Genomic DNA, 72,089 nt, shown 5'->3' with positions numbered 1-72,089 from the left:
GGAGGCATATCCTTTAAAGGATTGCACAGCAATGACTACGGCAAAAGTAATGTTGAAGGAGTATTTTTCCAGATTTGGCTTGCCCCGGGTCCTATGGTCTGATAATGGACCGCATTTTGTGGGTGCAGTGGTATTACAGATATGTGCTGGTCTCCAGATTGATAAGAGATTCCATAGTTCAAGGCATCCGAGTTTTGCCGGTCTTGTGGAGAGGCACAACCGGATCCTTAAATCAAAGATTAGCAAGATTTGTGCGTGAAGCAAGTTGAGTTGGGTGGATGCATTACCAATAGCACTATTATGCATGCGTACGTCTATACAGGCTAAAACTGGCTGTCCCCATACGAGATCGTAATGGGGAGGCCGGCAAATGTTTGGTGCGCACCTCAGCCAAAACGACTCAGTGAGATAGAACATCCAGTGCTTAGTACTTATTGTGGCCTTTTAATGCAGAAATTGCGTTTGATTCATCAGCAGGTGCAGGAGGCATTACCAGCACGGTATACCGCTCCGGGGCACGCGCTGGAGCCAGGAGACTGGGTGCTGCTAAAAAACTTTGAAAGAAAGTCATCATTAGCACCCAGGTGGCGCAGGCCCCATCAAGTACTTTTGGCGACGCAGACGGCAATACGGGTGGATGGAAGGAAGTCGTGGATCCATGCCACCCATGCCAAAAAGATTCCAACTCCACTGAAAGTCTTGCCTGACTCTGCTGACCGGAAAGGGACAGCGGTCCCAGAAACGAAAGAAACTGTTGCCAGTGAGCAGCCACCTAATCTGCCAAAACGTGAAGTGAAACTCGAAACAAAGCCTGAGACGATTGCCAAAAAGGGGGAAGGGCAAAGAGTGCCCCAAAGTTGCCCAGCAGAATCGACATCACTGCTGACCGACGTGAAATCTGCCTTGCAGATACCAGCAAAACCAAATCGTGTACCCCTTTGGCGCCCACCAGCACTTGCCAGCACACCAAAAAATGGATCTGCATCATTGGCGCACCGCACACCAGCACCTGCAGTAGCGCCACAGGCTGACTTCAAGACTGAATCTGAAAGAGCACTGTCACTGTTCACGGATCATACGATACCAGGAGCAAGGCGATACAACCTGCGGCCTCGGAAGGCAAAGTGATCCGCATTCTTTTTTTTGGTGTTTATGTCAACCTCTGGTTCAGCTCATGGACGGAGAAGGAACCAGGGGTGTAGAGGAGAGAAGCGTGAGAATTGTGCAAATCGGACAATTCAAGACTCGCGGCTCCTCGGTGCGATAATAAAAAGTACATGTGTCTTGAACCAGAACGGACAAACTGGGTGCACATGGTACTATGGCAAGTGAGATAATTGATTAACAGTACATGTGTCCGGAACCAGAGCGGACAAGCTGGGCGCACATGATACTGAGGCGATAACTGATCAAAGGTCCTCTGAGCAGTATAAGAAGGGACAAGTGATCTCGCCTAAAAACGAATAATCGAATCCAGGCTAAAAAGGACAGGCAAAACTGAATTCTGAGAATTCCCTTGAACTTATAGACATCAGAGCAAGCGTGACGAAGAGAGATATCCACAACGAACTGTGATAAGGAAGAAGAAGGACGACGAGAAACATGCCAGGACCGGTTCCAGCCTCCTCCTGCACCACCACCGCTGAGAATGAGTCAGTTATAAAGACTATAAGTTTAAGAAAAACGCACGGTAAAACAAATTGTATGCTGGCACTAACGATAATAATGTGCTTTATGAGCGTGGTAGCACCAATATCGACAGCCCTAATATTATGGTGGGTAGAAACAATACACCCATTAGAAATGTTTTTACCAATAATTAATATATCCACTACTGAAAGCCCAGTTCAGGTGATCACTTGTACCCTACCCCCAATGGAAGAAAAACACAGGGAAGGTTTTGGAAATAACACCTTACTTCTGATAATGAACAGGACACATGCAATCCTAAAGAAAACAAACTGCTGGGTATGTGCCCATTTACCACAGCATGCCGGAAAAGGAATAGGGTGGTATGTGCAGCCATTACCATTAAGTTCTGCATGTAGTGCATCTTTAGGTGCAATGTTCTATGGGAAGTGGAATGAGAATAATACGGGTCAATTAGACAGAACCAACATGAATGAGTTTGAGGAGATAATAATGAAGCCTGTGGGTTGTTCCATTTTCCATAAAGCACAAGTAATAACCCCAGAGCCCACGAGGAAAAGTACATGGAATATAACACCACAAAATAGACGAGATAGATTGTCCCCGCCAGAAAAAACATCTGTAATGACGTTTCGTGTAAGAACAGAAGGGGACAAAGATGCAATTCCCTCATTTTACACAGTGAATTATAGCCCAAGAACTGTCCCTTTTTGTCTAAAAAAGAAAGGCTCTTTTTCAGTCGGAACATATACTCGTTGTATGAATACAGTGGTACTAAAATGGGAAATAGAACCAGTATACGTAGGTGATCCAGTTTATTTTATATGTGGAGAGAAAGCATACCCTTGGTTGCCCAGAAACTGGGGAGGTACATGTTACCTAGGGCTACTGTTCCCAGGAGTATTACTCTTGGGAACAGCAGCCATGTCCAGATTATCCAGAACTAGAGTCAAGAGGACTGACAAAGGTGTTTTAATAGCACCTGATGTAGCGAAATCATTCATTCCATTCTTAGGACAGATAGTGAACTCCTATAATATAAGGCAACTGTCCAGAATCCTAAAGAATACAATAAACACAACAACAGATATATTATTTAACATGACGTTGGAAGAAAGAGGAATCAGGTTAATGATGCTGCAAAATAGAATTGCTCTCGATGTAATCATGGTTGATCGTGGGGGAATTTGCAAAATAGTGGGATCAGCATGTTGCGTTTATGTCGATGACTATTCCCCCACGATCTTTGAAGCAATAAAGAAAATGCACGTTCTAAGCTCTGAACTCCCCACGGGAGAAGGGAGCTGGGGAATAGGATCTTGGTTTTGGGGAATACTACGATCTTGGGGATGGAAGTTGATCTCAATATTAATAGTGGTGTTCGGAATATTCCTAACGTGCTGTTGTTGTATACATTGTTTACCCATAGTTTGCACAGAGGTAACTGAGGGATGTACGGAAGGATGCATGCATACGATAACAAAGAAAAAACAACCTCATGATCGAACTAGCCCAGACCCAAATGAGATGAGAGCAGTGAAAGCGTTGATGGCAATAGATATTGATGAAAACAATGATGTCCACGATAGCATGCAAGACTCAGATATAAGTACTTCAGACTCATCATCACTAAAGGAGGTTTCAATAAATAGATGAGACGTTTGGCATACGGCCAAAGGAGGGTTTGTCAGTCTAGAAATGCGGATACCTCTACTTTGAGACCGCAAACGCATTTTGGTGGCCGTGGACCAACCGTCTCATGCACGATACGACAGAATATAGGTTTTCGAGTTTGCCAATGAACGGCCATTTTGATGTAACAAGAATCGCCATTTTGTTTTCTAACCATTGCTCATTGCTTTCTGTTCCTATTGCTTCGCAGTATATTTTCCGCTTAAACTGCTCGGCTGTGGAACATTGTTGTCTGTATGTGAAAAGGACATGGCCACAGGGCCGAGAGGATAACAAGAGTTTGCTGAAACACAAACGTAGGCAGCGCCAGGAAGAATGCCCGGCTCCCTCCTTAATGTAGCCTTGAAGCAGAACTGCAGGGCATTTAATCATTTCACAGCTGCCAGCCAGTCTCGTTATATGGTAGAATATGTTAGAATAATACAGCTGAAGGCTTGAATTATGCTTTTCTAACGGCCCCCCTTTGCTGAGCCCGCTAAGAGCATGTCGGCTCCTAGGACGCGAATAGCGCCTGATAGATAGCAAGGTCCGGAATGCAACTCCCCCCCGTATGTAGTTCGCTTCCAAGAACAGAAGCGCCATGTTCTATTCAAGAACCGAAAGATGCCTACGCACTCACGAATTGCAAATTGTTACTAGAATAGATGTTTGAAGGTGTAATAGTGGTTGGAGATTTCCATCATCACACCAATTTCAAAGAAACCCAATAAAGGGGGGGTGTTAAACATGTCATAGCTGATTGTTTGATATGCATTTTGTATATATGTGTCTGATGTACGTAATTCACTCTCTTGCGTCCCTCGAGGTCTAGAGATACACGTCGCGGGGACCGAGTTGGCCAACTGAGACTTTTGCTTTGCAATAAAACCCTAGCTTTGGGAATACAACCTCGTGTCTGGCACTCTATCGTGTGTGGTGACCCGCATTGTTTCCATAGACATCAGGGTCCCCTAGGCCCCTTTCAGTTGAGGCAATAACATGTCCACACAACGTTGCTTTCAAGGCATCCCAATTGGTAATAACCGAAGTATTATGGTCTAGATTCACAGCAAAAAACTGTTGATACAAAGAATGAAATGATTGGATGAACTGTTGATCCTGGATTAAGCTACTGTTAAATATCCAATGAGAAGTTGGCCTACTGATATCAGCAATATTAAATGTTATAGAGACAGGACCATGGTCAGAGATGATGATGTTAGATATAGACAAATCAATGATGTAGCCAGTGAGAGATTTCGATGAAAAGATATAATCGAGACGTGAAAAAGTATCATGAGGCGTTGAGTAAAAGGTGTAATCTGAGTGAGTGGGGTAAGATAGCCTCAAATTATCAACAAGACCAGTATCTGCCAGACAGTGCTTGAACACCTTTTGAGACTTGGAGCTTTTGAAAATGCACTTGGACTTCCTGTCTAAAAAGGGACCCAGTACCTGATTGACATTATCACATAAAATGAAATTATTGAGGCCAGAGCTAAGGATAAGTTGTTTGATCGAATCCAAGAAACCAGGGTCAGGGAGAGTGGGGCCATACACATTCAAAATGGAGAGAGAAACAGAGTCAATTGAAAGTTTAATCCAAGCCCAGTGCCCATTGACATCAGCCTCCTGCGTTAGTATTTTGTAGGAAATTTGTTTGCTAATAAGTATAGCCACACCATTTCTTTTGCCAATGTCAGGGCTGGCAATAACATCTTTTATCCAAAAAGACTTAAGCTTCATGGTTTCAGGAAGAGACAGGTGAGTTTCTTGTTTACAATCAACTGATGGCTTGAACTTATTAAGGTGGGCAATACATGTATGTCTCTTAATAGGGTTGTTACATCCAGGGGCGTAGGAGACCCTTAAAATCTGGGGGGGACAGGGGACACCTTGGGGGACTGTTTTTTTTATTTGTTGTGTTTTAGTCAAAGAACTCGATTTTTGACAAAATGAAAATCGCAGTATGTATGCAATTACATATATCATCACTGTATGAAACAAGAGAAAAGAAAACCTAAAGAAATTAAGAAAAAGAAAAGCAGTTCAGAGTATAAAATCCTCCCAGTGATGGACCTTTAGAGATATTTATAATACTCTCACCTGCGCTTTAAGTGCAGATGCTTTATGGAGTTTCGCCAACCCATCCTATTCCACTTGAACCCTCAATGATGGAACATGAGTGTGCCCCTTTACAGCAGTGTATGGGCTGCAATCATACCTCTGCACAAGGGTATTCTCTGAATTTACATGGATAGCGGAACAAGTGCTGTTTTGAATCTCGAGGCTCTGATTTATTTTTTTCATGAACACCCAGATGGCTTATGGTGGCCTATATTAAAACTTGTCTACAGCTCATTATTCAGCTGGTGGTGGGTACCAAAAATGCAGCTGCATCCCTATTTTAAAACAAGCATTGGCAAGGCCAACCGTTTGGGCTTTAATTGAGGCATGGAAAAGGCACTTGTATGCACCGCCATAGTGGTATTAGGTACCCACTGATGGTAGCAGCTACACAATGGTGCAAGTACCTGAACATTTAACAACAGTACCTGGCAAATGCCCATTACATATAGACAAGCAAACACTTGCCATTGCTGGTTTTTAGCATGACTTCAATGAAGGAAATGCATAGTGCTCATAGAGTGATTGATTGATTTTTGATTGATTGTTTATTTGTATAGCGCCTATACACAATGTGTATCAAAGCGCTTCAAGAGGGGTGGGAGCATGGTAGAAATACAATTAGAGTCTTGTCGGAATTGAAACAATATTATGCCTCCTATCGCAACAATTGAGTGTGTATTGGCCTACGCCAAGTTGTCTAAACATCGTATGCGAACAAACTCCACTGCAAGGTCTTGACCTTAGAGAAAGTAATGTAAGTCGCCATCTTGGATTTAGCCGCCATTTTAGGTTCTCTTGTTCTATGGAAGTCACCCTGAACACCAAAATAGAGGTCAAATGACATTCTGAGTAAGATTCTGGCCGTTGTGACCTCCGTACACATGAATAATTAATATGCCTGCAGGCCACTTGTCGGGGTCGCGAACTGAGACCTTGTCCTAACGTTGACCTATGTGTAAATGTACAACTATATCAGTGAAACTAATCAAAATGCATATATTATAGGATTGACCTGGCAAGGAACCCATAGGCCCGGCTCATAGAATGGTTAACCCGCGATAGGGTTGGCCAAGGGCTGGACAAACAGTATAAAAGACCCAAGTATTCCAATGTGCGGTCTCTCTCACTAACGCATTGAACCTTCGTTGAAGTTTGTTATGTTACTCTGAGAGCCGAATAGCTATCCGTTTGTCAATTGACTTTGGTAACTGTTGTAGATTTTGAATAAAGCACTTGTATGTTCTTTGTAACCTGTGTTGGTGTGTTTCCTTCTGGGCTTCCCAGGCCTCATATTATTTTTCTGTTTCCACAGTTGGCGCCCGAACAGGGACCCTCAAGATTTATGCCGGATCATTGAAGGTTGACGCAGACTATCGAACCGGGATCAGACGGTGTGATACTGCGGGCCCAACCGAACGAGACGCGATACCTCGGCAGCGCTGCATGATCCGATCCTTGGACGATAGTCGTGTGGTCTGACACGGCATCTTGACGAGGGTCCATTTTTGAGGCGGGCAGATTTGTCGAAACCACCAAACACAAGGTAAAATTCGTTAGGTAAGTTCTTTGGTAAACCGTACGGTCCTCCTTAGGTTTGGTCAGGTGCAGTCGTGACCCGGCTCTTAATTTAACCCTGACAATTTGAATTTGGCGCATTCTATCTGCAGACACAATTATTGACCAGGTAACACCAATTTTTTGTGAAATGCCTGGGAAATTGTCTAGCTGCTTTAGGGCTCTGTTCCGCAGCGATCGACAATCTTTGGAATTTAGCCACAGGAGGGGTCGCCGGCATGTACTATGTACTGTAGGTATGGCATTGGAAGTATAGTATTTAATGATATTTGGCACAGACAAACCAGACATGCCTCCGAATTTCAGTGGCCAATCAATGGTAGTTTCGAGATCCCCCGTATCGAATACCTAGAATCGGTCTTGCTAAAAAAGAAGGCCAGACCTGCAGAATTTGATGTTTTGCAGAATTGGAAAAAGTTAGCGTTGCAGCAGCTTAAAAGTAGGGATAAACATGCACGCCGTCATAAAACAAATGCCGAAAAGGCGTTGTTATATGATAAGGAAAAACATTCGGAGTCAGTCAAAAATATGGATAGGGCTTTCTCACTAGGTATCCAGAAAATGTATCCCTCTAAAGATTTCCATGTTTCTGAAGAATTTATTGAAAAATTGTGAAACGAACGCAGGCCTGGTGCCTCTGCGCCACCTCCGTATGATCCTCTCCCGGGTGCTCTGCCCATTTCTGCTGTCATTCCTGCTGTTATCCCTGCTGTTATTCCTGTTCCCCCTGTACAACCTATTGTTCCTATTCCTCTAGTTGTTGTTCCTCCACCTATCCCGCCACCCCTTCCTCTTGCGCCGATAGTTGCACCCCCATCGTATTTGCCCGCACCTCTGCTCCCGAGTTGTTCTGAACTGACTGAAGTTGATCGGGGTGCAGGGTCAAAGATTGTCACTCGAAATACTGTTTCTACAGAGAAGAAACGGGAATTGTTTGCATGGGCTAAGCACTGTATGGAGAAAGGTGATCAAGTTAACGTTATTTCCACATTATCAAGTATGGGCAATTTTCCCGAGAAAAATGTTTTTATCGAAGGTTTGGGGACTCATTTATGTGTAATGTGGGGTACATTACATAATGCGGATCTCCCACAAGGGGTGAGGGTTTTAAATACTTTAGCGCTTTCGAGGGACACAGAGGAGAAAGTACATGGTCATGTTGAGAGATTGTTTGAGTATAGGAGGGACTTTGAAAAATTACGGGATGAGGATGGTGAAGATGACAGTATGTATGTACAGAAACGGTTCCTTCCGTGTCGTAGATCGGCATCTGAGGAAGTACGAATTTGTACCAAAGATGCAATTCGATGGATCTCGGATTCATCGATACCGCCGGATGAAGTATATGACACGTATAGTCAGTATACAGTAGAAATGCAGAGGAAGGTGATTCAGGTAATGGTACAGTACCTGCAAGATGAATGTGTAAGGAAGAAGGTTAGTTGTCCTATAGAGTTATTGGGTATTTGTAAGAGGGCCTTTTCGCCCGACACTTCTTCAGCTGCCTTAGCGCTCGACCTGGCTCTGTTGCTTAGTAAGCGGTCAGAATTACCTATATCTCAGTTGCCTATGAGAGAGGTTCCTCCGACATTTGTCCCAAAGGTTGCGATTCCCGCTAACGCTGGTGCGCCCGCTGTGGACATTCCAGCGCATTATGTATCGCAATTTGTTCACGTCCCGTTTTCACGACAGGAAGTGAACACTATTAGACAATCAATTCCCGATATCAGGAAAAACCCGACAGGGTTTTACAAAGAGATAGAGTCCGTTTTGCAGTCTTCTGTGTTCACCTTAAGTGACATCGACTTGCTATTCCCTGTACTCCTGCCCGTAGATTTATGGAAGCAGGTTCGAACAATAGACGATGTGCCAGTGTTGGGAGATACGTTGGCTAACATGACTAGGATTGATGGGGAAAGACCAGCTGGTGAGAAACCACCTCAGGTAATACTTACTTTGCCTGATAGAATTGTCGCGAAATTGAAAACCATAATTCCTGAGAAAAGAATTATTTGGGACAAGCTTACGGCCTGTGTTCAAGGAAAAACTGAAGGTGCCACTGAGTTCTTTAATAGATTCGAACAGGTATTCTCTGACTTCAGTGGACAGGACCTGGGCAAATTTGTACGTGGGTTGTTGCCCGACATCCAGTCACAGATTATGTCCTCTGAGAGCGCTTGGCAGGCGAAATCCCAATCCAAAGTTTTTCACATGGCTACATGAGAACCATGTTAATAATGAAAAAGAGAAAATAGAGAAGAGGAAAGGAGATTTGAAGGCTAAAGTATTGTTACAACAAATTGTTAGAAATCCCAGAGGAGGTACTTCACAGACCAGAGGTCAGTATGTCCCGAAAGGAAACGCTCCTTTGGGTCCTGTGAATGTTAATCAATGTGCCTATTGTCGCCAGGAAGTTCATTGGCGAGCACAGTGCCACGTCCTTCTCCAAAGGTCAAACAATGCATTTGGGAGTGTGGGTAGACGACCCAGAGGTCGCCCCGGAGCGGGGGGCCCTGATAGAGGTCAGTTCTCGCAAGATCCTCAGCAACCTTTTTCACAGGAAAATCAGACTTCGAGTGTGGACACAAGAAACATATTTGATCACCCTTCTGCTGCCTATCTTTCTGAAGAGCTTCCTTCTGATGACATTTTATTTCGTTAGGACTGTCCGAAGCAGGGTTTGGAGCCTTCACCTATTCCCATTAATCAGAAAGGTCCCTATGTTGAATTGTTAGTGGGGAATAGGAAACATCAGTTTTTGATAGACACTGGAGCAGAGAAGTGCTCCATTGATCATTCCCTGGTTCCAAACATTCCACTGTCAGGGCAAACAAATGTTTCTGTATGGTTTTCTGGTATACCAATTGCTTGCCCGGTTTCTTCGCCGGTGTTTGTTTCTTTGGGTCCCTTTACGGACCATTGTCCCTTCCTTCTGACTTCGAACTGTGGAGAGAATTTGCTGGGGTTAAATTTGTTGAAGAAATTGAATGCAGTAATTCATTGTTCCTCTGATGGAGTACGACTGACGGTTTCACCACAGCAACTTCCCACTTCCCAGTTTCTGACTCGACCATTGCCTCCTGAGTTTAGCGTTGTTCCGGAATGTTTGTGGGCGGTTGACGACAATGATGTCGGGGTGCTACAGATTGAACCCGTTAAAATAGTTTTGAAACATGGAGTGAAACTACCGCGCATTCCGCAATATAAAATATCAGTTGAGGGCGAGCGTGCTTTGAAGTGCATTGTCTCCAATTTTGTGCATCGAGGGGTGATTGAAGAGATTGCAGGTAGTCTGTGTAACAGCCCGATTTTGCCTGTATACAAGAAAGGCGACAATGCAATCCCATACCTTTTCATAATTGATCTAACAAAGTTGTCGCCCCACAATTTCCAATCGTGCCTGATGTAACAACGATACTAACAATGATCCCTGCTACAGCTACGCACTTTAGTGTTGTGGATCTAAAGAATGCTTTCTTTAGTATTCCTATACACAAGGAGAGTAGATATTTGTTCGTGTTCACCTTGGGAGGACGTTCATTCACATTCATTCGTGCACCTCAAAGGTATACTGAAAGTCCAAGCATTTATAGTAGAGCTTTGAAAGAGCAGCTTGACACCCTTGAATTGCCACCTACTTGTACGCTACTTCAGTATGTCGATGATTTGCTTTTGGCTGCAGATTTTGAAAGTGCTTGTAAAGAAGGCACTGTATTGTTACTTATTCATCTGGCCGAAAACGGTCATAAAGCTTCGCTTAAGAAATTTCAATATTGTTGTCAGGAGGTCGCCTATTTAGGCTACCTCCTGTCAAAGGAGGGGAGAAGATTGACGCCTGAAAGAATAAAACTCATTTCTGGCATGTCTGTTCCAAATACACAGAAGGAAGTCAGAGCCTTAATAGGTATGGCTTCTCACTGTAGGTTGTGGATCCCAAACTTTTCACTAGTGTTAAAACCGATGTTGGCTTTGACGAAGAAGGGCATTTCTTTGCCGCTGACATGGAAATCGGAACATCAACGATCATTTGAGCTTCTCAAAACCGCGTTATGCTCTGCATGTTGGCTTTGACGAAGAAGGGCATTTCTTTGCCGCTGCCATGGAAATCGGAACATCAATGATCATTTGAGCTTCTCAAAACCGCGTGATGCTCTGCACCGGTTCTGGGTACTCCAAATTATGATAAGGCCTTTGTGTTGTTTGTGCATGAATGTGATGGATGTGCTTTGGCTGTGTTAACACAGGAACACGGAGGGAAGTATAGGCCGTGCGGCTACTATTCTTCCGCCCTGGAACCTGTCGCATGCGCTTTGCCAAGATGTTTGCCAGCTGTTACTGCTGCTGCCGCGTCTGTAAAACAGAGTGAGGGAATGGTCCTAGGCCATGACTTAATTTTGATGGTACCTCACTCTGTAGATGTTCTATTGAATAAAACCCAAACGCAACACCTCACCTCTGCACGACTGACGAGGTATGAATTAACTCTGTTTGGCCCTCACATTCAAATTAAGAGGTGTTGTGTTCTTAATCCGGCTGAACTTCTACCTTTCCTGCAAAATACTGTTTGCGGTGACGAAGAATTACATAACTGCCTGTATACCACTGAACAGGAAACGAAGGGCAGAATAGACCTTATAGATACTCCTTTGGGTAATGCAGAAGGGGAGCTGTTTTGTGATGGCTCCTGCTTCAAACTCCCCGATGGTACATCTACAGCTGCCTAGTTACTACGTTGAGTACAGTTGTTGAAACTAAGAGAATTCCGCATAACTCCGCGCAGGCCGCAGAGATTATAGCGTTGACCCGAGTTTGTGAACCCTCCGAAGGGCATATAGTAAACATATATACTGATAGCCAGTACGCCTTCTGGGTGGCTCACAACTTTGGGAGGCTCTGGTCGGAAAGAGGGTTCCTAACCTCACATGGGACCAAGATTCAGCATGGTCCCCTGATAGTGCAATTGCTCTCGGCACTCTCACTCCCTAGTCAGTTAGCGATCATGAAATGTGCAGCACATTTTAAGGTCATATATAATGTGGGAAAAGGGAACGCTTTTGCTGACCAGTTAGCCAGGCAAACGGCTACAGACCTTAGCGCAGACATTTATGCTCTAAGGGAAACAAAAGATGCCAATGTAATGGATGAGGGTATCGGGTCTGTGCGAGATATCCAAACTGATGCCACAATAGAAGAGTCTAAAAAGTGGGGCGAAGGAATGGGGAAACTAGATGATGATGGGTGTTGGGTGGATACATCTGAAGGGAAATGGTTGCTCCCTGATTGATATTTGCTGGCAATGGTTATGATGGCACACGGTCCTACGCATGTGTGTGCTCAGCGGATCACGAAAATGTTAGAACAATTTTGGGTGGATGATAATATTTCGAAGATTGCACAGCGACATGTTCAGAATTGTATGATTTGTTTACAGCATAATGTGGGGAAGGGGACAGTAACTCCAAGGGGTAGCTTTGGGCCCCCTTCTGTTCCCTTCGAGGTAATCCACTTTGATTTTATTGAGATGGAACGGTGTAACAATCTAAAATATGTTCTTGTGATTATTTGTGCTTTTAGTAAATGGGTCAAGGCTTTCCCCGTTAAGGATGCTACTGCCATGACCACTGCAAAGACTATGGTAAAAGAATTCTTTCCACGATTTGGGCTTCCAAGGGTAATTTGGTCGGACAACGGTCCCCATTTTGTTGCAGCGGTAATTTTGCAGATATGCACAGCGTTACACATTGCAAAACGATTTCACTCAGCTAGGCATCCTCAAAGTGCTGGGTTGGTAGAGAGACATAACGGCATCCTAAAGAATAAGCTTGCCAAAACATGTGCCGGCACTAAACTGAAATGGCCAGATGCCTTACCTATTGTATTATTAGCCATGCGTACCACACCTCAAACTAAGAATGGGCTCTCTCCATTTGAGGTAGTGATGGGGAGACCTGCTAACATTTGGGGCCTTCCGAAGCCCAAAACCTTGAGGGAGGTCGAGAATGTATTGCTTGTAGACTACTGTAACCAGTTGACTAAAAATCTGTATCTCATTTATCATCAGGTCCAATCAGCTTTACCTGTACGGTTTACGGGCCCAGGACACGATATTCAGCCTGGAAGTTTGGTCCTAGTGAAGGCCTACGAAAGGTCTTCCTGTTTCGCGCCTCGCTGGAGGGGACCCTACCAGGTGCTGTTGGTCACCCAAACAGCAGTGCGGGTGGCTGGAAAGAAGCATTGGATCCACGCGACGCATGTCAAGAAACTTCTTCACCCGACGCCACACGTTACAGAAGAAGCAGAACCCCTCGCTGATGCTACAATCTCTGATCGTGGAGTAGCAAACAGCGCTGTGAGTGTGTCGGAGAATTTCTCTGAGCCCGTGGAGCTTGGGGAACAGCCCATTTCATCTCCGCACTCTTTGGAAAGGTCACTTCCGGAAAACACTGTTTTAAGTTCTGCGACTTCCGTCGCCTCCGATACGTTGCTTCCCTCAGGAAGTGACGTTACCCTATTTTATGGATCAAACAGTACCGGGTACCATCAGGTAAAACCTTTGACGAAGAAAATAGAACCACGGCATTGGTCTCTCCTGTGCATCTGAAAAGAAGAAGTGATTGAAAGTTTTCTCTTGTAAAAGAAAGTTCTTTTTGAACAAAAGGAAAAAAGGGGATTCTGCTGGCTAGGGTTGGGAAGGACTAAGAAGTCGCGCGACCGTAGTGTCGCCAGCAACGAACATTGGGGTTGTCGATTGAGAGACTACGATGCCTGCCACCTCCACTGCTGCTGCTCACATTGGACTTGTAAATAAGGGGGTGACCAACTCGGACAACGAACAATGTGCCTGGGCCCCGAAAACGTATTGCTGTGTTGTGTTAATAGTAATAGGAATTTGTATAATTACCGCTGTGAGTCTTTGGTACTTTGAAGAAAGTTACCCTCTAAAACCTCTACTGCCAATTGAGATTGTACCTACTGCTTTGACTCCCTCTGTGCACCTTCAAACTTTGTCACCTAGAGACTCCCAGCATAGACGAAAGTACCATAATAACACTTTAATGATAATAATGAATTCAACTCATGCCATTTTTAATAAGAGTAATTGCTGGATTTGCACCCATTTACCGCAACATGGGAACAAGGGGCTAGGATGGTATATTCACCCTTTACCTTTAACGACTGCTTGCTATGCCTCTCTTAGAGCACTATTCTTTGGCCGTTGGAATGATAGCATCTCAGGGAACTTTGATGGAACTAATTTAATTGATTTTGAAAAGCGTGAATTGACTCCCCTGGGATGCTCGCTTTTTGCAAATAGAAGTAGACCTAATGTTGCTTCTATTAGGCCATCTGATAAACTATCTCTTCCTTTTCAAACGCTAATTTCCTTTAAAATGGCTCCGATAGGAAGTAAGGACGCTGTGCCTCCTTCCTACTCTATTAATCATAGCCGCGATTCAGTCCCCTTTTGTGTATAAAGAAATGGCACTCAGTCAATGGGAGATTTTGAAGGTTGTGTGAACATTGTAAATTTGACCGGGGAGAACAGGCCTCTGTAAGTAGGGGGGCCTGTCTATTTCGTTTGTGGTAGTTCAGCATTTCCCTGGTTGCCCAGGGATTGGCAGGGAACCTGTTATTTAGGAATCCTGTTACCTGGGGTATTCATAGCTAGTACTTTGGAGGTTTCTAAAGCTCGCCCACGGCGGGACGAGAACGGAGATACCCCTGGGCAAGTATTGGGAGATATAGCGAAATCAGTTGTGCCATTTTGGGGACAGATAGCAAACTCTGAAAACATTAGGGGGCTAGCAAGAGTACTGGAGAGAACCATCAACCGGACCACGTATATACTCTACAATATGACACTAGAACAAAAAGCAATGAGATTGGTAGCGCTCCAAAATCGGACGGCATTAGATGTCATCCTGGCAGAATGTGGTGGAGTATGCAAATTAGTGGGGTCCGCTTGCTGTGTTTTCGTACCAGATTCCTCACCGACAATTTTTAAAGCAATACAGAACTTGCACATCCTTAGTTCTGAAGTGCATGTTCCTGTGGGAGATTGGAATATTAGCGCTTGGTTCTGGGATTCTCTATGATCCTGGGGTTGGAAGGTGCTTTCTGTTATCCTGGTTATTTTGGGAATCCTGCTATTCCTTTGTTGCTGTTTCCAATGTTTACCTAGTGTATGTGCAATGCTAGGGGGATGTTGTGCTCAAGCAGTGAGCACAGTAGGGCACAAAATGTATGCCCCAGACACAGCATCTAAAGAGTTTGTGTTACAAGAGGTTCTGATGAACGACCTAATGGCTATAGCATTACTGATAATGATTCAGGATGTATGGACGACAATGCATGGAGTTATTTACAGAGGTATTAGAAATGATATTAGCACTTGGCATAGGCCAAAAGGAGGGTTTGTCAGAATTGAAGCAATATTATGCCTCCTATCGCAACAATTGTGTGTGTATTGGCCTACGCCAAGTTGTCTAAACATCGTGTGCGAACAAACTCTACGGCAAGGTCTTGACCTTAGAGAAAGTAATGTAAGTCGCCATCTTGGATTTAGCCGCCATTTTAGGTTCTCTTGATATATGGAAGTCACCCTGAACACCAAAATGGAGGCCAAATGACATTCTGAGTAAGATTCTGGCCGTTGTGACCTCCGTACACATGAATAATTAATATGCCTGCAGGCCACTTGTCGGGGTCGCGAACTGAGACTTTGTCCTACCGTTGACCTATGTGTAAATGTACAACTATATCAGTGAAACTAATCAAAATGCATATATTATAGGATTGACCTGGCAAGGAACCCATAGGCCCGGCTCATAGAATGGTTAACCCGCGAGAGGGTTGGCCAAGGGCTGGACAAACAGTATAAAAGACCCAAGTATTCCAATGTGTGGTCTCTCTCACTAACGCATCGAACCTTTGTTGAAGTTCGTTATGTTACTCTGAGAGCCGAATAGCTATCCGTTTGTCAATTGACTTTGGTAACTGTTGTAGCTTTTGAATAAAGCACTTGTATGTTCTTTGTAACCTGTGTTGGTTTCCTTCTGGGCTTACCGGCCTCATATTATTTTTCTGTTTCCACAGTCTTACAGGTCCTTGAAACAATTAAGAATGTGAAGAGTAACTATCATAATCAGCCAGATGACATTTTAATTGCATAGAACAATTAAGGAGAAAAGGAGTTGCAGAAGGCATCCCTGGATGAGACATTTGTATTACACCAGTAGTATTTTCCCAGCTCCAATTAAGTTATTAACTACACAGGGCTTTGCAGTAAACATCTCTAAGTCAGTGGGCCTCATTACAAGTATGGAGGTAGCCATTCCACTTTCCGCCGCATCTGTACCCCCATACCGGGTACCGGGTCCGGGTTCCTTGAATGGGGAAATACCGGGCCATTCCGACCTCGGAGGGCCCGGTATTTCCCCATTCAAGGAACCCAGACCCAGTACATCCCCATTCCCATTGGAGCCCTTATAGGGGTCAATGGGAATGGGGAGGATGCTAACAACAGGCCCGTCAATGACGGGCCCGTTGTTAGCATCCTGGTCTGCTCGCGGAACCCGCTAAGGACGCCTGGTTTTATCAGGCGTCCTTAGCGAGACCTGCGAGCAGACTTCATATTGAGGTGGTAGGGGGTTAATGGCGCCGACAGCTCTACCGGCACCGTTAACCCCCTACGCCTGGGTCGTAATGAGGCCCAGTGTCTTTATCCAAACCAAAACTGGCACTTTATGTGACCTTTAACGATCATTCTAGTGTTTTTTTTAATGATTTTTTTTTTTAAGGAATAGGTTATGGCGTCAAATGAGTTTGCGGCACACGTGGCATTCATCCAACAAAAAACACATGGAAATTGCTAAACTAGACCAAATAACATGATGCTGTGTCGCAAGGCAAGATGCCACGCACCCTGGCACAAGCTCCCACTACAGGACAGGTCAGAGGTGAATATATACCTCATTTAAGGTTAGTCCTGACTTCAGACCTAGGTTGCAGGTAGGATTGAGTGAAAATGGAGTTGATGCATGAACAGCCTGGTGTGTCTTTCTCTTCCTGGAGAGGAACCAGACAGAGGCGCAGATGACACTGGGGCAGTGGGAGAGTGCCAAGCCCGAGCTCCCACGTTCCCTATAAATCCTCCCTATGCCGGCCTGCACTTGGGAGAGAGGGGACACTTTGTGTATTATCAGACCCAATCAATGCACAGACAGATATGGTGTAGTGTACATCTCTGCAATTATTTCAACAAACCACTTCTAATCGTCCCCGTGCAGGCCTTGTGAGCATGCATCAAGAGTTAGAAAAAGATGCATTCATGACTGCACTGTTTATCTGGGAACATAAGGCGAAGCACCATTCTTCCTCTTACAAATCTCCCCTCTGTACCCTTCTCTACTCCACATTCTCGCCTGCTGTACACCATTTTCTCCCAAGTCCCTTCCCAGCACCCCACAGCAAGTCACTCCTCTGACACACTGCCCTCTGCACCTTCTCACTTGTCTGTACTTCTCTCTCATTTGCAAAACCCAGAGCACCTCCTATGCCATTTCTGCCCTAAACCACTCTCCCTGTGTTCTGGTCTTTCCTGCACCCCTCTCTCCCTTGAACACACTGGTCACCCCTTGCTGCAAACCATCCCTTCTTTCATCGGCACTCTGTTCTTGTTCCCATCTCTCCCCTACCTTGCTCTTCTCTTTTCTGTCCTCTGCACTCTTTCTACCCTTTTTCACTTTGTAGTCCCACACTCTACTGCGCCCCAGTCCCTCGCTTCCCATTCCCCTATGGCCAGCACCCCACAACTCTCATCTACACTTACTCAGCACTTTCTTCTCAGTCTTCAGAGCACCCTCGATATCCTGGCTTACATTTAACAGATTTTGTCTTGTACGCCTTGTATGACCAACCACTCCATATTGCTTCTCAGAATAAGCTGGAACAGGCATGCCAGATCCATGACCTTAAAAGGGCCCATTGATAGCTCCAAAAATTAACTCTTAAGAAATAGTCAGGAGCATGGATATTTGGAATAGGGGCCAGACACTGAAGTCACTAAAACCACGTACTGCCTATGCTCTACTCCCAAAATCTGATCACACTGTGACCACTCAAGTACGCTGACGGAAACAGCTAGGCTGAATAAAACAGGGTGAAGCTTAGTCAAGACCTACAGAAGATTAGTGCCTGATTTATTGTAAGAGATGCGCAGGATGGGCACCAACACATGGTTTATTTTGGGCAGGGACAGAGTTCAGGTCTGTGCTGGTAATAGTTTGTTTTATGAAATATAATAACACTTTCATCATAGCGCTTCATGCTAGATGCTTTCAGCTTCTAGGCAATGTTATTCCAGATATTATTGCCCTCATTTGAACAGTACTGAATTTATGAAGGGTTAAGTGGACCCTGCTGCTGGGTTTGAACTAGCGAAATGCAGGTTGCTCTCATGTCAGGGTCCAGGCTTTAGGTGTGGTACCATTCAAACTTCAGGCAGTTGTGAGTTGGTGGGAAGAGGCGGTGGGTTGTGCCTTAATTGAGGCCTACTGATATTTGAGTATACATCAAGTGTTTTCCCTTAACTATCTTAGACATTACTATGGAAAAGAGCACACATCCCACGTAGCGGCCCTTCTTGAGATTGGCTCATCCTCATTTTACTTTATATGGTTTAATGAGGATTTCGTATGCAATGTCAGGCTGATATCTCAGGCAGTGTTTGCACTTTGCAAGCCAGGCTTGGGATACAGGGACATCTTGGAGAAAATGCAGTCTTCGCCAGATTGTGCGAACCGTGGCGAATCGTGTGACCCCCCCCATTGTGCATTATTTTCTCTATATGTTTATTTGGGATCACCTAGAAGTGACTCGGTTGGCAGTGTACCCTATAACGAAATGCCTCAATCGTAAATGCTCTATCAGAGTTTCTTGTTGCTCCATGTATGCTAAGCATGTTGAGTGAGTGTGAAGAGGGACAAAGTGTCACAGCAATAGATGAAACTTCCAGCTGGGGGTCTGGGTCTCATTTTGGGAAGCAGTTATGGATTCATAGAATTTGTAATGTTTTTTTGCAGAGAAACGTATCAGGAGCAGTAAGCGTGATCCAACTCTAAGGAAATAAACTAGAAACAATCTCGAAGTAATCTGACAGTTTAGGGGCACTAGTATAGTGTAAGCAGCAAAAATAATCGTCACGCCGTTCTCCTTAAAAAAGGCAATACATAATATATTAAACTTTGTTGTGGCATTTGTATAGAAACTGCATGTACATATCAATATATACCGGCTTCCATTGTGCACCCTTGATCCTCTGCTGTATAGGTGAATGGCCTCTGTATTTATTTGTGCGGCCTTGAAAGCCTGTGTTGCTAGGAGCTTAAATGTGAGGCCTGACTAACCATCAGGAAGGAACAAACAAAGAGCCATTCCCAAATGAATGTTCCTCTTTGTCGGGGGCTGAGGCACACTTTCATGAATTGAAAAACCTGAGGGCGGCCCTGGCAGGGCATCAGTTTTTTCAATTCAGGAAAGTGTGCCACTGCCAAAGTCTCATATACAGTTTATAAACACACGTGGCATTTGGCAAACTGATCAGGGAATCCTGGCCTCATGAGGCCAGGATTCACTGATGAGTTTTGCAATGCTCTGCACGTGTTTAGAAACTGTATATCTGGCATTGGCACATTGAATTCACCCCAAATAAATCCACTGGCAACGTCAGATATACAGTTTATAAACACACCGCACGTTGCAAACTGATTAGGGAATCCTGGTCTCTTAATGTTTCATAACGAAACATTAATGGGCCAGGATTCCCTGATCAGGTTTGCAATGCGCCACGCAAATTTAAAAACTATATCTTACATTGGTACAGCCGCACATTCCCTTCAATAAATTCCCCCCATGCCGGCCTGCACCTGAGAGAGGAGGTGGGTGGGGCACTTGACTGACTCACCTTACTGTAGCTGCTGCCTGCTCAGCCTGGTCTCACTCTGTCTCCCTCGATAACATACATGCAGTCACAAGCACAGAGTCACTGGAGCATGCGTTGTTGCCTGGCTTCTCCTTCGTTCTGAAAAATGAAGGCTGAGGCTGCGCAGCAGTGCACTGCGCAGGCACGGCACGTGCAGTTTGTTCCCCGGCCTGGGCATGTTCATTATGCGCAGGCGCGGGGCTGCAGCAGAAGTTGCAGACAGTCAGTCTACTGTAAGCTTGCAAAAGTAAAAGTAGACTCTACTTTCACTATTGCAAGCTTACATAACAACTGCAGCCTCCAGTGCAGGCTGCAGTCGTATTTTACAGCAGCAGAGACACAAACAATCTGGGGGGGATAAAAGCTATTATATCCCCCACTTAAAATTGTGGGGGGATTTGTCCCCCCATCTCCCCCATGTCCTACCCCCATGGTTACATCCTTGAATATTCCAGGTTATGCACTTTAAAACCATGGTGACATTTAAAAAAATGCAATTAATACTACAATATATGAACCTAAACATATTGTAAAAAAATGAGAAAGCAAAACAGACCACCACTAAATCATATGCAGAATCAAAATATTATAATAATACAATTATTTGCTTCAAACCATGGATCAGACATAAAAGGAGAGCACATAAGAGTAGTGGGGAGGGAGCGGGAAGCCAGACCGAAGACATAGATTGATTACAAGTAAGGGTGAGAAAGAAACCAATCCATATGACAAAGTCAATAAAACATAGTTGAGGGAATATGGAAAGGCCAAAAAGTGGAAAAAATTGGAAAAATGTAGTAATGGTGGGGTGACACCACAAGGACCGTCAAGTACACACAGATGATCCTTAACAGGAGAACGGGTCACAGAACCACACCCAACCCTTCAAAAATATGAAACATGAGTAAAGAGCACCAATGCATAATAAACAAGATCAAAACACTGCCAATAAAGAGAACAACAATGGAGAGTCAAGATCCTGAAGTAGAGGGAGAGTTCAAAGGAAGCAAAGTATCCATGCCTTCATGTTTAATGGTGCGAATGAGATCTTCAAGTCAGCAGGGTCATCAAAAATGGTGGTACATCCAATATGAGTGACTTTAAAAGAGCACAGATGAAAAAGGCTGTATCTTACATTCAGCTGTTTGAGAGCTGGATGAAAGGACACAAATTCTTTACGATGTTCGGCAGTGATTTTAGCGACATCTTGTGAAATATGAATTTTGCTACCTTGCAAGATAAGTTATTTTTTTTTCCTTAACCTGTGAAATCAGAAGATGAAGTTGAGTAAATTCCAGAAGGTAGAATATCAGCGTGCAAGGAGGTTGATTATAAGAATTTCTGACTGGACCAATACGATGGGCACGCTGTGCTTGTTGCCTGGTCACAGCAGCCTGCACAGGATTGGCTACAACACTCCTGATAAGCCAATCACAAGCCGCAGGCAGGCAAGAACACCGTCCCATGAACAAAGGCACCGAACTAAGGTGCCTGTCCTGAGCCAGCAGTAGCAGTATTCACACAGGAGCAGGAGTGCCTTCGACACTGCTAGAGCAGTGCCTTCAGCCTACCCAGACCCCCATGTGCACAAAAGGTAAGCCCGTTGGCTCTTAGTTATTATCAGCGAGCCAGCTGATTTTACACTTCAAGTGTGCCTAACTTCAGATGAGCCCTGAAATATCTGCTGCATCTTGGTATCAGTGCAATTCACACTTAGTGTATACTTTATATCTGACCCGATATCCTCGTGGACCAACACAGCCAAAATGGCCGTTGCTGTGTTTCCATGACCGGTATCTTGTTATGCTTGTTGCCACCACCAATCCTGCTTCCTAGGAAAACAATGCCGACTGTCATAACAGTGGCGCATCAATGCAGCTGACTCCCGCGCCTCAATGGTAAGCCTCGCCATGCAAAGCAGACCTACAAAAACTTCCCAAATGACTATACCTTCTTATCAGACCCGCAGCAGGCTACTAGCATAACATTCTAAGTGATATACCTCCTGTAGAACATTACTAGTACTTGCTTAGTGACCCGGCCTGACTAAATGCCACTCCCATATTGAAATATGTTTGCTCCTACTGAATGTTGTGCTCATTATGATTGTCATGCTATACTTACAGTGAAACACTACTCACATTCTGTAAATGTCTCATTATTAGGATTGTAATGACATTGAAGCGTTTATATGTTTCGGATATGTGCACGATATTTGACCTTAAACGCAATCTTTATTAGACCAACAATTACAACACGGGCAGCTCACTACGTTGCAGTCTGCTTCTTCATGATTGCCCACACATTATTACAGACACAGAAACAGCCACCACCGACAATTCAGATGTTTGCACTAGGCATTCATTGTATCCACTTCATTGCTATCGCAGGTGCCTCCACACTGCTACCACTCACTGTATCACATGTAGCTCACAGCAAATGTATACCAGGTTTATCAAATCATTCTGCTTAGCCTTGATTACCATGCTAGCCTCCATTTTCCTAATGTACTCCACACGCCAGTCCTGCACACCAGTGCATTCACCAAACCTACTCAGGCCCCCAGTCAGGTATGCCCACTCAACAGGATAGTAGCACCACGGACATTAGCTCTGCTGCAACGTGCTCGCCTTGGAAGCACGATGACATGGAGAAACACAGGTTCAATCCCATATCATATCATATCATATCATGCTCCAAGGGTGTTTTTATCCACCTAGGTACAGGCTTAGCATGCATCCACTGCCCCAGACACTACGCACTCCCCTACCCCACACCATTTCTGCCCAATACAGTAGTCTTCCCATCCACATCAAACAACTACACTCACAAACCTAAACCCACCATACCCCACCTAGGCGCCTTGCACAGATTATGTCTCAGCTCAAGGAACCAAAACATTGCATTTGCTCTAACAAGATCGATACTGGGGACCAGAAGGAGAGTTAGACTCTTCTCCCACACCTACTAACGCCCCACAGCAACTAGGAATCAGACCAGCCCTCCCTCCAATTATTTCAGTACCACCAACAGCTACCCACATAGGTATCCTACACCGCGCTTCCACAAAATAACCACCTCAATAACCTCACCACAACCCAATCTCCAATACTCCCACCATAAAACACAGCTCAACAATGCAGTCCACCCATTGCCTCCCCTATCTCATACACTATTCAACTCCTCGCCCGAATCACTCCTAAAAGGTGCCTTACTGAATGTGAGGTCCGTAGGCGCACACGCCATTGATGTCCATGACCTGATCCGAGAATTCCAACTAGATTTTCTAGTAATGACCAAAACCTTGCTCCATCCAGCCTCAGGTCCAGTGCTCACACTAGCTATCCCACCTGAATACAGCATTCTTAGATCTGACTGCCAAGACGCCTCCGGAGGAGGTGTAACCGTCATCTCTAAAACCACCTTGCAGTTCAGAGAATGTAAATCTGAGACTTTATCAGGCTATGAACTCCTATCCCTCAAATTAATCACCGACTACAAAACCACCACAAATGTCCTAATAGTTTACAGAGCCCCCAGCACCTCCAACAACCCAAACAGAACTAGTACACATTCAGAAAGTTATCCCAAATCTTTGCATGTAAGGTCAGTTTCCCTTGTCTCTTGTAAATTACCATCTCCATGTTTGCAAGACAAGTCATCTTCTCAATCCAATCCGGAACCGTAGGTGAAATTCATGATTTCCAGCCCCTTAATATGATCTTTTTGCCTATACAGGCCACTCGGAACAAGATTTTTTTCTGAGGTCCCTAAGTAACTCATCACCTCCTAAAATCATCGTTTTGAAATCCAATGCAATATCCAAATTCAGAATTCGCAAGCAAATGCTACACACATCCTGCCAAAATCCACGTACTTGTATACAGTCCCAGAGTAAATGTTCCAAGCTACCCACTTCATTGCCACAACTCCAGCATTCGTCTGGTTCCACCATACCTCTCTTGAACAACCTTTCCGGACTCCAGTACACTCTGTTGAGGATCTTTATTTGCCTCAACGTTCTTCCAAGTTTATAGAGCAAAGCTTTATATTAGCACACATTTCCAACCACATCTCAGATAAAATCACACACCCCAATCTCCTGCCCCAATCCGCGCTCAGTTCAGAATTCTCTTCATAGCTAGACACAATTTGATTGTACACCCTGCTAGCAATTGAACCACATCCTGGGTCTCTCTCCTTAAGAAAGAGATTCTCAATTATTTCCCCCTGCTCAACCACCTCTTTTATACATCTTTTTAATTTACTGAAGTCACTAATTGAGTAATGGTCAATGCTAAATGTTGCACATAACTCTCCTTCATCAATCCACTTACCATCCCTAATGACATCACCAATTCAATATATACCACTTAGAAGCCACTCCGGCCAGAATAAAGGCTTACCCCCATCAGCTATCGCTGGGTTCAACCAAAAGGAAGCATGAGTGGCCTTCAAAGCCACCGAGCCCAACATTTCATGCACATTTTTCCAAGTCTCTCTCAGAAACACAGTTATTGACATTTTCCTACATTGCCAATTTGTGGCCGTGAGGATAGCCCTAGGAGGAAGTGGGCCCAATAAACTCACCTCTGCCACAGCCCATCTATCTGGCGGTTCTTTCAAGAAGGGGATTATAAAGTGACTAGAAAAAGCCAAGTGATAAGCTTTGAAATTCGGGACGCCCAATCCCCCCTTCTCCATAGGGAACTGAAGATTCATTAACTTAAGTCGCGGTGGTTTATCATCCCAAAGAAAGGACTGCAGAAAGCCACCCATTTTCTTCCAATAATACTGACTTATCTTCAACGGAAGCATACCCAGTATGTAATTGACTATTGGAACGGCATTCATTTTTAGAGCGTTCACTTTGCCCCAGAGCGATAAACGTAACAAAGACCACCTTTGAATGTTCATTTTCAGATCTCTACACACCTCAATCATCTTTACTTCCACCATATCATCGACCACTCGTGTCAGCCAAACACCCAGGTATTTTAATCTTTTGTCGCACCACTGGAAACCCCATTCAGACACTAAATGCTTATCACAATTTGGTGTAATTGGTAAGACCTCAGGCTTAGACCAATTAACCTGGTATCCTGCCACATCATGAAACCTGCCTAATATGCTCAACAAGGCAGGTAGTGACACCACCAAATCCCGCAATACTATCAGCAAATCGTCCGCATAGAACCATATCTTTTGTTTAACTCCTTGAAAGTTTAGACTTTGTACCCCAGCATCGCACCTCAAAGCGATTGCCAACGTCTCGATGGCCAAAACAAATAATAGAGGAGACAGTGGGCACCCCTGCCTTGTACCCCTCTGTAACTCAAAAGAATCAGACAGCTGTCCATTAGTTTTGACATTGGCCGTTGGACAAGCATATAACAGGGCAATCCAGGAAATAAAGTCCTCACCCAAATTCATAGCACGTAAGACAGAAAACAGATACTGCCAGTCAACCTGGTCAAACGCTTTTTCACCATCTAGAGAGAACACGCCAACATCTTCCTCTGAGCCTTGCTCCTGTGTCATCATCATCAACGGGTTTCTAATATTACTAGAAGTCCTGCGACCTTGAATAAAGCCTGACTGGTCAGAGTGCACTAGCTTCATTAGTAAGTGTTCAATACGTATGGCCAACAATTTTGCTAATATTTTGTTGTCCGTATTTATTAAGCTTATTGGATGATAATTACACGTCGAGCAGCTGTCTTTACCCTTCTTTAAAAAAACAGATATAGTGGCATGATTGGTAGAAGCTGGTAGCAGACCCACCTCTTTAGATTCAGCAAACATATCCCACACTAACTCCACAGCCGAATCTGGTAAAATCTTGTAAAATTCAGCCGGCAATCCATCCAGCCCCAGAGTTTTGCCTGAGTTTAGCCTTCCAATGGCAAACTTAAGCTCTTCAATAGTCACTTCCTTATTTAGAAGTGATTTTTCCAGTTCAGTAACCTTCAGAACGTCTAAACCATCCAGAAAAGTTCCCCCAAGACCACTGATACCAGATTAATTTTGATACAGCTTCATATAGAATTCTTAAAAAGCTATATTAATCTCATTAGGGTCAAATGTTATCAGACCATTCGCCCCCCTTATAGAGGTTATTTCCCCTTCCGATTGCTGTTGTTGTAGTCTATAGGCAAGCCAACGGTCACATTTTTCCCCATATTCAAAATACGAGCACTTTAACCTGTACAAGTCCCTTTCAGACCTCAACTTTAAAATGTCATTCAATTCTCTCTGTAACTTTCTAAGTACTGATCTCTTGTCAGTATTATTTGGGTCACTTACCAAATCTTTCAAAATTGCTTGATGCGTTCGTCCACATCCAATCTCACTCTTTCCAAGCTTTTCCTCTTGCTGCTAGACAATCCCAATAATAGACCCCTCATTGTACATTTGAAGGCTTCCCAAACTGTTTTAACACTAAGCCCATCTGTTCTATTTTCAGCCACAAAATGTTCAGCCTCGGATCTAATTTTATCCACCATTGTCTCATCTTGCAGAATAGAGGTATTCATTTTCCAACAAAACGCCCTGCGAGTATCAAACTCCAGTTTTAAATTCAAAAACACTGGTGCATGGTCCGTAACCGCAATACTACCAATCCCACAACTCGCTAGGTTTGCTGTCATCGAGCCATCCATAAGAAACATATCAATATGTGAGTGTGTATTGGGAGAGCCCGAAAAAAAGGTGTATTCTCTCAAATCTGGATTTTGTAGTCTCGAACAATCTTTCAAGTCAAACTCAGAGAGAAGTGACTGAAATGAACAAAACGTTGGGTCTCTCCTCTGATTCACACGTGACCCACTACGATTTAAGGTCTGGTCAATGGCCAGATTAAAATCTCCCCCAGAATAATATTAGGGGAATCAAAATCTTGCAACAATTGAGCTACTTTTCCAAAAAAAGATCCATCATCCAACTAGGGAGCATAAATATTACAAAGGACTGTCTTGGCCCCTTGAATATCCACCAGAAGTACAATGATTGTGCCCTCATCATCTGAGTGCAATTTTAACAATTTAATTGGGGCATTCTTCCTCACCAAAATGGCAATCCCTCTGCTCTTGGAGGTAAAGCACGAGGCATAGAAGTCATCCACCCACTGTTTACGCAATGTATTGATCTCATCTTCTAACAAATGTGTTTCCTGAAGGTAATAAATGCCATTATGCATGTCATTCAAATAATTGAATTTTTTTTGCCATTTAATCAGGTTATTAATACCATTCACATTCTAAGAGGAGACAGAGAAAAAATCCCCTTTGCCTGAAGGCATTGCAAAGACTTCTACAAGGTAATAAAAAAAGAGCACTAGTTCAATACTTCTGCATGTACTAGAAAAAACCCTCCCACTCCCCCTGTAGCAGAAGTTTGCATCCAACGTCAACAAGAACTAAAAAAAAAAACAGCACCCTTCCCAATTACCCATAAGAATTCAAATATAGTATTCCCAACCCTCATGCCGAATTCAAATTTAAGACCCCCGAACAAACCCAATATGTACAGATGATAACCCTAATATAAACTTAGCCGTTAACAACACAGTTTGATTAGCCACGCATGGGAGTTGATGAAAAAAATCGAATGTATGAAAGCACAGAACCACAGAGCAACATGAGAATCCACCAATACACAAATAAAAGGCTAACCTACAAAACTTCTCGGCATATTTTCTTCTTACCCAGCAGTAAACAGGCAACATATTAATTGACTTTTACAAAACATTGTGAGCACTAATTTGTACATAGGAGCCATACACTTGTACAGTAACCTAGAAGACACAGGACAGAAACTCGGCTTAATCATGTACTTTGTGTATCCCAGCCCGCTCCCTACCCAACCTACCCATACTTTATAATGATAAATTCTGGTCTGGTCTTTGGTAATAAATACAGGTCTCTAATGGAACACACACACATAAGTCAAATATCTATTGTGGCTGTAATGTCATTAAAAACCTATCTGGATTATATACCAAACCGTGACAACATGAAGGAGGAAGAAGGCAGGTAAGCTTTGTTTGCGCTACAGAGGCAATAGAGCACGTCTACATGACTGAACATAATATGGACCTGCCTTTCAATGAAAGAGACATGCAAGTTCAAAACATGATTTATAGAGCTACATGCATTCAAACTACAAACAGTCAGAAAGTGGCCTTCAAATGAATGGGTAGGAGAGAGGGACAAAACTGCTCAGGGACACATGCAGACATTCCAATCAAACCGAAAAAGACAAATCCCCCCCCAAAAAAACCCGGCCTGAAAACCAGAACGAAGGACGAACACACTAGAAGGAACAACATCATCCAAAACATGCGGGCAAAACCCATCAAAAATGTCATAAATAATGTGAAGATACCAAAAGATTGCATTCAGTCTGTGAACAGTACATTTCGATCTTGCTAGCGTGGAGAAAAGATGTTAAAGAAAAATGAAAAAATGCATTGTACTAAAGGGTAATAAAGTGTATTTCAAAGCCAAACTCGTTAGCTGTATTCCACCCCAGCAGTCCACAGAATATAGATCCGGCCCGTGTCCTTGCAGTAGCAGGTATTGTCTTGAATACATCCGGTATTAAACGAACTATAAGCACAGCAAGATAAACAGCATACACAGAAAGTCTCTATAACATGAGATCCATATGCACCATCCAATCAAAGCTCGATAGCTGTCCATTACAGGGGGTACACATGTCCACCCTGGGAGCTGAGTGACAGACACCGTGGCCTCTCCTATGTCACCGGGACCCCTCACTGGATTCTACGTGTATGTTGATCTACGCCGAGCTATAAACCTATATGCTGATATTGGTAGCCTGGAAGCTGGGGCAAATGAGGTCCCTGGGGCCCACAGGTGCACACCATGACGATTTGCTGCTGCACTTCATAGTGACACAGATATGACATTACCCATCACTCCTCTCCTCAAACCTAATACGAAATTCATACTCCTAGGAGATATTAATCTGGGCTTCAATGATGTAAGTGATCACAAAGCCACTGCATTCCATGATGAGTTCCTAGAAATGCAATTCACAAAAATCATCAATGCTCCGACCGATATAAAAAGTAAAATCTCAGATTGGATCCTAACACCGAATATAGTCACCCTAGAAGACATCCTAGAGATATTTTGGACTGATCACTCCCTAATCCGATTTAATAAAACTACAACTAATGCCCAAGATTTTCCCCCAACACCCTCTATTCCTATCCTGGTGAGAAACACATACACATTCACTCCAAAAAATCTGACCCCAGTCCTGAACACATTATTTAAAGCAGAGCTCACAGTTGATTCTAATCCTGACAGTATCTCACTTCTCTATCATACGTGCCTGAAAACTGCCATCGACGAAGTAGCTCCACTCAGGTCTAAACTTCTGAGATCTAAACGCAGCAACCCCTGGTTCAATGACAAACTTATTGAACTTTGAAGAAATAAAAAGAGCTCTTGAACACTTAACCAGAAAAAAAATGGCCAATGAATTGAAAAAGGAACTCAGTCAATCTACAAAACATACAAACTCGCAGTGATCACCCAAAGGGCTAACTTCCTGAACCTACGCATTACCAATGCAGCCTCCAATAGCAAAGAATTATTCGCAATTATCAGACAATTGGAAACACCTATCCCACATTCTAGACTAGCGATCATGAGTAAATCATGGTGCACCACCATCCAAAATGCCCTAGCCTCCAAAGTCAGCGCACTGCAAGACAACATCACATTGCAAAGAAAGCATCTGGCTCACCCTACCAAGCATGCCCCCTCTTTAGCAACGGATAACACAATTACAGTACCTCAATTCCACTTCACCTCAGTCTTCCTAGACCAAGTACTTACAACTATATCCTCGCTTAAACCCTCCAACTGTAAAGGCGACAGCTTTCCTGCAAAACTAGTGAAGGCGTGTGCCCCCATTCTAGCACCCATTATCGCCAACTTCATAAATGCATCCTTCAGATCCAACTCTATCTCGCAAAAATCAAAGAAGCATGGGTCATGCCCCTGCTAAAAAAAAACACGCTGGATCCTGCTACTCCCACCAATTATAGAGCCATTACCACAGTCCCCCTCCTCCTTAATGTCATAGACAAAATTGCCTATACCCAAGTACAAACCCAAATAGAGAATATGCACCTGCTAGGAAACAGGCAATCCGGTTTCTGTTCCATACACAGTACAGAGACAGAATTACTGGACTTAAAAAAATCAGATGGGTGCCATTAGAGACTCAGGGAACCTATGCATCTTACTACTACTCGATCTGTCCACTGCATTTGACTAAGTGGACCATGACAAACTATAATTTCTGTCAGGTTGGATCTCCAGAGTAGCCATTGGCGAAGAAGCAGCAGATCCTAAATCAGAACCCTCAGGTATCGTGCAAGGCTCCTGCCTCTCCCGCACTCTCTACAATGCCTATACCAAACTTCTCTTTGCTGCTCTAGGCGCCATGGGAGTAATATACACCAACTTTGCAGATGATACTCAGATACTCATTCCAATCACAGGCAATCTAGAACAGGACACTATTTTCTTTTTTTGTTTTGTTTTTTTTATGTTTATTTGTACATTTTGCCCAAGAACAGTTAACATTCAATAAAAAAAATAAGAAACAAAATCAATATAACTACATGCAGAATAAAATATACATATTTACATTTAAAGAACTAGTACACATTCAGAAAGTTATCCCAAATCTTTGCATGTAAGGTCAGTTTCCCTTGTCTCTTGTAAATGACCCTCTCCATGTTTGCAAGACAAGTCATCTCCTCAATCCAATCCGGAACTGTATGTGAAATTCATGATTTCCAGCCCCTAAATATCATCTTTTTGCCTATACAGGCCCCTCGGAACAAGATTTTTTTCTGAGAGACTGAAAGGTCCCCAAGTAACTCATCACCTCCTAAGATCATCGTTTTGAAATCCAATGCAATATCCAAATTCAGAATTCGCAAGCAAATGCTACACACATCCTGCCAAAATCCATGTACTCGTATACAGTCCCAGAGTAAATGTTCCAAGCTACCCACTTCATTGCCACAACACCAGCATTCGTCTGATTCCACCATACCTCTCTTGAACAACCTTTCAGGACTCCAGTACACTCTGTTGAGGATCTTTATTTGCCTCAAACGTTCTTCCAAGTTTATAGAGCAAAGCTTTATATTAGCACACATTTCCAACCACATCTCAGATGAAATCACACACCCCAATCTCCTGCCCCAATCCGCTCTCAGTTCAGAATTCTCTTCATAGCTAGACAAAATTTGATTGTACACCCTGCTAGCAATTGAACCACATCCTGGGTCTCTCTCCTTAAGAAAGAGATTCTCAATTATTTCCCCCTGCTCAACCACCTCTCTTATACATCTTTTTAATTTACTGAAGTCACTAATTGAGTAATTGTCAATGCTAAATGTTGCACATAACTCTCCTTCATCAATCCACTTACCATCCCTAATGACATCACCAATCCAATATATACCACTTAGAAGCCACTCCGGCCAGAATAAAGGCTTTCGCCCATCAGCTATCGCCGGGTTCAACCAAAAGGAAGCATGAGTAGTCTTCAAAGCCACCGAGCCCAACATTTCATGCACATTTTTCCAAGTCTCTCTCAGAAACACAGTTATTGGCATTTTCCTACATTGCCTATTTGTGGCCGTGAGGATAGCCCTAGGAGGAAGTGGACCCAATAAACTCACCTCTGCCACAGCCCATCTATCCGGCGGTTCTTTCAAGAAGGGGATTATAAAGTAACTAGAAAAAGCCAAGTGATAAGCTTTGAAATTCGGGACGCCCAATCCCCCCTTCTCCATAGGCAACTGAAGATTCATTAACTTAAGTCGTGGTGGTTTATCATCCCAAAGAAAGGACTGCAGAAAGCCATCAATTTTCTTCCAATGAAACTAACTTATCTTCATCGGAAGCATACCAGTATGTAATTGACTATTGGAACGGCATTCATTTTTAGAGCGTTCACTTTGCCCCAGAGCGATAAACATAACAAAGACCAACTTTGAATGTTCATTTTCAGATCTCTACACACCTCAATCATCTTTACTTCCACCATGTCATTGACCACTCGTGTCAGCCAAACACCCAGGTATTTTAATCTTTTGTTGCACCACTGGAAACCCCATTCAGACACTAAACGCTAATCACAATTTGGTGTAATTGGTAAGACCTCAGGCTTAGACCAATTAACCTGGTATCCTGCCACATCATGAAACCTGCCTAATATGCTCAACAAGGCAGGTAGTGACACCACCAAATCCCGCAATACTAGCAGCAAATCGTTCACATAGAACCATATCTTTTGTTTAACTCCTTGAAAGTTTAGACCTCGTACCCCAGCATCGCACCTCAAAGTGATTGCCAACGGCTCGATGGCCAAAAAAAATAATAGAGGAGACAGTGGGCACCCCTGCCTTGTACCCCTCTGTAACTCAAAAGAATCAGACAGCTGTCCATTAGTTTTGACATTGGCCGTTGGACAAGCATATAACAGGGCAATCCAGGAAATAAAGTCCTCACCCAAATTCATATCACACAAGATCGAAAACAGATACTGCCAGTCAACCTGGTCAAACGCTTTTTCAGCATCTAGAGAGACCACGGCAACATCTTCCTCTGAGCCTTGCGCCTGTGTCATCATCATCAACAGGGTTCTAATATTACTAGAAGTCCTGCGACCTTGAATAAAGCCTGACTGGTCAGAGTGCACTAGCTTCATTAGTAAGTGTTCAATACGTATGGCCAACAATTTTGCTAATATTTTGTTGTCCGTATTTATTAAGCTTATTGGACAATAATTAGACATCGAGCAGCTGTCTTTACCATTCTTTAAAAAAACAGATATAGTGGCATGATTAGTAGAAGCTGGTAGCAGACCCACCTCTTTAGATTCAGCAAACATATCCCGCAATAACTCCACAGCCGAATCTGGTAAAATCTTGTTAAATTCAGCCGGCAATCCATCCGGCCCCAGAGTTTTGCCTGAGGTTAGCCTTCCAATGGCAAATTTAAGCTCTTCAATAGTCTGCTTCCTTATTTACAAGTGATCTTTCAAGTTCAGTAACCTTCGGAATGTCTAAACCATCCAGAAAAGTTCCCCCAAGACCACTGATACCAGATTCATTTTGATACAGCTTCATATAGAATTCTTAAATTCTTAAAAAGCTATATTAATCTCATTAGGGTCAAACGTTATCAGACCATTCTCCCAATCTTTCAAGTCAAACTCAGAGAGAAGTGACTGAAATGAACAAAACGTAGGGTCTCTCCTCTGATTCACACGTGACCCACTACGATCTAAGGTCTGGTCAATAGCCAGATTAAAATTTCCACCAGAATAATATTAGGGGAATCAAAATCTTGCAACAATTGAGCTACTTTTCCAAAAAAAAATCCATCATCCAACTAGGGAGCATAAATATTACAAAGGACTGTCTTGACCCCTTGAATATCCACCAGAAGTACAATGATTGTACCCTCATCATCTGAGTGCAATTTTAACAATTTAATTGTGGCATTCTTCCTCACCAAAACGGCAATCCCTCTGCTCTTGGAGGTAAAGCATGAGGCATAGAAGTCACCCACCCACCGTTTACACAATGTATTGATCTCATCTTCTAACAAATGTGTTTCCTGAAGGAAATAAATGCCATTATGCATGTCATTCAAATAATTGAAAACTTGTTGCCATTTAACCAGGTTATTAATACCATTCACATTCCAAGAGAAGACAGACAAAAGATCCCCTTTGCCTGAAGGCATTGCAAAGACTTCTACAAGGTTAAATATTACAAAGGACTGTCTTGACCCCTTGAATATCCACCAGAAGTACAATGATTGTACCCTCATCATCTGAGTGCAATTTTAACAATTTAATTGTGGCATTCTTCCTCACCAAAACAGCAATCCCTCTGCTCTTGGAGGTCAAGCACGAGGCATAGAAGTCACCCACCCACCGTTTACACAATGTATTGATCTCATCTTCTAACAAATGTGTTTCCTGAGGAAATAAATGCCATTATGCATGTCATTCAAATAATTGAAAACTTTTTGCCTACACTACAAACAGTCAGAAAGTGGCCTTCAAATGAATGGGTAGGAGAGTGGGACAAAACTGCTCAGGGACACATGCAGACATTCCAATCAAACCGAAAAAGACAAATACCCCCCAAAAAAAAAACCCGGCCTGAAAACCAGAAGGAAGGACGAACACACTGGAAGGAACAACATAATACAAAACATGTGGGCAAAACCCATCAAAAATGTCATAAATATTGTGAAGATACCAACAGATTGCATTCAGTCTGTGAACAGTACATTTCGATCGATCTTGCTAGCGTGGAGAAAAGATGTTAAAAAAAAATGAAAAAATGCATTGTACTAAAGGGTAATAAAGTGTATTTCAAAGCCAAACACGCTAGCCTTATTCCACCCCAGCAGTTAACAGAATATAGATCCGGCCCGTGTCCTTGCAGTAGCAGGTATTGTCTTGAATACATCCGGTATTAAATGAACTATAAGCACAGCAAGATAAACAGCATACACTGAAAGTCTCAATAACATGAGATCCATATACAACATCCAATCAAAGCTCGATAGCTGTCCATTACAGGGGGTACACATGTCCCCCCTGGGAGCTGAGTGACAGACACCGTGGCCTCTCCTTTGTCACCGGGACCCCTCACTGGATTCTACCCGCATGTTGATCTACGCCGAGCTATAAACCTATATGCTGATATTGGTAGCCTGGAAGCTGGGGCAAATGAGGTCCCTGAGGGCCACAGGTGCACACCATGATGAGTTGCTGCTGCACTTCATGAATTATGCACCTGCAATTTTTCCAGTGACTGCATGTAAATGGAGGCTGGCCGTAGTGTTGTCAGAATGCTGCCCGATATTAGAAATGCTCCGATCCACATGAATCACGATTGCCGCGTTACTCACATCATACAGCTAGAGTCTCCAGTGAAGCCGTCCCTCCAATGCGCGATGTTCCTTAATCCCGGTGGTTCAAAGCAGTACATTCCCCCAGTGCTCGTGTCACGTGAGGCAGCCATACACCATACGCAGATGCAGCGTCACGTTGCTCTTCAGCTGATCAGATCCGGGCATGGGTCCCTTACTCTAGGATGATATCCATGTTGCTCAAACCGGAGTGAGAATCCAATATTCCAAAGTAAGGAAGAACAAAATAAACGTTTAACTGTCGATTACTGCCAGCGCGATTTAATGTAACAGTAAATCATAATACATGTCGGAATTGAAGTCAAATATAGTAGTTAGTCCGAAATTGTAGCACGTGAATCCCTGAGGCTCTCAAGCCACAAATACGCCTCTTTTGGATCAGAGGTGACCTTTTCCCCTTCAGGCAGCATGACAGTCAACAAGTTAAATCTGTTTAGAAAAGCCTTTACCTGAAGGTAACATAACCTTTATTCCTTACTGCATACAATAAGCTCTCCTTCTTTCTTGCGATGACAAAGGACACAAGAATATGTCTTGGCCTAGAGCCTGGCAACTTGCCAATTCGATAAACATGGTCAAAATCATCTTCCTTAAAATAATCCATACCAAAACAGTCCTTAAATACCCTTAAAATTAGGGGTATCGAGCTCTCATTGCTGGGCTCAGGATCCTCTTCAATTCCAATCAGTCTAACATTTCTTTCTCGCAGCTTCAAGTCCATCTCCACACGCTTGTCTTTCTCACATTGGAGATCTGTCTTAAAATGCTGTACGCCCTGTAGCTACCTGCCATTTCTGAGCTCATATTGATAGACTTCTTCTCCAAATCCTCCACCTTAGCATCCAGATGGGATACTTTTGAGTTCAGCTCAGCCAAAGTGGTTTTGACTTCAACCATGTCCAATGTCACCTGTCTCAGGAGTTTATGAATGTCCTGACTGCTAGGATTATCTTCATCCATCTCCAGTAGTTGTTTCTGCTTTTTAGAGGTTGGATTCTCAGGTTCTTGGATCTTTTTCTTGGAATTCATAATCAGAATTGAAATAGCTTCAAGGAGGAGGCCAGGAGCTGCAGGTTTGAGCTGTTGTCACCTTGGCCAACATTCTGAAATCCCCAGGACACTATTTTCATAAATATAATCTACTCCCTTATCCAGGAATTGACGGCACGCCCATTACCATCTCAAACCAGGTCAAAACTCTAGGTGTTTATTTAGACTCTAGCCTCACCATGTGTAAACATATCAATTCACTTGCCTCTTCCACTGCCTTCACAGAGAACCTCATTGCACTCAGTCGACCTTATCTAACCCCCCAATACTGCATCACTCTAGCAAGAGCACTCATACAGTCCAGGCTAGACTACTGCAACATAATCTTGCTAAGCACCACTAAGAAAAACCTAACCAAAATGCAATTCTTTCAGAACAAAGCACTAAGAGCAGAACTTGTAATTAATAAAAGAAACCAGATATAACCTTATAGGAGAGAGGCACACTGGCTGCCATACAAGCAGAAAACTCCACAAAACACTCACTGTCTCACACACACATGTCACACTAAATTCTCCCATTTACCTTAATCGATGCCTCACACGCAAAATGGCATCTATACCCCTCAGATTCAATGCCAACATCCACCCACTGATGCCCCGCTGCAAGAATTCCAGCACCGGTAATTCCAGTTTCCCTTTAGCAGAACCCAGAATTTGGAATTCACTCCCATTTAACATAAGCAATGAAACCTGGCTTTTTAATAGATTCTAAAACTCCTGCAGTTTTATGTTTGGAGCCATTGGCTGTATTTAAGGCAATCGGCCTAGAACCACTGTATGTTATTTTCAAATGTTATATTGCTCATCACTTAACCATGTTTACTTTGTAACCAGAAAGCTTGCAACTATTCTTGTAACCTATGCCGTGACACCCCTGGGTTTGGGCATATACTCAAATGAAATAAATAAATAAATGTTGAGCAAGGAGTTTGTTTGGAGGCGAAGCAGAACTGGCAGCATTTTCTGTAAGAATGAAATAGGGTCTGATCCTTCAGATCCCTCTGGCAGACCAGTGATGTGCTTGTTATTTCAGCTACTTCTATTCTCCAACTCTGCGGTGTGCTTCTGAAGCTCCTTGACTGTTTTTTCGCAAATAGCCATTCTGGGAGAAATATCCTCCACAAAACCAACCCCTTTCTCCATTTCATCCATTCTGCCCTCGAAACACTTCCATCTATCATCCAGTTGTTTGAATTTCTGGATAGTGGTTTCAATGAAGGCCCTCAAGGCTCTAATCTCTTGTAAAATAGCATCAATAGCCATGTCAACAGGAGAAAGAGGGGGTGGAGAATCGCTTTGAGGTCTTTTGAGATTAATCAGTGGAGGAGAAGAGTCTTTAGGGGTAGGCTGTGATTTTTTAGAGATGTTGTGCAAAGCCATGTTATTTAATAAGAAGAGCAAGGTAACAACTGCAGAAGAGCAAACAAACATATTCAGGAGAAGCAACCAGCCACCAGCAGTAAAGTACAGATCGATACGGGCTTGAGGTCACAAAGCAAAGGAGACAACAGGAGTATGGTGCATAAGTAATACAGCAATGTCACATATGAGAGACAAAAATAATTGAAATGCACAACACCTTTCTATTCCATTCTCATTTCTGTTCCTTTTTCCTTATCACTCTCTGTACCTCTTTTTTCTTCCTTATATCCTCTCTTTATCCTTCTCTTTCCTTTTTTCTGTCTTAATTTCTCTTCTCTCTTCCTTTTTCTCCTCTCCTCTACTTTCCCTCCTTCTCCTGTCCTCTTTTCCTACTTGCCTCCTTCCCTCTTTGCCTCCTCTCAGTCCTCTTACACCTTTGAATTCCCTCCAGTCACCTTTTTCCTCCTTATATGTCCTTCTCCACTCTCCCTTCACCTCCTGCCCTTTATTATGAGCTCCTCCTTCTTCCATTGCAACATCTTCTCCCTCCTCAGAGGTAAAATAATGAAGGAAGAGCCAGGGCAAACTGCAATGCAATAAAAGTCAGTAGAGAAAAAAATCAAAAAAATCAATGAGTTAGCTGGTGGCAAATGAAAGGTCTGTAGTACAAGAATGAGGCAGAAGGTGGCGCATACATCAAAAGTGCATCTCCGAGCCGACAAGGCCCAAGCCGGCACATTGTGTCAAGTGAGACACCCAAAGTCTCCTCACGTGATGCAGCCACTGGAATCCGCGGAGGGCGCGGCTTCCCTCGTCAGAGAAGACCGCCAAATAAAGGCGACAGGACAGCCAAAATGTAGCAACTGCAGAAGAGTGACAGAAGATAACGGCGGTAAATTCATAAAAAATTAGATTTTGTAGAAAATGGGCCAGAGCGAAGCATTCACGTGTCCATGCTCCCGGGCGCCACGCTATTTCCCCAACTCTAGGGTATTTCTTATGTTCCTGAAATTCTCTTTTATTTATGAAAATCAATCAGGAAACCTCGTTTGTGCTACTTGTACCCTTAGCCTGTCAAAGCGGTTAGTTTTACACTAGTTGTAAACCAGACTGCTCGTCTTGGATTTATATCCTTTTATCAGGAAGTAATGTCAACATTTATTCTAGCTTTTGATAATATGATTTGTTTTCTAAGAGAAATGTGAGGTTCTAATAACAAGATTAATAATACTAATAATAATAATAATAATAATAATAATAATAATAATAATAATAGTATTTTGTATTATTATATATTGCATCATGTGAAATTCCTTTCACTCCTTAACACCATTATTATTATCCCATATTATGGTACTCTAATTGTTATCCTCATATGGATGAAAGGGTAAGTTGGCTGTGCCAGTGGATTCAAAGTTGCAAAATGCAGGCTGTCCTCAGTCAGGGAGCAGTGCTTTAATCGTGAGCTCTCCTCCGTGACATTTACGAGCCGATTCATGGAATTAATGTGCGCTGAAATTTTCTGCGCAAGTGTGCGAAAGCGTGCGAATCGCAGTGCCAGTGCGAAAATCGCAGCGAAACCCGCGCACAGCGATTCATGGAAGTCCGTGTGCGAGGAAATTCCAGGATGTGCACCAAAATTCTGCGTGGCGCACACGCTGGCTCACACGTCTCCAAACAGCGTGCGCTAAGCGCACAGCGAAATCGCACATAGCGCGGCGCACACAAAAAAAGTAGGAGGAACAGGGGGCGTGACACGCGGAATGGGGAACAACTCGTGAAAATGTGGGCGTCACGGAGAAAGTACAGCAGGCAAGTGCGCGGAACGCCCACACGCACGTTCAAAACACATATTCATGCAATTGAACGGGGGCTAACGCGTGCGCCAAAAAAGACGCGCTAATCCGGAAACACATACGCCAGCAGGAAGCAGGCGTACGTGGACCCGCACAGCGTAAAAGTGCGCGCAAACAACAAACAAGCACAGACACCAGGATGAATATACCGTTCCTAGCAGCAGTGGTTGTGGGATACCGCAGGAGGAGGAGGAGGATAGTCAGGCCCAGAATTTTTACACCCAGAACCAGCCTTTTTGGGATGCCTGATGACCAGGTGTATGGGAGGTACAGGTTTCCACCTCACATAATACTCGACCTGGTCAGTGAGTGGGAGGATGACCTCACATCACCCACCCTGTGCTCCCAAGCATTCAGCCCCCTGCATAAGGTCCTCAATGTACTGCACTTCTTGGCCAGTGGATCATTTCAACGGACAACAGCTATATGGGGGGGTGTCACAGGCCACGCAATCACGCTGCCTACACCAGGTCTTGGCCATCATGACTGCACGCCCATCAGTCCGCAGGCACATATACCTGCCCAGAACACCTGCTGAAAGGCAGACTGTCATCCAAGATTTTTACGGGGTGGCAAAGTGCTAGGTGCCATTGACTGCACCCATGTGGCTCTACGTCCCCCCAGGGCATCAGAGCACATCTACAGAAACCAGAAGCACTGGCATTCCATCAACGTCCAGGTAGTATGTGATGCCAAGAGCATCATCACCTCTGTATATGCCAACTATCCAGGGTCCACCCACAACAGTTTTATTTACAGAATGTCAACCCTAAACCGGGACCTAGAAGCTGTGCGGCAATACATGGCTGCTCGGGGAGTATAAATGCCACAGCACATGCATGCATGTCAGATACTGAGCAATGTCACAACCCCACTAATGATACCCATCACCGCCTCCCCAAGGGACAGTGCCTACCCTCTGAGCACCCACATGATGACGCCAATGCGGAACCCCACCACGCCACCCGAGGTAAGATACAACACAGCCCACATTGCAACCAGGGGCATAGTGTAGCACACATTCGGAGTGCTCAAGTCATGCTTTCGCTCCCTTGACCGTTCTGGCTGGCAGCTGTGATACGCTCCCCCAGTAGTGTGCAGGATCATAGTGGCAGCATGTGTCCTGCACAACACTGCAACACACCGGGGCCTGCCTGTGGACATCGTGGTGCCCCCACATCCACAACCACAAGCACGGCCGCTGCGCCTGGGAGGGGAAAGGGCACGGGGCGAGGCAGCCCGTACACAGCTGGTGGATAATTACTTCACCTAAAATCACACCCCTGTGGAGTGCACACAGCCCTGGCACATACCAGCTGACAATCAATGATGATGACATAAGGGACAGTCAACTGTAACAACCACACCAGCCTGAGATTGGTCACCTGGAAGTGTTACATTGTGTGACCTACCTACAAAAACACCACCAATGCTGTGTCATCAAAAGACACACTTCTATGCTGCAAAAATCATTACCCCCTTGCAAAATACAACATGACAACAGTGCCATGTCACCCAAACCCTCCCCAGCACCGCCACCCAACACACCATGGCATGTCATGCTATGTGAGAGCAAACAAAGCAATCCCCAAAACATCACACAAGTGTCAAAGTACAGTGTCCTCAATGGAAACTGCCCACACACAATATGCTCCCAGTAATGTAGAACTAACAACACATGACCAAATACTTACCAACAATACAATGCAGCTACACAACCTTACACATAGCATAAACATGACAGTACTAAGTTAAAGTAGTGGTAGTTTTACAACCTGATCATGCCAGCACATCGGCCACTTCCAACTGTACAGTGCTGCTGCCATGCAAATGTCCAAGTAAACTGCTTACAACATGAACTCCATCTCCAAACTAGATGGCCTTGTGAAGACATGAGGAATTAACCTGCAAATTAGGCGAAAGACATGGATGCACAAGCACATAGCAATACACCATGCAGTGTACAATTCAACAACAATATCCACTAGGAATGTATACACAGTATTGACTACAGACTGCCCACACAGCTCATGGGAGTCCTACGTCACTGTGTAAATCAATGTCACTTGGGCACACCCTTTGCAAGCCCATGGAAACGGGAAGCAGGAGGGGTGTGTGTCTCACGAACCCAAGCATCTAACCCAAACTCAGGACAAGCCTTCATGTGCCCAGCCGGAATACAGTGGATGCCCACGGGAGCCACACAAGGCAACACACTGCAAATAAATAAATAAATAATCAAAAATCAAAAATGGCCATGTGGGGGCCAGAGGGGGGAGGCCACCCAGGAGGTCCGAGGACAGGGTGCGCACCAACACCCACCTGTGTGGATGTTGGGGAAAAAAACACCTCCATGGGCTCATGGCCTGCACGGCTATGCCAATGTGGGAGAACTGCTGCTGTCGCTATCATCACCCTCTGCTGCTGCCACAGGAGGTGGTGCTGCCACAGGAGGTGGTGGTGCAATGGGAGGCAGCCCACGCAAAGCCCTGGTATGGTCCTCCATGGCAGCAAGCATGCGGGTGTGGAAGGTCTCGTTTTGGAGGATTATAGTGCGGAGATCCCCATGCAGCACCTGACGTGATGCACGGATCTCCTCCCGAGTTGCCTGCATCTCAGCTGAGAGTGAACGTGTGAGCCACTCCAGCTGCTGTTCTGTTCTCAAGTTAGTGGAAGCCTCAAGGTCAACAAGAGTCTCCCTGAGGTGATGGAGTTCTACCCTCAGGGCTTCCCTGTGGCCCTGGGACTCTATTGATATCGATTGGCGTAGAGTCTCCAGTGCCGCCCGTCTGTCCCTGTTGGACCCCAACATGTCCTCCCTGTGTGATTGGCAAATGGAGTCTGTTGCCTGCTGTAGTAGCTCCATCTGCCTTTCAGGGGGGACAATGGAAGTGGCCACCCTCTCCATTGTTTGAGCCATCATCTCAACTGATGCTGTCTGTTGGGTTGCTATACCTTAAATGGATTGTTCCCATCCGGTATTGCCTGGTGGCGTACGCCCACCACACCTGTTTGGGGCAAGGCGATCTGTGCCTTGCTGTGCCGGCACTGCCTGAGGCTGCAGTACTGCATTCCCCCTCTGATCGGCTGGCCCAGGAACAGGATCAGATATTGTGGAGTGTGACCCTGCATCCGTAACTGCCAAAGGCGGACTTACCAACACTGACATCCCCATAGAGGGTTCTACCCCTGGTACAGGTGGGTTGGCAGAACAGAATCACTGCCAAAAACACTTACCTGTGACGGCACATAGGTCTCATCATCCGAATCAGCACCTGAATAGAGGTCTGGGGAGGTGCACCCAGAGGCACCCCACGACAGAATGTTCTGCAGCAAGATTGGGTTCTCACCCACCACCCCACCACGTCCCCCACTGGTGCCCGGTCGTGCCTGAGATTCCTCCTGGGTCTGCACCATCTCCTCAGCCTCAACAGCATCAAGTGCGTCATCCCCTGCAAAAACATGAAAGACAAAAAATGGAAACAGGCATTAGCACCATAGCACACAAATAGGCCTGACAAGCTACATAACCAGAACATGATTTACACGATTTACACATGTCCCACATGACTATAACCCTCCCATGCATGCACTGTCACTGAGTTTGAAGGTGACCCAAAAGGCAGACACTGATGACACCTACATGGAAGAGCAACACATTTGCTGCATGCTGGGTAGCACTGCCATCACACATTGGCCTGTGAGTGGCATGTCCAATACACATACATGACACATGCCATCACACAGATGGCATGTACCATAGCCATGGTAAATTCCACATGTCAGTGAATGAATACTGTTAGCCATCCATGTGAGATGGACATGATGAGATGAAAAATGCTACATAGTGTGAAAAAATAGGCATGTGCCACACACTGCAACACATCCAGTGTACAAAAATACAGTGAATGCAGGCAGATGTACACATCAATGGTTTGTCATTTCAACATGACAGGAAACAACTATCATGGTCCACATTCAAACAGGCCCCATAAATTCCTGTGATCAGGCCAATACTCAATTAGCCTAAATCGTCAAATCATTCATCTAACAAGGTAACACATGTGGTCCAATGTGGGGTTCATCAATGACAGAAGCATGTCACAAATGTGACAATAGGCCCGAGGAATGCGTAGCCAAAGTGGGAGAATTGAAACAATCAGCCTGAACGAACACTGAAAAATACAAACAATGTTGTTGCAAGATGCCACTTCAAAGGCAACTGCCGTAATGTTGATCCAAATTACTAATGTGGGCAGAAGGGATATTGTCACACCCAAATCCTAGGCCGCTGAAAGTTTTGGACGAAGCACATGGGTGACCCATACCACTCAGGCACACACACTCTCACCTGGCACTCAATCAGAACCCGTCACCCAAACAACATACACATGCATTACACACACATGCATGGGCATTCACCGGACAATGCTTCATAATCAGGTAGTCCTCCCACACCTTGGATCTGTTCCTCTTTAACGAAGGCCCCAGCAACAGACTCATGTTCAATGAGTTTGTTGTCCTCTTGTGGAGACCCACCGCCAGTCACCAGAGTAGCAGCAAAATTTGAGGCCAGCTTGTTCTTTGCTCTGCGATTCAGGTCATTCCACCGCTTGTAGCAATCATCAGCTGAGCGCCTCACAAATCCAATGCGGTCGGCGATGGTCTGCCAGTGTGCCTTACGTTGACCAGGTGTTGTCTTGCACCCTGCAGTCACCACCATTTTGTGGCTGTGTGCCGACACATAGCCCACAAGTGCATCAAGTTCCGTCTCATTGAAGCAAGGCTTCCTTGAGGTACCGGAGTGTGTAGCCGTGTCTGGGTCTGAGCCTGTCGTGCCAGAGCACCCTTCTTCCTCTTCTTTAAAGGTGGAGCAGAGCCAGAGTGGCTTATGCCGCTCTGGTCAGTAGGGGCAGAATCACTGTTGGACTGGATAGTAGGAGTGTGGGAATGCACAATGACCATAGGTCTTGATGCAGGCATTGGTTGCAGGGTAATGTTGGCAGGGGGAACGTTAGTTTGATGGACTGGGACTGACACTGTCCTGGCTGGGAAAGTCAGAGCTGGGGCGGATGGAGCTGCAGCTGCCCCTGCAGCCTCCCCACCCTGCATACTTGGGGCAGCAGATGACATAGCTGCCCCAGATCAACGTGGATTGGTGACAACAACTTGCACCGCCACACGTGGCCTAGATTTGCTGACCTGGAAGTCAGCCAGGGAGTCATCCTGTGCCAGGTCAGGTGCCACAATGGGCTGGTCCAACAGGGGCTGAGCTTGGATGGTGTCAGCCACATTTCCCTCAACCATGGGGGGGGGTATGGGTGTCCCTAATTGTTCCTCCACACATGGGGGCATAGGGGCACTCTGCAAATCCTGGCCACGTCCCCTACTGCGCCCACCACGCCCACCTTTTGAGGGTCAGCCACATTTGCCTCCCTTACCGCTTGGTGTCACCTCCCAGCCATGGCACTGATGTTGTTGTGCGTTTGGGAGTTGCAGTAAACTATTGTCCTGGGCAATTGGGGGTCAAAGGGGTAGGATACCAGATGGAAATCGTACCCTAGTGCTCTAACAAGGCTGCCTGTGACCCCTGGGGGAAGATGACGGGTCAAGCAACGCACAGGCAGCCCAAAATAAAAATTAAAAGTGCACGCAACCCCTCGTAGACCACGTGCGTGAAAAAATGAACTCGCACTATGCTGTGGCACCCAGAAACACAAAAATAAGCGTACGCGTAATACACACAGCCTACAAAGACCTCTGAAGGGGAACGCGACACACGGGGCAAGCACAGTTGCTAAGTACATGCGGAACTCACCGTCTGCCTGGAAAATTAATGTGAAAAATATGCGCGTGTGCGCTTTGGCAACACCCCCGCCAAAAGAAGAATTGTACGCTGTCTGAGGAGACAGGACAAAAGGAGAAGTGAACTCTGTTTGAGGAAACAGGCCCAACAAAAAATCAGAAAAGAGCTGTCAGAGGTAACAGGGAGTAAGAACTAGAAATGCTCTGAAGTAATCACGTGTGAACCGACAAGAAGTACAGATGTCACCGACTCGCTCTCCATGAAAAGCACGCACATGGAAATGGCATCCTACACGCAGCTTTTAAACCGGCCCACACGTACACCTCAGAGACGCGTGTACGCAGGCGCTTTCATCCAATTACACGCGATGACACTTGGACGTGCAGTTTTTCCACGTGTGCTCTGTCATCACGTGCTATGAGGGAAACGCCCGTGCGCGATACGTCACAGACGCGCTTACGCGCTAAGGGCCTTTGGTCCAATGGAATCGCGTGCGTGCGCTGACACGCTCACACGCTAAGGGCCTTTCCTCGAATTACACGCTGACGTGCAATTTGTTCACGTGCCAAATCACTCCGTATCAAGCTGGCCACGCAAAAACACACCGAAGACCACGCTCCTGCCCTGAAGGCCATTTTCCTGCCCCCAAGAGCCCCGAGCACACTCCCACCTGCCATCTGCTGCTGCCTGCCTGCCTGCTGCCCACGTGCCCTGCTATTTGCTGCCTGCACATCAGCCAGGGGTGCAGTTGCTGTGACCACCCCTGCTGGAACTGAAGACTCCCGACTGGGATACCATTGCTCCACAGCCCAGCCCCAGGACCCAGTTGCCCACCCACACCTGCCTATGGGGTTGCCATGTCTGGCACACCACCATCTGAGACCACTGGCAACCCCCAGCCAGAGAGGCAGAGGGCCACCAGCTTCACTGCCACCGAAGTTGGTGTCCTGGTGGAGCAAGTCCTGGGGCAGTATGATGCCCTCTTCGGATGTTTGCGTGCCAACAAGGAAGGACGGACCAGGATCTGGACGGACATCGTGACTGCCATCAACGCGGAGGGGGTGGCAGTCCGAAAATTCAAACATGTCAAGAAGCGCTGGGAGGACTTCAGGTCCAGGACACTCAACAAGGCCCGGTGCCACTTGAAGGCAGCGGATGCTAAGGGGCACTGGGGCCACCTGTCGGAACATCAAATGAGGGTCCTGGAAAGCATATCCCCAGCACTCCATGTCCAGGTCCTTGAGAGGCAGACCCGTCTGGAGTTGAGCGGTAAGTGTACATGCATACTGATTGTAAGCTGTGCGTGTGGTGGTGTGCCAGTAATGTGCAGGTTGCACATGTGGTTTTGTAGGGCCATGTATGGATGTGTATGTACAGTGCCGTGAGGCTAACACATGCAAGTCCTCTCATGTGTGAGACACATGGATGGTGCATGTGTGTGTAAGCTTGCATGCCAAATGCAGATGTGTGAGCACACATGTTTGAATGACTGTGTATGTAAGTTGGCATGGTTGTGGTGTCACAAATGGATGTCGGTTCCAGCTGGATGTATCTGCACCGTGTACATGTGCATGTGTGTGTATTTCACAAGGGTGCAACAGTGATGCAACATGGATGCTTGGGACACTGATATGTAGAAGACTGATTGCCAGATGTGACATGGATGCCGATCTCATCACTGCGACAGTTGGTGGAGGTGTACACATGCATGTAATTGTGGTGGCGTGTGTGCATGTCTAGTGCACTCCCTGTGTTTCATGTGATGTCTGGCTCACCTTTGGCTGCTCATGCTGTTGTATGTGTATGGATGGTGCTGGCTGTTGCCATATGGCTGTGGAATTGCTCATGTGTGTGAGTTGACATGCCATGTGTGTTCGGGATTGTGATGCCATGTCTGAAGTTTGACACTGTCAGTCATGTGCAACTGGCATGTGTGTATCAGCCCATTTACAATGTCCTGATGCCTGTCTCCTATCTCCCCCTGTCTGCAGCGTCAACTGATGAAGAGGGCGGAAAGGGTGCTGTGGAGCACAGCGGCGGGGATCACACCACCAGCTGGAGACGCAAGGCCCGGCTCCCCTCCCAGGTTGTGATCTCGTCAGGGAGTGAGGAGTCTGGTGCCGCCTCGCAGGCCGCAGCTGCCGAGGGTAGGTCCAAGAGACGGAGGTCAGAGTTGGACTCCTCGGCAGCAGAAGGGGCAGCTGAGAACCCACAGTGTCCGATGGAGGAAGATGGCATGGAGTCATCCAGGTTGGTGGGGGGTTTGGTGGAGTAGGAGGCCGTGCAAGGGACAGAGACGGGGTCTGGAGGTGGGGATTACACTGGTGCCAGTGGTGCAGTACAGGGGCAGGGACAGGAGGCAGCACAGGCCACTGCAGAGGTGCCTGTGTGTAATCCTGTCCCCGATCCTGTGACTACATCATCCCGCATCAGCAGGGATGCCTACGTCCAGACCCGGTTTCAGGGAGGGGATCTGCTTACAACTGGCCTTCCTCTCCCTGCAGACGTGGCTATCCGGAAACCGTGTTGAGACTGTCCTGGGTGGGGTGGCGTTGTGTCAATGGGACATGCAAGGTGACCTGCAGTCTTTTCATGGGGAGACTGCACGTCATCTCGAATGGCTCGTTGACCACGTCAGCCTACTGGGACAGGTCACCCGGGCCGGATTCCTCCGTTTGCTGAACCTTGCTTCGACCCCCTCCTCACCTGAACCCCCTATGCGCCAGTTGTCCTCCGTGCCATCTTCCCACCCATGTATCACCTGGGTACCCTGTGGAGCTGCCTCTGATGGTGCGGCCAGGCTGGTGGAGGACACATCCCTGCCACAGTCGGGAGTCGGACGTCCAGCAGGGGTGGCCACCTCAACAACTGCACCCCAGCCGGAGGAGGATGTGCAGGCAGTAGGAGCCAGTGCACGAGCACAGGCACAGCAGCAGCAGCAACAAGGTGGGAGCCATGATGGCTCGGGGCCTTCGGCATCGGAGGGGCAGGCATCGGCCGGAGGGCAGGAGGACCCAGGATGGGAAGTGTCTTCCATGTGGCAGCGATTAGGCCATGCTATAGATGTGGAGCGGCAGCGGGTGGAAGAGGCACGGCTCACGATGGTCAGAGCGGAGAACTCCATGCAAAGGGCTCTGAGGTGGGCCGAGTGCCTCGAGGCAATTCGCAGGTACCTGGAGGTCCAGATGTCATCCTCCCTGCGAACCCTCAGGGCCTTAGAAGAGGACCACCTCCGGGACATCGAGCAGGAGTTCGATGATGCCCTGGCCCAGGAAATCAGGAAGTGAGCCGTCGGACTAGCCCGCTGCCATTGTATATAGTTAATTAGTGTTAGGTTTCCTTTTGGTTTTCATTTAATTTGGGGCGCTTGGACAATGCCCCACCTTTTTGTATATAGTTATTCATTAGGTAGGGTTTCTGTAGGTTTCCTTTCAATGGTTGGGCTCATGGACCCTGGATTTGTACTTTGTATATAGTTCTACACTGGATTTCACTTCATTTAAGTTTCTTTTTTACCATGGATCAATGGATGTGTCTTATTTTTACACTTTGAATTTGGTTGGACGGACAGACTCTTTGGACCCATTTGCTTTTGGATTGATTTGGATTCTGCTTTCACACATTTTTTTTTAATATTTTGGACATGCAGCTTTTTCTTCATTATTTGCATTATTGTGTGATTTTTTTTTTAATTCATTTGGTTAATTATTGAATACACATTTATTATATACTTTACTGTTGTGGTCTTATGTCATTTGTTTTGTGCATGTCACAATGTTGATCTTTTACAGTCATGTGTCACCATTGCATGGGTCTGAGGGACATTGATTCATGGCCATGCTGGTTATGTATTTTCTATCATGACTTTGGGAATTCAATGTGGGGTGTTTGGACTGGGGTGGGATTTGGGTGGCCATGAGGGGCATGGGTCTGGAGTGTGATGACCTGTCAGGGGGGACACGTGTGGGGGCCTGCTGGCAGGTGCCCCTGACTGCTGGGGGGTGGGGGTGCAGGGGGACATGTGTGGGGGCCTGCTGGCAGGTGCCCCTGACTGCTGTGGGGTGGGGGTGCAGGGGGACATGTGTGGGGGCCTGCTGGCAGGTGCCCCTGGCTGCTGGGGGGTGGGGGTGCAGGGGGACATGTGTGGGACATGAGTGGGGGCCTGCTGGCAGGTGCCCCTGACTGCTGGGGGGTGGGGGTGCAGGGGGACATGTGTGGGGGCCTGCTGGCAGGTGCCCCAGACTGCTGGGGGTGCAGGGGGACATGTGTGGGGGCCTGCTGGCAGGTGCCCCTGACTGCTGAGGGGTGGGGGTGCAGGGGGACATGTGTGGGACATGAGTGGGGGCCTGCTGGCAGGTGCCCCTGACTGCTGGGGGGTGGGGGTGCAGGGGGACATGTGTGGGGGCCTGCTACCAGGTGCCCCTGACTGCTGGGGGGTGAGGGTGCAGGGGGACATGTGTGGGACATGAGTGGGGGCCTGCTGGCAGGTGCCCCTGACTGCTGGGGGTGGGAGTGCAGGGGGACATGTGTGGGGGCCTGCTGGCAGGTGCCCCTGACTGCTGGGGGGTGGGGGTGCAAGCTGACATGTGGCTTGGCTGGGGGGCATGCCCATGGTGGATGGGCTGCCTGCGGGATATGACCAGGGGTGGGGGGTAGTCCCCTGTGGTGTGGGCTGCCTGCAGGTGCCGTGGGGGGTGTACAGGGAACACCTGGGAGTACCCACACTGCCAATTCATCTGTAGGACTCGCCACGCACCCCTGAAATTCACGTACCCCGCTCTGACTGCAAAATCGTGTGTGAAATTTCCCGCAAACCCCAGAGATACACTTACCCTGCTGAAATTGCATGTGAAACTTCCCGCAAACCCCAGAAATACACGTACCCTGCTGAAATCGCGTGTGAAACTTCCCACGAACCCCAGTTATACACATACCCCACTCGCACAGGCCCTTTCGCATGTGAAACTTCACGCAAACCCCCGTAATACACGTACCCTGCTGAAATTGCATGTGAAACTTCCCGCGAACCCCAGTTATACACGTACTCCACTCGCACAGGCCCTTCCGCGTGTGAAACTTCACGCGAACCCCCGTAATACACGTACCCTGCTGAAATTGCGTGTGAAACTTCCCACGAACCCCAGTTATACACGTACCCCACTCGAACAGGCCCTTTCGCGTGTGAAACATCCCGCGAAACCCCGCAATACACGTACCCTGCTGAAATCACGTGTGAAACTTCCCACGAACCCCAGTTATACACGTACCCTGCTGAAATCGCGTGTGAAACTTCCCGCGAACCCCAGTTATACATGTAGCCCACTCGCACAGGCCTTTTCGCGTGTGAAACTTCCCACAAAACCCCGTAATACACGTACCCTGCTGAAATCGCGTGTGAAACTTCCCGCAAACCCCAGTTATACACGTACCCCACTCGCACAGGCCCTTTCGCGTGTGAAACTTCACGCGAACCCCAGTAATACACGTTCCCCGCTTGGCGTTTGCTGTTTGGCAGCCCTGTAAACTGGTCCAGGGTTAGCGCAGCCCTTTGCGCTGGATTGGGGATTTTGATGGCTTTTCCCTGCGCTAGGGGCGTTCTTGGGGGCGTAACTGACACTGCTGCAGGGTCGCTGCGCCACTCTGCGCCACGGCTGGTTTTGGAGGTGAAAATCCATGAATACGCTGTGCGCGGAAATCGAATTTAGAGCAAGCGGCTGGCGCAGACATTTGCACGAGCACACTGTGCGCCAGCCGCGCACGCCACTTTTGTGCGAAAATATATGAATTACCCTGATAATAAATTGTGGAAGTGATCATTAGACATTAACGGTGTACGATTTTACAAACAGAAAGTTTACAATGTTTTTACAAGACAAGCCAAAAATACTACTTTTTCAGGCATATAGCAAATGAATCTCGGAAGCTAGAGCAATACATTTTATAAATGAGTGCAATCATTAAACAACGAAAGACAATATTTTTTAAAATTTTAATAGTCCAAGTGAGTACATTTAAACATGTTTTAAAACGTTGACCTGAATATTCATCAACTAGACAAGCCAAAAATACTACTTTTTCAATCATATAGCGCATGAATCTCTGCAAGTTAGAGCAATACATTGTATAAATGAGTACAATCATTGAACAATGAAAGACATTTTTTTTAATTATAATATTCCAAGTGAGTACATTTAAAAATGTTTTAAAACGTTGACCTGAAGATTCATCAACTAGAGATAATAACATATGTATAATACATGGCAGACTGCAATATCCATACAAAAGCCTGGAGATATTTTTCTTGTAACCATCTAGATGTGACATCACAACTGGCCTGTAATAAGAAAATAACATCACAACTGATGCGTAATCAGTTATTATGTTTCAGCTGTTATTTCACAATGCCTTCTGCTTGAGCCAGCAGAGAGCAGAATTCCAGCTGTGACTGTAGCAGTTCATTAAAGTAATATCAAGCTTTTCAAATTCCTTGCTTGTAAAATTGTTTTCTATGCCTGCCACTTTACAGTCTTTAATTGAAAATTAACTGTTTAAAGTAAAATGTTTAATGTGGACATTGCTGGAGTTTTACACATGTGTGCAATAATCTACTTGTTATTACTTTTTTTAAAGCACAAAATGATGTTTTTACAGCATTGTATTACATTTCCTGAACTATTTTTCTGCAGTACATTAGGAGCTGCATATTATTTTTTTTTCTTTTATTCAGATTCTACACTATATGGATCGGCAATAGAAATATTGCTCACATTAGATGCAGGAAGAGGCCAAGTGTTACATAGGATGACAGTCTGCGGCCATGGATTATAAGCAACAAAATACCCCTTAAACACATGAAAACGGTTATGCAAGTTCACCTCTAATTTCTGTGATAGTATAACAGAACACAGCTTTGGCTTTATTTCTGTATATGGTCATGGAACTCCTCAGTGACCTGCAATATCTTATAATGTTACAGTAGGAGGTACTTTATCCCACACAGTTACTGGGATGAAGTGTCAAACATGCAGATTCAATGGCCAAAATATATTTTTATTATTATTATTATTATTATTATTATTATTATTATTATTATTATTATTATTGTATTTATTGAGCATGGTCCTAGCTTCAAGAAGGAACAGAGCACTTTACAATCATAGGAGGAAGAACATGATGAGGGGAGCAGCGTAGGAGCAGAGAAGCAACAGAGTGGGGTGCCAATAACTGGGGAGGGTAAAATTGGGCTATTTGGCAGCAAGGGCTCTACAACCAACGAGGAGAGAAAACAGGAGGATCAAATCAACCAGTCTCAGGTAGGGTGGGAAGTGGAAAGTGTCTATACCTAGGTGTGAGGGTGGAGCGATTCCTTGAAGAGGTGGGCCTTGAGTTCTGAACTCTAGAAGTGTGGCTGAGTCTGATGTTGACAGGGAGGCGGTTTCTGGCATACACAGAGAAGGCCTGCCTTCTGGATCTTTCCCTCCTGCACTGGTAGAGTTCAAGTATACACATGTCCTTACTTCTGGTGGATTGTGAGCCTATAAAGATGCTGAGTTTTTCAGTGAGGTAGCTTGGGCATTTCAGGGTAACCACCTTCAAGATGATGCAGTAGGATTTGAATATGAGAGAGTCTTGCATCAGCATCCATGCAGTTTGATGTTGGTAGGGGTGATGTGGTTGAATTTGCAGAATGCTTTGATGAATCCTGCTACAGCATGCATGAAACATCTCCGGGGTGCCAGCGTAGTCACAGGAAAACTTTCCAAAAATACATTACCATCATTCCAGTGGCAGAGGACCAGGCTTGGACAGCAAATCTGAAGTTTTTTTCTGGCATGAATGGCTTGATTTTCCACAGGAGAGAAAGTTTTACCAAGCTGTTTGTATCTTTGTTGCTATGTTATTTTTGATGGATAGTTGGCCTTGGGGGATGCTAGGGTGGCAGTGAGGTCTTTGTTAGGCAGAATCATATGCAGTACCCTTTGGGAACATCACACACAATTAAGAATAAAAGTGACAATACAAATTCATCTTTGGTACAAGCCTGTACTACGCAGTAAAGTGGTAGCGATGGCTGAGCAGCCAGACTTATCTCAAGAGTAAAGTAAGCAGTACCAATAGTTACACAAAGGACAGCAGTTCCTGTGGTTCAAACAAACACTGACTCAAGGTTTCTGAGTAAAAGAATATACGTTTATTTACACATCAGTTGTAAAATAATTCACCAAAGTAAAGCAGTAGAAAAATCACACTCTTAATACACTACACCGCACCCAATAGATTCTGGACAATTTAAGCTCAAAATGAAGTGTGAGCAAAATGGCACTGCAGCAATTTAAATGGGAGGGAAAGACAAGGGTAGACAAAAGTTGAGCAGCACCAACAAGTAATTAAGCAGGGCAATCTAGAAAACGTAACTACAGTGAGAAAATCAAATCAAGAGGCCTGAGCCAAAGTCAATGGACCAAATTCGTTGCAGAGGATCACACAGTTCAGGGTAGTTCGCGGTTAAGTCTTTGCCAAGAGTTCAGAGCGAAGTTGGTCGGACGAAAAGTTACTTTAAAGAATAGAGAAGGATAAGCCCTCGGATTGGCAAAATGTTGAAAACACTTTCACCGCGGTCGGACGGAACCAACAACCGGATTTGAACAGTACCTTAAATGAAGAAGAAGGCTGCATCTGAGGCAGACGTTCCTGGCAGGTCCTGCAGGCTCACGGTTCCTGAAGCGATTGTCAGACTCTCACATATTAGGAAGACTGGAGGGTCCTTCACTGCCCAGGGAAGAAACCAGCAGCAGAGCATAGCACCGAATAAAAGGTGTGCTTCTTAAAACCCAAGCAGGGTCCGGTCCTCCTGGCTGTCCGGTTCACTGTAGCTGTGCACAGCAAATTCGACCAGAGGAGGGAGGCCTGGCTTCCAGCTTGGTGAACTGGTTGGTCCCACCAGCTCAAGGGGAGAAGATACCTTGCAGATCTTCCCTGTCATCAAAGTTTGAAGATTCGGACCCGCAGCAGGGCTTCACCGGGAGGTTCAGTCCAGTCGTGGTAGAGGTCCTCTTCTGTCAGCTTTTCTTTGGTTCTCTCGATCCAGTGGCGACTCTGCCTTTTCAGTCCCAGAGACCTGCTTTTTATGCAGTTTTCCCCCATTCACACAGCCTGGCTGTCAATCACACAGCAGGGTGGTTGTCCTGGCGGGACAGTCACCACAGCCAATCATACAGAGTGTGACATGGGTCTCCAATGAGACCATGTGCAGGGAGTTTCAAACCCCTCCCTCACATCCTGTTCCCCTTAGACATTCAAGCGCCTAAGGAGGGCTTCTGTGCGGAACCTGCCAAAGGACGGCGAACAAAGGAACCAAACCTGGTTTGGCGCGCAGAGTAAAACACGAGAAAGACCTTTACAAAATGAAATGGCAAACCAAGCCAGAACCGAACTAAAATAAACGAGGTCCAGCAGGTTTATAGTTCGAGGCTACTAACATAGCCTAAAACACTACCAAGGCTATTTAAATAGACCGCGGTAGGAAAGATAGGGTAGATACCACTGCCACCAGCCAAATCTTAAAGAAAAGGGAACAAAATAACGTTCCATGAGAAACAGACAAAAAGGGATAACTATTGACCCTTTCCAGAACTCTATGTATGATAGTTTGTACTGGGTCTGTGAATTTAAAAAGACTAATAAAGTCAATGGCAACTTTACATGTTCTGTGAGACAGTGGTCAGTCCCAGAAAATGGAGTCTGAGCTGGGTAGTCTGAAAAAGACAACCCTGTGTCACTGCACTGAAGGTGCTGTGTAACACACAGTAAAAAGATGATGCCTGTGGAGTAAGTGAGGCTCCACAGTCTATGAACACAAAAATATTAAACACACAGAGCAAAACACAAGTAAAAGTGGGAAAAGAGGCTCACACTCTCACCAGGTGAAAAAAAGAAATCCTAGAAATCCAGAAAAGCTGCTGAGGGACTCAGTAGGTAAGGGAAATTAGCCATTCTGGAGAATTATCCCTAACAGTCTTCCATAGTGATTGTCTTGAATGTTGTCCTGGTAGTTGTGATTTTATGAGATGGGCTGTCTTGTGTGCTGTAAATTGTAGCGTTGGCAGATTATGCAGGTCTTGTGGATGAAGAAAGGGTCGATGGCACTTGATTTTCCAATGGTGTGGTACAAGTGGGTGGACAGAGCATTGATTCAGCAATTGATGGCTATGAGAGGGCCCTGCTTTCATTATTGGCCGTGGCTATGGGATTGTGGTTGTAAAATACAAGTATTTAACATTCACAGGGTAATTCATAGAATTCAGCGCACAAGTAGCGCACGCGGCTGGCGCACAGCGTGCGCGTGCGATAGTCTGCGCCAGCCGCGTGCGCCAAAACCGAATCCGGCGCACAGCGTATTCATGGATTTTAGGCTCCCAAACCAGCCGTGGCGCAGAGTATCGCAGCGACCCTGCAGCAGCGCCAGCAACGCCCCCAAGAACGCCCTCGCGCAAGGAAAAGCCATCAAAATCGCTAAATCATCGCAAAGGGCTGCGCTAACCCTGGACCAGTTTACAGGGCTGCCAAACAAGGAACGCAAAGCGGGTAACGTGCATATCAGGGGTACGCGTGAAGTTATACACGCGATTAGCCAGGGTACGTGTATTACAGGGGTATGCGGGAAGTTTAACATGCGATTAGCCAGGGTACGTGTATTACAGGGGTACGCGGGAAGTTCAACACGCGATTAGCCAGGGTACGTGTATTACAGGGGTATGCGTGAAGTAATACACGCGATTAGCCAGGGTACGTGTATTACAGGGGTATGCGGGAAGTTTAACATGCGATTAGCCAGGGTACGTGTATTACAGGGGTACGCGGGAAGTTCAACACGCGATTAGCCAGGGTACGTGTATTACAGGGGTATGCGGGAAGTTTAACATGCGATTAGCCAGGGTACGTGTATTACAGGGGTACGCGGGAAGTTTAACACGTGATTAGCCAGGGTACGTGTATTACAGGGGTACGCGGGAAGTTTAACACGCGATTGGCCAGGGTACGTTTATTACAGGGGTATGCGGGAAGTTTAACACGCGATTAGCCAGGGTAAGTGTATTACAGGGGTGCGCAGGAATTATCACACGCGATTTGGCTGGGTACGTGTATTACAGGGGTGCGTGGGAATCATCACACGCAATTTGGCTGGGTACGTGTATTACAGGGGTGCGTGGGAAGTCACACGCGATTAGGCTGGGTGGGTCCTCACAGGTGTTCCCTGTACACCCTCCACGGCCCCTGCAGGCAGCCTACAAAACAGGGGACTACCCTGCACACCTGCTCATGTCCCCCTGCACCCCCACCCCCCAGCAGTGCAGGGGCAGCCTCCACCAGGCCCCCACCCATGCCTCCCACCACCCCCAACCCCCAGCAGTGCAGGGGCAGCCTCCACCAGGCCCCCACCCATGCCTCCCACCACCCCCAACCCCCAGCAGTGCAGGGGCAGCCTCCACCACGCCCCCACCCATGTCTACAACCACCCCCACCCCTCCGCCACCAGGGGCAGCCTCCACCAGGCCCCCACCCATGTCTCCCACCACCCCCAACCCCCAGCAGTGCACGGGCAGCCTCCACCAGGCCCCCACCCATGTCTCCCACCACCCCCACCCCCGCGCCACCAGGGGCAGCCTCCACCAGGCCCCCACCCATGTCTCCCACCACCCCCAACCCCCAGCAGTGCAGGGGCAGCCTCCACCAGGCCCCCGCCCATGTCTCCCACCACCCCCACCCTCCCGCCACCAGGGGCTGCCTCCCCCCGTGCCCTTTCCCCTCCCATGCGCAGCGGCTGTGCATGTGGTTGGGGATGTGGGGCCACCACCATGTCCACGGCCAGGCCCCGGCGTGTTGCAACGTTGTGCAGGACACATGCTGCCACTATGATCCTGCACACTACTGGGGGAGCGTATAACAGCTGCCCGCCAGAACGGTCAAGGGAGCGAAAGCGTGACTTTAGCACTCCGAATGTGCGCTCCACTATGCCCCTGGTTGTAATGTGGGCTGTGTTATATCTTACCTGGGGTGGCGTGGTGGGGTTCCGAATTGGCGTCATCATGTGGGGGCTGAGAGGGTAGGCACTGTCCCCTGTGGAGGTGGTGATTGGTATCATTGGTGGGGTTGTGACCTTGCTCAGTATCCAACATGCATGCATGTGCAGTGGCATACATACTCACCAAGCAGCCATGTATCGCCATGCCGCCCAGCATCTATGTCCCGGCATAGGGTGGACATTCGGTAAATGAAGCTGTCGTGGGTGGACCCGGGATAGTTGGCATATACTGAGGTGATGATTCCCTTGGCATTACATACTACCTGCACGTTGATGGAATGCCAGTGCTTGCGGTTCCTATAGATGTGCTCTGATGCCCTGGGGGGACGTAGAGCCACATGGGTGCAGTCGATGGCACCTAGCACTTTGGGGAATCGTGCCACTCCGTAAAAATCCAGGGCGGCAGCATGCCTTTCTGCAGGTGTTCTGGGCAGGTATATGTGCCTGCGGACTGATGGGCGTGCAGTCATGATGTTCAAGACCTGGTGTAGGCAGCGTGACTGGGTGGCCTGTGACACCCCACCCACTATGGCACTTGTCCGCTGAAATGATCCAGTGGCTAAGAAGTGCAGTACATTGAGGACCTTCTCCAGGGGGCTGAGTGCTTGGGAGCACAGGGTGGGTGATGTGAGGTCATCCTCCCACTCAGTCACCAGGTCCAGTATGATGTGTGGTGGAAACCTGTACCTCCCATACACCTGGTCATCAGGCATCCCGAAAAGGCTGGTTCTGGGTGTGAATATTCTGGCCCTGACTATCCTCCTCCTCCTCCTTTGGTAGCCCACTGCCACTGCTGCTAGGAACGGTATGTTCATCCTGGCGTCTGAGCTTGTTATTGTTAAAGTCCGCAATTTTATGCTTTGCGCGTGTTCTAGGCGAGCGTGTGACCCGCGCACCCCTGGAATCCAGTTCCCAGTCCAATAGCGTGTGGAAATTCACACGCACCACGGGATACAGCGTGTGACCCGCGCACCCCTGGAATCCAGTTCCCAGTCCAATAGCGTGTGGAAATTCACACGCACCACGGGATACAGCGTGTGACCCGCGCACCCCTGGAATCCAGTTCCCAGTCCAATAGCGTGTGGAAATTCACACGCACCACGGGATACCGGTTCGCTGACGTACTTGCGTGTGTAAGTGGCCGCGCACCCATTAAATACACGTACATAGGCCAATCGCGTGTACGCGCACTTTTGTCCAATTACACGCAATGAAATACACGTACATAGGCCAATCACGCGATGACACTCTGACGTGCAGTATTTCCACGTGTGTTCCGTCATCACGTGCTGAGTGGGGAACGCCCGTGCGGGTCACGTCAGACGCGCTTACGCGCTGAGGGACTCTGGTCCAATAGAATCGCGTATGCGTGCTGACGCGCTTACGCGCTAAGGGCCTTTCCTCGGATTTCACGCTGACATGCAGGATTTTCACGTGCCAAATCACTCCGTATCAAGCTGGCCACCCGAAAACACACGGAACACCACGCTCCTGCCCAGAAGGCCGAGTTACTGCCCCCCAGTGCCCCGAGCAGCCTCCCACGTGCTATCTGCTGCTGCCTGCCTGCCTGCCTGCCTGCTGCCACCGTGCCCTGCCATTTGGTGCCTGCACATCAGCCATCTGCAGGGGTCCAGTTGCTGTGTCCACCCCTGCTGGAACTGAAGACTCCCAACTGGGATTACATCGCTCCACAGCCCAGCCCCAGGACCCAGTTGCCCACCCACACCTGCCTCTGGGGTTGCCATGTCGGGCACTTCCACATCTGGCACCAGTGGCAACCCCAGGCCAGAGGGGCAGAGGGGCACCAGCTTCACTGCCACCGAAGTTGGTGTCCTGGTGGAGCATGTCCTGGGGCAGTATGATGCCCTCTTTGGATCGTCCCGCGCCAGCAAGGAAGGACGGGAGAGGATCTGGGCCGACTGTGTGGTTGCCATCAACGCGGAGGGGGTGGCAACCCGCAACGTCCAGAAGATCAAGAAGCGCTGGGAGGACTTGAGGTCCAGGACCCTTGTGAAGGCCCGGCGCCTCGTGGAGGGGGGCCGGGGCCGCATGAGTTCCATCCAGAAGAGGGTCCTGGAACGCGTACGCCCAGCGCTCCACGCCCAGGTCCTTGAGAGGGAGGCCCGTCTGGAGTTGAGCGGTATGTGTCCAAGCATTACTGTGTGAGACAGGGCATGTTGCGGTGTGCTGGTTCTATGATACTTGCCTGTATGTGTGCCATGGGCCATGTATGCATGTATGTGTGCAGGGACATCATGGTAATGCATGTGCGACCAGTGATGTGTGACCCACATGGTTGTTGCATGTGTTGAAATGCGGCATGGGGAGCCCTATGCAGATTTTGGACATGAGAGCATGCCAGTCTCTGTACCTGGACATGGATGGGGGTGAAGGATGGGTGCTGATGCCAGGTACATATATGGTAGCCATGTCTGTGTGCCTGACCTGCGTGTCTGTGACTTGTGCATGCCATGGATGCATGACACATGTGTGTGACAATGCACAGATTCAGTGACGCACCCAACTTACCCTTGTTTCGCCTGTGTTCGGTGTGTTTGGGGCCAGATGGATGTGACTGAGGTGAAGTGTGTGCATGTGATATGCATGAGCCATGATGCATGTGAGTTACATATCATTGAATGTTTCTAGAGTCCATTGGACATGCATGGAAATGTCCATGGCATGCACCATGCCTGTTACTGTGTGTGTTTTGCCTGGACTGACCCATGTGTTGTGGAGGGACATGATGGAAGTGTACTTTGACAGTGGTGCTCATCTGCTATTGCTTCCTGTCTAGGGGACCATTGTACAGTAGCCTGATGCTTGTGTCCTTTGTCTCCCTCTACGCAGCGGCTAGTGAAGAAGAGGGCGGAGACGGCGCTGTGGAGCAAGGCGGCGGGGATGCCCCCACGGCTGCAGCGGAAGGGGTGGGTGAGCCCCCACAGGGGCCTGCTACGGCGGGAGACGGTGAGGAGCCATCCAGGTTGGTGGTTTGCACAGAGGAGGAGGAGGCCGACACTGGTGCACACATGGGGCCTGGTGGGAGCATCCCTGCTGGTGCAAGTGGTGCAGTCCAGGGCCAGGGGCAGGAGGCAGCACAGGTCACCGTGGAGGGGCCTGTGCATGTCACTGTCCCTGACCCTGTGAGTGCACCACCATGCACCAGCAGGGATGCCCCGTCCCAGGCCCGTCCGCAGGTAGAGGGGATGTCCATGTCACCTGACTCCCCTCCACCTGCGGACGTGGTAACCCCTGGCCGCGTGGAGAAGGTCCTGATTGGGGTCGCGATGCGCACGGCTGTGATTCGTGATGACGTGCGTGCTTCCCGGGAGGAGCACGCACGTCATCACGAAGTGCACCGTGCCGACGTGGCCCAATTGGGATCGGCCATGTTCGGGGGGTTCCTGCATATGTTGGCCAATCTGACGGCCCTCTCCTCCTCTGTGCAGGCTATCCACCGGTCGTTCTCCTTGCCGTCTTCCGGCCCAGATGCCACCATGGCCCCCTGTGGACCTGCCCCGACCAATGCAGCCAGCTCGGTGGGGATCCCATCCCTGCCACAGTTGGGAGTCGGAGGTCCAGCAGGGGTGGACGACACAGCAAGTGGACCCCAGCAGATGGAAGATGTGCCGGCATCATCGGGCAGGGCACGTGCACGACGGCGTCGGTGGTTACCATCAGCCTGGATGCCGTCGTGCTGGCAGAGGCAGTGGCGTCGGAGGCAGCAGCGGGCTCGACGTGGGAGGCATCATGGCTCAGGGCCATCAAGATCAGAGGGGCAGGCATCGGCCGGAGGGCAGGGCAACCCTGGCATGGCGGTGTGTTCCGTGTGGGAGGAGTTTGGCCAGCGGATAGGTGCGGAGCGGCAGCGGGCGGAAGAGGAGCGGCTCGCCATGGCCAGGGCGGAGATCTCCATGCATCGGGCATTGAGGCGGGCTGAGTGCCTCGAGGAGGCTCGCAGGGATTTTGGTGAGCACATGGGGTTGTCCCTGCGAGACCTCGGGGCCAGGACAGAGTCCCGCCTCCAGGACATTGACATGGAGTTCGAGGATGCCCTGGCCAGCATCACCAAGTGAGCCGCAGGACTAGCCCGCTGCCTTTGTATATAGTTTTTTAGTTAGTTAGTGCTAGGTTTCCTTTATTTATTTTTATTATTTTGGACCGCTCGGACAATGGCCACTTTTTTGTACATATTTATTTTATTAGTTAGTATTAGGTTTCATTTGTGCTGTTGGGCTCATGGACCCTGGAACATTCCTGTATATATTGTTATATTTTGGGAGATACATTTTTTAATTTTTTTATTGTTTACACCATGACGTAATGGTTTTTCTTTGATTTCCTACTACATGGTTTTGCTTTGGACAAATTATATTGATTTTTTAATCCTTTGTTTTTTGGTTTATCATTTTTGTTCTCGGACATGGACCTTTTATTTACTTTGCCACATAGTTGTATGTTTTATTGGTTTACTTGATTTGTGTTTTTAATACATTTTTATATTATCTTACACTTGTGTTATTTTCTCTTTGGTTTCTTACATGTCATGATATGGGTTTTGACATTCACTTGCACCCATTGTGTATGTGTGTGTGACGGACATGTGTTCTTTTGCATACTTGGCATTGGGGTTGTGTCATGTGATTGCATTCACTATGTGGGTGGATGCAATCCTTGCCTGGGTGTTTGTGCTGGGTATGCTGGCCATTACTGCCATGATTGTGTATCGTCAGGACCTGGGGCCAGGGGACATGTGTGGGGACCTGCTGGCAGGTTCCCCACAGTGCTGGGGGGTGGGGGTGGTGGGAGACATGAGTGGGGGCCTGGTGGAGGGTGCTCCTGCACTGCTGGGGGGTGGGGGTGGTGGGAGACATGAGTGGGGGCCTGGTGGAGGGTGCCCCTGGTGACTGGGGGGGTGGGGGTGGTGGGTGACATGAGTGGGGGCCTGGTGGAGGGTGCCCCTGGTGACTGGGGGGGTGGGGGTGGTGGGTGACATGAGTGGGGGCCTGGTGGAGGGTGCCCCTGGATGGTGGGGGGTGGGGGTGGTGGGAGACATGAGTGGGGGCCTGGTGGAGGGTGCCCCTGGATGGTGGGGGGTGGGGGTGGTGGGAGACATGGTTGGGGGCCTGGTGGAGGGTGCCCCTGGTGACTGGGGGGGTGGGGGTGGTGGGAGACATGGTTGGGGGCCTGGTGGAGGGTGCCCCTGCACTGCTGGGGGGTGGGGGTGGTGGGAGACATGAGTGGGGGCCTGGTGGAGGGTGCCCCTGGTGACTGGGGGGGTGGGGGTGGTGGGTGACATGAGTGGGGGCCTGGTGGAGGGTGCCCCTGGTGACTGGGGGGGTGGGGGTGGTGGGTGACATGAGTGGGGGCCTGGTGGAGGGTGCCCCTGGATGGTGGGGGGTGGGGGTGGTGGGAGACATGAGTGGGGACCTGGTGGAGGGTGCCCCTGGATGGTGGGGGGTGGGGGTGGTGGGAGACATGAGTGGGGGCCTGGTGGAGGGTGCCCCTGGTGACTGGGGGGGTGGGGGTGGTGGGAGACATGGTTGGGGGCCTGGTGGAGGGTGCCCCTGGTGACTGGGGGGGTGGGGGTGGTGGGAGACATGAGTGGGGGCCTGGTGGAGGGTACCCCTGGTGACTGGGGGGGTGGGGGTGGTGGGAGACATGAGCAGGTGTGCAGGGTAGTCCCCTGTTTTGTGGGCTGCCTGCAGGGGCCGTCGAGGGTGACAGGACCCACCCAGCCTAATCGCGTGTGTAACTTCGCACGCACCCCTGTAATACACGTACCAAGCCAAATCGCGTGTGATAATTCCCGCGCACCCCTGAAATACACGCGCCCAGCCTATTCGCGTGTGGAAATTCCCGCGCACCCCTGAAATACACGCGCCCAGGCTATTCGCGTGTGGAACTTCCCGCGCACCCCTGAAATACACGCGCCCAGGCTATTCGCGTGTGGAACTTCCCGCGCACCCCTGATATACACGCGCCCAGCCTATTCGCGTGTGGAAATTCCCGCGCACCCCTGAAATACACGCGCCCAGGCTATTCGCGTGTGGAACTTCCCGCGCACCCCTGAAATACACGCGGCCAGCCTATTCGCGTGTGGAAATTCCCGCGCACCCCTGAAATACACGCGCCCAGCCTATTCGCGTGTGGAAATTCCCGCGCACCCCTGAAATACACGCGCCCAGGCTATTCGCGTGTGGAACTTCCCGCGCACCCCTGAAATACACGCGCCCAGGCTATTCGCGTGTAGAACTTCCCGCGCACCCCTGAAATACACGCGCCCAGCCTATTCGCGTGTGGAAATTCCCGCGCACCCCTGAAATACACGCGCACAGCCTATTCGCGTGTGGAAATTCCCGCGCACCCCTGAAATACACGCGCCCAGGCTATTCGCGTGTGGAACTTCCCGCGCACCCCTGAAATACACGCGCCCAGGCTATTCGCGTGTAGAACTTCCCGCGCACCCCTGAAATACACGCGCCCAGCCTATTCGCGTGTGGAAATTCCCGCGCACCCCTGAAATACACGCGCCCAGGCTATTCGCGTGTGGAACTTCCCGCGCACCCCTGAAATACACGCGCACAGGCTATTCGCGTGTAGAACTTCCCGCGCACCCCTGAAATACACGCGCCCAGCCTATTCGCGTGTGGAACTTCCCGCGCACCCCTGAAATACACGCGGCCAGGCTATTCGCGTGTGGAACTTCCCGCGCACCCCTGAAATACACGCGGCCAGGCTATTCGCGTGTGGAACTTCCCGCGCACCCCTGAAATACACGTACCCTGCTGTAATCGCGTGTGGGACTTCCCGCGCACCCCTGTAAATGACGTACCCTAGTTTTTCGCGTGTAGGATTTCACGCGCACCCCTGGAATTCCCGTAGCCTAGCTTTTCGCGTGTGAAACTTCCCGCGCACCCCTGTAAATGACGTACCCTGGCTTTTCGCGTGTGGAACTTCACACGCACCCCTGGTATCGACGTGGCGAGGGCAATCGCGTGTGGGACTTCCCCGCACCCCGGGATACACGTACCCAGGGCAATCGCGCGAGTGACTTCTCGCGCAACCCGTTGTACACACACGCGCAAATTTTTGAACAGTGGGTGTCCGTGTAAATGGCGTACACCTTTGCACATCATTAGTCCTTTGGGGTCACGATATGGCCCATTGCTGTATGTGGGTGGTATTTGTTGGCGCAGGTTTTTGCGCACTTTCGTTGAGTGCGTCGGGACGCTACCGCCTGCTTACTTGTGGCGTACGTTTTTGGGCCTGTGCGCTGGTTTGATCGAGCGCTGTTTTGCCCTGTTCGAATCCATGAATACGTGTTGCCGGAGAGCGTGTGGGCGTTCCGCGCACTTGCCTCCTGTACTTCCCCGTGCCGCCCACATTCTTCCCCATTCCGAGTGTTGTGCCCCATTTTATTCCCCATTCCGAGTGTCCCGCCCTGTGTTCCGCCTACTTTAGAGCTGTGCGCTGCGCTCGGAGTGATAGCGCAGTGGCCGTGGCGCACGCCGTTGGTTGACCTGTGCGCCGGCGTGCGCCGCGCACTTTTTCAGCGCACGTCCTATGCTTTTCTTACGCACGGACTTCCATGAATCGACGTGCGCTGGTTTCCCTGCGCTTTTCGCTATTTTTCGGCGCAGCGCACGTATAGGCCCCTCTGCGCCGGAATTTTCGGCGCACATTTATTCCATGAATCGGCCTGTCAATTTAGCACAGATATACAAACGAAAAATGACAATACAACGAAGATGTATTCACATTTAAATGAGTTTTGTTTTTTGATATGTTTTGAGTGCAAACTTGGGCCTTATCTACCACCGTATTTTAAAAAAATATAACACATCATATACAACATGTCAATGGTTTGTTGACCCACTTAAAAATAGAGAAACAGCCTATTGCAGCACACAATTTCACATCGGTGTCTGCCAAGCCAATGTATAACAGAAATACAGATGTGCTTCTCCAAACAGAGACAGGGGGAACAATGTCCTGGGCGCAGCCTGTGAGGCCTGCTAGGACATTTCGTTCACGTTCTGTCACAGTCCTTGATCAGCGCTGGCTTGCACCAAAAAATAAAAACAACTCTCAATTAAGAAATTACGTAGGCATACCTCCATTCTTAGCACTTAAAAACAACACACTTTCCCCCACTTTTTTCCTGAACACAGGTGTGTACCACACAATGGGCCTCATTAGGACCCAGGCGCTAAGGGGTTTACGGCGGCGTAAACAGCGCCGACCCTTACCGCCTGATTCCGAGGTCCCTTAGCGCCATGGAGGTTTTAACACCTGCTTTTAGCAGGTGTTAAAATTGATGGCGCTAAGGGACCGTGTTGTTAATTACGCCACCGTAATTTACGGTGGCGTAATTAACGCCTTCCCCACTCCCATTATGCCCTATGGGGCAAAAATGGGAATGGGGAAGGGTAAATGGGTTAATGGGGACTTACCGCCCCACTCACCTCGGAATGGGGCGGTAAGTCCGCCAACCACCATGGCGTAAACATAGTTTACGCCATGGTGGTAAAGGTACGACCCAGGCGGTAACTTACCGCCTGGGTCGTAATGAGGCCCAATATATTTAAGTGCCACAACCTGGTGTTAGATTTATTCCAGGCGCACCAGATGAAGTTCAGTAAAGTCAAATGCACATTCCTGAGCACTGTATATGTGCTTGGGGAAAGATTTAAAAAAAAAAATAGCATGCACAGCCATGGCACTTACCAGGTGTGATGTGTTTGCGCTGTCGCTGGAAACTACCGGACTGTATCCAGTGTGGCAGGTGGCTGTCATCCTTGCCTGCTAGGTGAGCATTGGAGTGTCCATGCCAATTATCTCTGTAACCTGGAAATGATACAACATCCCACACAGCATTAACTTGGACTTGGACTGAGAGTTCCGTAGAAGGGAGTACGGGGTGAACAACATTGAACAAATATTCCTTTTACTTTATTGGGGAACTATGCCAGAACACCTTTCTGGTGACCTCTGCCCCCCTCACCCAACGGCTCCACCCTGACACAGAATTATTTATCAGGGAAAGAAAGACAGAAAGACGTGATAACAAGATTTGAGCAGTTATGGGGATCCTCCATGATCTATTGAAGTTAATGAAGCAATAGATCGAGATAGGGGGGGGGCATTATGGGTAATGCCCCTTGGGAGATAGAAGGACGAGCAAAGCAATGGCTTTAACATAGCACCGGGGGCATTACCTGAAGGGTAATACACCCCTCAGTGGGTTCTATTGCTATTAGTGCCCTGGCACGTTGTACCGGGTACTAATAGCAATTTTTCTAGATTTGAGAGACAGTGTTACTCGAGAAGGAAAAAATGGCCCTGAGGGAGATGGGTCTACATGTATTCCCTTTTTCCCATTCCATGGTGGACATTAAAAAAATTGAAAAAAGGTAAATAAAGGAAATGGCTGCCATGGATCGCGACAAAGGGACTACATGTATTGCCTTCTCCTGTTCCATGATGGCCAGACAGATTAAGGAAAGGAACAGCGAGGGACACGGCATGCATCCCTCACACAGGTAAGTCCTACTTGGCCGGGTAATGACCCAGCGAGTGGCAATCAATTGATTGTAAAAATCTGATTGTCCCTCGCGGGGTACTAATGTCCTACATACCCATCAGATGCAGATGATGTCTTCTTCCTTTGGACCAATCCCCTTTGCTATCTTATCTGGGAGCTGGACTTAATCTGTCAAATCAAGCAAACCTGAATCAATCATGGATTCACTATCAGTCTGTTTTCCTGTCGATCTATGATTTAGGATCAAACGTGACTCACCAACATAAATAAGGAAAAGAAGGCTTAGCAATGTTTTTTTTTAGGGAAAACATTGAGCCAAACATGTAATTCTATCATTGTAATTCTATAATTATAGAAATAAAAGCAAGCATGGCTTGTCTGTACATGCTGTATTTGTGACTGATGGATTGAATTATTTATATCATAAATATATGTGCAATGCGGAAATGCAGTCCCATTCTTTTTTAAAAGATAATGCCAATTTATATATGTATATATGTTATTAGTTGTCATCACCATGGTTCTTGAGAGAGAGACGTGTGCATGTGTTTTTAAAAATGTTATTGAAAAATTAATGTAATCTGAAGCTGAATTAATATCAACAAAGGCCTATGCTGATGTATGTCAGATAAAGCAAAGACCTTGAGTAATTAGTCACTTGAACTACGTTATTTAGTACAGAAGCAAACCAATCTTTTCCAAGAATTATTATAATATGCCAGTGATAAAGCCATATCCGTTCTGCTAACACATCACAGCATCCTTCTAAAATGGTGCTGTCTAAAATGTTAAATTTATATTCTGCAGATGAACAGACCCGTATATATCAGCAGAACTGAAAACATTCTCACATACACTATATAATTAGAAATGAAGTATTAACCTATTTATGGCATGTGTTATATCGTGCCATCTTCTGTAAATGATCATGACCTGTCATCAAATATCAACATGAATTGCATAATTAACTTTCTCCCCATGTTCATAAAGTTCGTATTTTAACAAGCAAGCATATCACTCGAGTTAGATATAATGATATGTTGTAATTATTTCTCGGAAAGTTTTGCATATGGTGTTGAGTTTTTTTTTCCATAGATGTAGGAGGATGTATGATTATCACTTAATATACTGAATATCCAAGTGTAACGTTTTAAAATGATCACTTCCAGGATATTTATATCATAATAAACGAGTTACACCTGCACAAATGACCATAATATTTTCTGATAGAAGTTTATCACTCGGACTTGGACTATGTAGAACACGAATATTGTACAAGATGCGCCAATGAGATTGGAAATAAAATAGCAGCATCAAATAGTACTGGCTGCTTTGCAGGAAAATAAACAACAACTATATATGTGATAAAGAACGTGGTGGCCTTAAATCACTGGGCTTGGTGTTAATTTGATTTTTGATAAAACCCATTCTAACATTATTTGTAACTATGAGCCATAAACTCATTAAAACAGCGTTGGTGCTTGGATGTGAAGATATAGCTCTGATTCACAGTGCATTTTTCAATGGGATTGTGCCGTTCTAAAATGCTTCTGTGAATCCGGCTCTATGATGTCTGCAATATCAGCCACACTTTTGTGGTACGAGACTGCTGCTTCTTGTTTCTGGAGATAAGATAATCAGCCTCATATAGCCTTTGGTGGTAAATCTGTTGAAATGATCTCACCAAGTGCAATTACTGTTGCTTCCACTTGGTCCCACTGATTTACAGAAGCATTAGAAGTGAGGTTACATTGGAGTTAGTCTCAAATGTTGGTGTCTCTAGGACACTATCGTGATTTGTTTTAATTAACTCAGAAAGCTAAATCCACCATGGTAAATCCATCATTGTTTGGAGGTAGAGTGGAGGGTATCGCTCCAGCAATGAGATGGAGAAAATAAACCCTCCAATTCCACTCCAAATATAGAGGTTGGTGTTGCGGTAAAGTGGCAGTAAAAAAATGACTGCCAATGTACTTCTCGTTTTATACATACTGCAAAACTCATAATGCCGTCCAATGTTTCCTTTTCTGAAAACAGGAGCATGCCAGAAATTTCATAAGAGAAGGGCTGAGACAGGAAGCAAGGGATACCCAAAGCACATTCCTTGTTAGTGAATTATATATAAAGGAAGATCAGGAGCGTCATTTCACCAAAATGCCAGGTGTAGCGCAAGGGACATCACATGGCCCTTGACCTCTTATGACATCACAGGAAGTGATGTCATTTGACATAACCCCGACGTGACATCATGGGAAGCAATGGATCATGCCCTTACACCCCTTGACAAAACAGGAAGTGCCATCACATAGCATTGTTCCTAAGTACACTATGGAAGATATGCTTATGATATCACTGTAATATGATATACTTTTCATGCAAGAATTGATCACCATATGTATCATTAATATCAATGTGTATAGGCCCATATTACCAAATTACTGTGAATGCAAGCAGATGTCCAAGGCCAAATGATGTTATTGTATAGCACATATGCTGAAGCGCTCAATATAGAGCTCTACATAGAACAAATATACATAAAGAGCATTGATCTGCAGGGCATAGGACAGTGTATGATTACATTTATATCATTGATTTTTAACCATAGTGACGGAAGTGGAGGAGGGCCTATAATTTATGGCCTGAAATGAGGCACCCAAAGGCTGTTTTTACTTCCCACCAGAGCACCTATATTCTAGTGGAGTTAAACATTACATAGTCTTGTTCCAAACCTCATTAATGGACAGAGGATTTTGCGGAAGTTGCTAACACCCCACCTGTGTCCAATCTGAGCAAGACTTTGGTGTTATCAACATATGTATAAAACGAAAGCCTGCGGGGTGAATAAGCATGTTGAAAGATGATGTATACATTATTTTAAGTAGAGGATAGTAACAATTCCTGACTGTTACAATTCTCAGAGGTGTAATGTGTGATTACCACTGACATGAAGTTAGTCAAAAACTGTTCCTCGGATACCACAATCATGCAGATGGTGGAGAAGAAGTGCATGGTCTCTGACCCTGAATGCCAGACAAACAACAAGAGTCACCTGGAAAGACTATTTTTTAACCCCAGTAGCAAGGTAAATATATTTGAGGATAGACAGAAAAACAAATCTCAAATGGGTTGTAACCCAGTATGCTAAGCATCCAGGAACTTAGACTCAGTAGAACCGCTGTACTGTTGTTAGAGCCTTTTAAAATGATCCGGGGATCTGTCTCTAAAACCGGAGCGATAAGACCAACTTTGTAGAAGGCAACTGTGAAAGCTGCCCCCTGCCGTTTCCATCTTACGCCAGACTCTCCCTTCCCCCACTCCATTTCTGTGGGGTTCCCCATGTATCCCCTATCCGACTGTGAAGCCGTGCCATCAACTCCCCTTGCTCCCTCTACTTTTTTGTAAAAGCCAAGCATGTCCAATCATGCCCCAATGTTCAATTTCTTGCAACCCAGATGTGCTGTGCATTGTGCTTTGCAATGTAGCCTTTTATGTGTCGGCGGTTCAGGGTCATGCTCTGGAGATCATGAACAGACTCAGAACATCTCAGTCAAAATCTGCTATGACCAGATGGATTTATTATCGCAGAAGTGAGGAAAGGTTGCATTATAGACCTTTGTGTTTTAATTTGTATTTCATATGCCCTATTATCTGAATTAAACAACTTAATATCAGACACACCAAAGAGGGAAAACCTAAACATCTGACTTTTAGCCTATGTTGATGCAGTGGTACTGTGAGCAAGATGACCGATGACATACAAGTGTTGGTTTTATACATTTTATTTAATAAGCACAAGGTTACAGTATGCAAATCATATAGACACATTGATGAGCTATCAAACAGATATGGTATTATTGGTCGCTTTTTAATTGATGCTTAGAATTCTTGGCTGAGCAAGATTTAAAACTACATATCACAAAGTCAAAGTTAATGTGCATTGGTGAACTCAATTTGCAGATGGCAGTTGGTTGTAGTTGGCCTCGGGTTTCTGTTACTTAGGGGTTAGAATCTTTAATGATTCAAACTTTATGGAACACATTAAACCCAAGCAACAAAGGCTGGTCCGCTTAGTAGTGCCCTGCTAAGCTACATGAATAACCAAGGTGGCTAACCTGTGTAGTGTACTCTGCACATCTACACAGCTAAATTAGATTAGGTTTTGCTGTTTGCTTTTCAATTTTAGTTTACTCTGGGATCACTTGATACAGGCCAGACTTGTTTTCTATTTCCTCTACTGAATATGTCCCAGAATCTAGTTAGATCCCAGACATTATTGGATTTGAACCACTGACTTTTCAGGTAAGCTGGGGATGAAAACAAATCTTGCTCTCACACAGGTTTTCTTCCAAAATATAATGTCATCAGATGTCTGTGCAAGCAGCAATTTATTGACACATATCAAACATGTACTACCCACATCAGTGTTGTAAGATTGTTTTAATTGGTCAACATCCAATTCAGGGGAATTGTCCACCAACCCCAAATCAAGTGCCAACAATTGTAATGTATTTGATAACATTGTTTTTATGAATTCAGGACACCCAATTTAACAATATGGATTCCCTACAACCTCCTTCGTCTTACAGAAGAAGATATGCTACACAGGTTTGAACAGAAGGTCTATTCATTAAAAAAAATAGAAATCACTGAATCAATTTAAATATAAGCAAACTATGCCTCTATGAAATCCTGAGATTCATTGTTACTACACAGTGGAATGATCAATGCACTGGTTGCATAACTTTTCTATGCTGCGTTCATCTCAATAGACTTTTCTAAACTGACATCACCATCTAAACATCTGGTTTACCGTGAGTGCCCATCCACAAAATGAATGAGGACTCCGGATAAAGCTTTAATTTGATGAAATAAAATTGAAACAGAATATCCCTGCCTATCTCAGTCTCTATACTTCCAGTTTATTGAAAATAGATACCTCCCCCTTACTTAATAAACATGTCTCATTCAAATAGCAGTCTAGAAAACTCGATTGAAATAACGGCTACTTGACATTCCTGCCTGTAAAAAGCTTGTAAAAAGGAAAATGAATGTTCAACTTGTATGTTTGCTAGATTTCCGCCAATGGTGTTACTGTTGCATTAATGTGAACAAGTACATATTCCTCATTTTCAGTGGACAACAAAAGGAGGGAAAGTGGGTAGTGAACAGTCACACTTTACTTTTTGCCTTGATGGGTTCAGCACTAATAACATGATTCTGCTTGGTGGTGCACCCAAGGAATGACTCCAATTACATTAATCTTCTAGGTATGCATATAGTGAGAAGTCCATGTGATATACAAATCCAGAAGCACAAACACTTCTGAACTACTACCTAATTTCTCAAGGTGCACAATCAA

Source organism: Ambystoma mexicanum, chromosome 11 (genome assembly GCF_040938575.1).
Source record: "Ambystoma mexicanum isolate Mex_15411 chromosome 11, UKY_AmexF1_1, whole genome shotgun sequence".
Taxonomy (NCBI): Eukaryota; Metazoa; Chordata; class Amphibia; order Caudata; family Ambystomatidae; genus Ambystoma; species Ambystoma mexicanum.
The sequence above is the reverse complement of the archived record's forward strand: the minus strand, read 5'-3'. Positions refer to the sequence as shown.